The following is a 55,860-nucleotide window of genomic DNA, read 5'->3' as shown; positions in this document are numbered from 1 at the left end:
CTGTAACTGAATCGTGTGGGGCACTCATGAAAATACAGAATTCAGTCCCCTACAACTCCTCTGGCTATCCATTCTGATTGTATATTGGAGTGGTTCAAAAACGCACACTTGGGGGTTAGTCTCTTAGTTTTTTGTGAAAGTCTTAGCCTCTGAGCCAGTTTCCCCGAGGGGTGATAACAATAGTACCTGCCTTAGGGGTTGTAGGTATTAGCTGAGATAACCATCTTGGGGGTTTAGCAGGCTTCTAGCAAAGAGCAATGAGTCTTTCCTTCCTTCTCTGAGACTTACTGTGTGCCAGGCACTGTCCTGAGCATTGGGGATACAGCAGTGAACAAGGCATTCTCTGCCCCATGGAGCTGGCATTCTTTTTTTTTTTTTTTTGGGGGGGGGGTGGGGGGCAGGGCAGGTAGGCAAGGGATAAAGAGTTTTTAAAGAAATAAGAAAAGTACACAGTTCGCAGCATGGATGTGGATGTACTGCAGGGTGAGTGGCACCTGAACTGGCATTCTTGCAAGACACTGACAATGGGCAAATAAATAAATATGGACTACGATAGGTGCTCTGTGGAAAACAAGGCAACACTGATGTATAAGTGTGTGTGTGAAAGTGCTCTTTTGTATAAAAATGGTTAAAAAATTAAAAAGTATTCTCTAAGGCAGTATTTATACCACCAAGACAGAAGAAGCTAAGAAGGTAGCCCTAGCAGCAGTGTGACAGAATAGTGCTCCTGGGGGAAGAGAGTGGTTGCGAAGGCTCTGAGGCAGAAATAGGCATAGCCCAGAAAGGACTTTAGTGTGCTGCTGGGCGGGGAGATCGAGGCCAGATAACATGAGGCCTTGTAGGCTGTAGAAAGGATTCTGGCTTTGCTCTGAGTTAATCTAGGAGCCACTGGGCAGTTTTGAGTAGAAAGATGACACAAACTTCATCCCCCTGAGGTGAAGAATATACTGCAAGAAGCAAGGATGGGAAACTGTTGAACTATCTAGGAGGGACAGGATGGTGGTTAGGGTGATGGCAGTGTTGATGGTGAGAAGGGGTTGGATTAGGGATGTATTGTGAAAGTTGAGCCAGTAGGATGGCTCATTGGTGGGGTCTGAAAGGGAGAGAGAAAGTAGGATCAAAGATTACTCCCTGGTTTGGGGCCTGAGCAGTCAGAAGGATGAAGCCTCAATACTCAGAGATGGGGCAGCTATGGCCTGAACAAACATTCTGGGAGCAAAAGCAAAAGTTCAGGTATGGGGGTGCTAATTCTGGGAAGCCAAATGATAGTCGCATGGAGGTGTAGATATTATTGCTGTGGTTGTCCCATGCCTGCATTTCCCCAGAAGTGAGGTGGGGATCACAGTGGACTCATATAGTTTGAAATAGTCTAAGTGTGAGCTATATGTGCCTTTCACAACCTCTGGTGCAGCTGAGTCCAGGCCTTTGAGGGGTTGCCAGCCCTCACCTCCTCTCCACTCAGGGCCTCTCATCGGGGCAACCTTGCCAGGCTCCTCCCCAGCCAGCCCTGATGTGCTGGGTGGCCTCAATCCACTTCTGGGAAGCGGTGAGGACAGGGTTGCAATTACCTAGACCTTTTACTCATCTACCTCCAGCCCTGGGGAGGTTTCACCTGGTGCCTGGGACCTTTGTTTGCTTTATGAGGTGGACTTGAGTGCCATCCCCCTCGGTGCTCCTGGGCACAGAGGCTCTGCACCTGTTCTCCCTCCTGCCCAGGTGCAGGCCTGTAGAGAACAAAGGAACACCCATACTCACCAAGGTCATTACCCTGAATGGGGAGCAGGGGGGCAAGACTGCAAGAAGGGAGGGCCCTCTTCAGAAAAGGAAGAAAAACTCAGGAGATTTTGAGGTTTGAACCAGCACTGTGCAATACAATCTTCTGCAATGATGGAATGGTTTCTATCTGTGCCCTCTAGGACAGCAGCCACCAGTACAGGTGGCTAGGGAGCCCTTGAAATGTGGCTAGGGTGACTGAGAAACTAAAGTTCTAATTTTATTTAATTTTAACTAATTAATTTAAACCACATCCCTCTGGAGTATTGACAGCACAGGTGTTAACACTTGGCTCTGGAGGACATTTGGATGATAATAAGCTTAAATAATAACCGCTATCGTTTGTTGGGCACACACTGTGTGCAGGTGCAGTGTACATATGCTCTCAGCCCTCATTCGCTCCTCACAACCACCATTAGGGAAGTGGTTTTAATGGTCTCCATTTTACAGATGAGGAAACTGAGTGAGGCTCAGAGTGACAAGTCACTTGACCAAGGTCCCAGAAAAGGGGAAGTGCAGAGGACTGAAAGGGAACACCCATTATCACATTTCCAAGCTTCAAATAAATAAACCCAGAGGCCAGGGTAAATTTTGCAGCAGTCTAGCTCTCTACAAATGAATGGGGTGTGCGAATTGCTAAAGGGATGCAAATTCACCTCTTGATTCGGGGGACAAAAGCTTAGACCCTCAGGTCATACCCTGAGTCTTTCTGAACCGCTGCAGGGTCTGGGTGGAGGCTGAGCCTGGGAGGAGGGAATGTGGGGTGAAGGTGGGGCCCAGCCAGCTGGTGTGGGTAACCCAGGACATCAGCTGGCTGGCGGGCAGGCGGGCTCCAACAATGGGCGGGAGCCTGGTGGGAACTCTCCTCCCTTCACACCCAGCCCCCTCCCTTCACCCTGGCCAGCTGCTGTGGGCACCTCCTTAGATCTCGGTGGAGGATTTGGGGAACAGGAGAGCAGGAGGATGGGTGGAGGTCTATCTGGAATGACCTAGAATGGAGGTGGGGTGCTAGTGGAGAGTAGGGGAAGTTAGGAACTTTGAAGCATCCTAGGTGCCAGACATTGGCAGGCAGTTTGCATACGAACTTCTACTTGCTCCTCGCTGGGTAACAATAATGATGGTGATTATTAACAATAGTAACCCAATGGCTCACGCTGAGCCCAGCCCAGTGGAGCTGTAGTGTTGTCTTTGTGTCGTCTTGGTTAATCCTCACTACCCCCTTCGGAGCCAAGATTTTTATTACCGCCCTTTTCCAAATGATGAGCCCCGGACACAGAGTAGTTAAGTGATTTTCCCAGTATTTCAGAAGTAGAGAGAAAATATCTTCTCATTCATCTAGGGTTTCCTGCCTTTCTTTCTAGTTGAGGTTTTGTTTCAGGGATTGGGAAACTAGAATCCTGGGGCCAAATCTGTTTTTCCCTCCCACCATCCCCATTCCTGCCATGTTTTAACTGTTGGTGAGATTTTTACATTTTTAAGCGCCTAGGAAAAAATCAAAATGAGAGTGTTATTTTGTAACACATAGAGATTATATGAGATTCAAATTTCAGTGTCCCTAAAGAAAGCCTTATTGGGACCCAGCCACACTCATTGTTTACTACATGGCTTGCCAACCTATATTTTTTTACTTTACCATCTGCCCCTTTATAAAAAGTTTGCCCACCCCTGCTCTATGTAGCCCTGTTCCTAGGACATGGTTCCAGTGGGAGCCTATGAGTAACCCCAGTCCCAGGAGGAACCTCCTCTCTCCAACAATCCCACCCTTGGCAGTTCTTGCCCCTAGCAGACCCTCTCCCATCCTGCCAGAACAAGTGGGAATTGTTATTCATGACCTTATTCTTCAAGTATACCTGGGACACCTACTGTGTGCAGATATTGGTATAGTCTTTGGCAATTCCTTGTCTGCAAATATCAAATAATCACCCAGCATAACTCTTAAATGCAGTCCATCTGTGGATGGATTGGAGGATCTTGAAGAACGTTTGATAGGAAAGCTAAGTTAATCAGAGCCATCAGGAAGAACTTCCTGGTGGAGGTGATCACAACATTTGAATTGAGATCTGAAAAATGAGCAGGAATTAACAGGTTTCAGGTCCTAGGACATCTCTTTCTAGATTCAGCCTTCTTCCCCCCACACACCTCAATTTAAATTCATTCCTCTCTCCTAGGAACACACTCCTAGATCACGTTTCAGGTAAGACTCTTTTCTTAGGGAGAAAGGCACAGGGACACAGCTCCCGTCCATCACTGAGTTGAAGCATTGAGTGGGATAGTAGCAGGCCAGGAAGGCAGGTTACTTTTTAAAACATGATCATATGGTGCCTTTGTGTAATAATTACAATAGTTCATTCATTCCACAGGTCATTAATTTATAATGATTCTTTCATTCAACAAATATTTATTGAGCACCTACTATGTGCCAGGCACTGTTCTAGGCCCTGGAGATACAGCAATGAACAAGACATAAAAATCCCTGCTGTGGTGGAGCTTCTCAGATTCTAGTATAGGAAGCAGCAAGCAGTTTATTCAATATGTTGTTAAGTGGTGATAAGCACCATGGAGAAAAATAAAGCAGGAGCAGGTGGCAGACAGACTATTTGAAAAAGGAGGTCAGGGGAGGCCATCCCTGAGAAGGTGACAGTTTGAGCAGAGATCTGAGCAAGCTGTGTGGGTATCTGGGGGGAAGCCTGCATTGCTGAAACTCTAAGATGGCATGAAATTTGGATCAATAGGACTCTCAAGTCATGAAATTCTGAGTAATAGAATTCTGGGACCATGGAATGCTAATCAATATTTCTTTGGTGCCATAAAATTTAATCAGTAGAATTCTCTGGTTGTGAAATTCTATCTAATAGAACTCTGAAGTCATGAAATTTTATGAAGAAAATTCTCAGTGATCAGTGAGAGTTAATCAGGTGAATCAAGGGATGAAGAAATGTCCAGGGGGAGGGAACAAACTACGTGTACAAGGGTCCTGAGGCAGGAGAATAGAGAGATAAGAAACAAACTGGAATCTGCCCTCACCCAGCTATTCAATAAGTAAGACCACCTATTGCAAAAGGATCCATTCCTCTACCCTTGAGTCATGACACTGGCGGTTTCAACAACCTGGAAGTAGGCTGGAGCTGTTGAACTCCAGGCCTCCCTCCAACCAGTTGTGTGTCCTATGTAGTCCTTTTTCCACTATATTGAATCAGAGGACTCAGGAGTGACAGTGTTGGGGCCTTGGTTCTACCTCTGCCCCTTACAAGTATTGGCCATAATAATGGCATTGTCCTAGTCTCCCCACACTTATTATTCATTCCTCTACCCAATATTATTATTAATAAGAGTAATGGCTAACATTGTCTCTGTGCCAGCTATGAGACCAAGTGCTCTTTTTAAAAAAAAAAAATTTATTTATTTCTCTCCTCTCCCTCCCCACCACCATGGTTGTCTGTTCTCTGTGTCTATTTGCAGCTGTCTTCTTTGTCCGCTTCTGTTGTCAGCGGCACCGGAATCTGTGTTTCTTTTTGTTGCGTCATCTTGTTGTGTCAGCTCTCCATGTGTGCAGCACCATTCCTGGGCAGGCTGCACTTTCTTTTGCGCTGGGCAGCTCTCTTTATGGGGCTCCCCTACGCGGGGGACACCCCTGCGTGGCAGGGCACTCCTTGTGCGCATCAACACTGCGCATGGGCCAGCTGCACACGGGTCAAGGAGGCCCGGGGTTTGAACTGCGGACCTCCCATGTGGACGGACGCCCTAACCACTGGGCCATGCCCACTGCCCCAAGTGCTCTTTAATCACTCTGTTCAAAGTGTAGTTGGTTCACAGAAAGTGATAGTCCCCAAACTGTTTGTTACTACAAAATAGGTAAGAAACTAGAGTGCTTAGAAACTTGTGTAGCAATTTGATATTTCTGTGGCATTCAAGCACGCAATTGTTTTTCCTAATAATTCATTTTAATGGTTTTTACAAATGCATCATGGTATACTGGAAATAGTAAGCTGGTCCCTCATCACAGGTCATGGGAGAAGCCCTCATCACATCATCCCTTTAAAACTCACCACAACCCCTATGAAGCTTTTATTATTCTCATTTTAATAGCTGAAGGAACTGAAGGTCAGAAAGGTTAAATACGTTGCCCCAAACCACACAGCAAGTGACAGAAAGGTGATTCTAGGTCTGTTAGAAGCCGGAGGTTGAACTCTTGGAAATACCTGCCTCTTCAACCACTCCTCCTTTCTCTCTACCCCCACCCACCCTCTGGATTCAGTCTGTCTTCACCATTCTCCCGCTGGGTACTGTGGTGGCTTGGAACTATAAACTCCAGAAAAACATGTTCTTAAACTTAATCCATTCCTGTGGGTGTGTACCCTTGTAAGTAGGATCTTTGGACAAGGGTACTTCAGTTAAGGTGAAGCTCACCTGACTCAGGATGGGTCTTAATCCTGTTATTGAAGGCCTTATAAGGAGGGTCACAGAGAAAGACAAAGCCACATGGAGCAGCCTGAAGCTAATTCAGAGACACTAAGAAGCCAGGAGAGGCCACCATGTACATTGCTATGTGACAGAGAAAGCCAAGGACCAAGGATTGCTGGCAGCCAGCCCCAGAATGCCAGTCTACTGGAAAAAAGTGTCACCTTGATTTTGGACTTCTAGCCTTAAAACCATAAGCCAATAAATTCCCATTGTTTAAGCCAACCATTGCATGGTGTCCTGATTTGTTTTTTTTATGGATCCCAGAAAATTCCATTCTTAAAATGAACTCAGGGAAGGGATGAGGCTCAAGTGATTGAGCTCCTGCCTACTAATGGGAGGTCCCCAGTTCGGTTTCTGGTACCTTCTAAAGAAGACAGCAAGCTGGTGTGACGGGCAGTCATGGTAATCTGATGCTACAAGATGATGTAACAAGTGACACAACAAGAAAAACATAATGAAACACTTAAAGCAGGGAGTAGAGGTTCCTGGTGCCTCCTAAAAATGATGAGCAAGACAGCGAGCTGACATGATGGGCAGGCATGGTGAGCTGATGCAACAAGAGACACAAAAAGAAACATAATGAGAGTTACAACAAAGCAAGGAACGGAGGTGGATCAAGCAATTAGGCGCCTCCCTCCCACATCAGAGGTCCTGGATTTGGTTCCTGGTGCCTCCTAAAAGAAAAACAAGGAAGACGAATAGTCACAGCAAGTTCAAACAATGAGGGGGGTGGGGGTAGGGGAAATAAATAATCTTAAAAAAAAAAAGTGAACCAATTTCTGTGCCAGTAAACCTATTGTATGTGGTGGGACCATTTGGTTAAATTCAGTTAAGGCAAGGGTTCTTAACATTTTTTGTTCCATGGACCCCTTTTCCAGTTAAGTGAAAACCATGGACCCCTTACTAAGTCCACACTATACTGTGCATTATTTAATAAATATATGACAACTGCACCAACACATCCCCACAAAAAAAATTTTTTTTAAATTTAAATTCAAGTTCATTGACCCCTTGTTAAGAACCCCTGAGTTAAGGGATCTTTTTTTTTACTTCTTGTGGTAAAATTCACATAACATAAAATTCACCATGGTAATCAGTTTAAAGAGTACAATTCAGTGGCATTTTAATACATTCATGATGTTGTGCAGCCACTACCACCATCTAGTTCCAGAACATTTTCATCATCCCAAAAGGAAACCACATACCCATTAAACAATCACTCCCCATTCCTCCCTCCCCCATAATCCCTGGCAACCATTAATCTGTCTCTGTGGATTTCTGTATTTTGGATTCATATAAATTAGATCATATATTGTGTAGTCTTTTGTGTGTCTGGCTGCTTTGATTTAGCATAGTGTTTTCAAGGTTCATCCATGTTGTAGCATGTGTCAATACTTAATTCCTTTTCATGACTGAATAATATTCCATGATATGGACATACTATCTTTTGTTTATCCTTTCATCCATTGATACATATCTGGTTGTTTCTCCTTTGGAGTATTATGAATGGTGCTGATATGAACATTCATGTACAAGTTTTTGTTTGAAGACCTGTTTTCATTTCTTTTAGGTTTAAAATGGATCCTTGATTAGCTCAACTTTGATTAGATTGCTTCAGTTAAGGGCCCTTGATTAGATTGTGGGATCCTTTAATTGGATTGAATTCAGTTGGGGTCCTTTGATTGAAGTACTTCTGGGTGAGTCTTGGCCCTCTTGCTGGAGTTCTTTATAAACAGGAGAAGCATGCAGAAACACAGACAAAAGCGACAAACAGAGAGAAATCCAGAGAGGCTGGAATCAACGGAGCACAGAGGCATGGAAAAAGGCTTCTGAGAGACTGAGAGAGATGAGCTATATGCCTGCTTGCCCACAGCTGAGCTTCAGAGACCGGCAGAGCCACTATTTTACCCTGCCATGTGAGAGAGGACTCCAGGATTGCCTGCAGCCCAGAGGCTGAGAGAGAGAAAGGGTCCTGAAGGCTGAGAAACAAGCAGTATGCCTGATTGCCCACAGCTAAGCTCAGGGAGAAGGTGAGCCTAGAGGAGAAGGCAGAGACTGGCCTCCACTTTGCCTTACCATGTGGCAGGAGTCCAGGATCACCAGCAACTGACCTTTGGTGAACCAGCATTTCTTGATGATGCCTTGATTTGGCCATTTCACAGCCTTGGAACTATAAGATTTGACCCTAATAAATCCCGTTTATAAAAGCCAACTCATTTCTAGTATTTTGCATTGGCAGCCCTTAGCAAACTGAAATGCAGGGTATTTGCTTCAGCAGCCAAGAAATTAAAACAGGTGCCAATCTCTCTCCTCCCTGACTCCTTGAGAATGATGATTCCAGCACAAAGATCTACCTGATCACACTTCTGTTGCTTCTGTCCTTCTATGGCTTCCCAATGCTAGCTCAGAGTTGTACAACAGAACTCTCTGAGAAGATGGAAATGTTTTATATGTCTGCTTGTCCAATGTGGTAGCCATTAGCCACATGTGGCTATTGAATGCTTGAAATGTGGCTAGTGTGACAGAAGAACTGAATTATTAATTTTAGAAAATGTTTAATTAATTTAAATCTAAATAACAGAAGTGGCTAGTGGCTACCATAATGGATAGTGACCGACTGACCTTTGGTGTCACAGACAGTAGAGTGAGGGTTTTGGAGTCTGAGAGACCTGGATTCAAATATGCCTCCCAGCTGTGTGACATTGGGCAAATTATTTAACTTCACTATGCATCCCAAGTCCTCATCTGTGAAATATGACTAAGACAAGTTCCTACCTAATAGGCTTAATGAGATTCCATATACAAGTCTTTAGAGCGCTCCTTCCATTCCCCAACTCATCCTTTCTGATTGCAGTTCCCCTATCAAACCATGCTGCCCATGCTTCTTTTGTCTTATTCTATCCCTCTTTTATTTTCTCCCTTCTGCACCTGGGAAAACTGAGGCTCTGAGGGGGTTTGACTTTCTCCAGAGTCTTCCAGGAAGTAATTGGTGGGCTCAGGACTAGGTCCCAGGTCTCCTCACTCTCCAGGTTCCAGTTCTACCACTGGGCAGCTGTATGATCTTAGGGAAATTTCCTAACCTCCCTAGCTTGGTTTTCACGAACTCTTCAAATAGAAAATGATAACTCACAGCATCCTTGAGATAATTAAATGATTAAATGAGACAATGTGTTTAGTCCACTGATAAGCTCTCATGGTCAGCAATTATTATTGTTCTCGTTATTATAATCATTTTAATTATAATTAATAATTATTACAGCCCAGGGGTTTTTCACCTGCCTTTAAAGAAGAGCTCATGGCCTGGGTCCTGATTCTTAAACTCAGCAGGAGCCATTCCCCTCTCTGAAGGTCTGGTCTTCCTTCTGTTTTGTAGAAAAGAGGAGGTGATATGGAGGAGGGGAGCTGATGCTGGGAGTCTGGAGCTGGGAGTGCCCCAGAATTGCCTCCGGTGTGTGTTTGTGTGTGTGTGTCTGTCTGTCTGTCTGTCTCTGTCTGGGACCTAACTGGGCACCTGGAACCTGAATAAGTACCTACCTGGCTTGTGGCCTGCTGGGCTTGGGAAGAAGCTTTGTTGGCCTAGGGGATAAAGATGAAGGTTCTGCTGTGGCAGGAGCATCTGCAACCTGGGAAGGCGCCAGTGATGGGAAGGCGCCAGTGATGAAGCTCAGAGATGACCTGGAAGTTGGCGTCCTGTGGGTCCACCACAGAGTAATCAAGGACCTGCCAACACAGCTGCCAAATTGAATGGAAAACCTCTCCTGGTTCTGCCCAGGGTTGGGAATGAGGAGGACGCTGAGAGGGGGACAGTAGGAGAGATCCCTGAAGGAGTTCATTCATTCCCTGGAAATCAGCAGGTGCCAAGGAATGTGCTTTAGCTTTGAGGTTTGGCATATTCTGGGTTCAAATTCTGAATCTCCCACACACAGATGGGGCAGTTATGGCTGTGTAGCCACATTGACCAGATGCTATTACTAGCTGGGTGACTTTGGTCAAATCCCTTGACTTACCTGAGACTCAATTTCCAAATCAGTGAGCAGGAACTATACCTACCCCTCTGGGGCTGTGAGCACTCAGAGCTCAGCATGGCGCCTGGTACACAGCAAGTGCCCATTAAATCTTATCTAGTGTTATCTAATTAAACGTTCTGATCTGCAAGGCCTGCATCTACTGGTGAACTCTCAGGGTCAGGATACTTGGGAAGAGCTCATGGCCTGGGTCCTGATTCTTAAACTCAGCAGGAGCCATTCCCCTCTCTGAAGGTCTGGTCTTCCTTCTGTTTTACAGGAAAGAGGAGGTGATATGGAGTCAGACCCAGCTTTCTCCTCTGTAAAATGGGGAAGGCTTTATAAACTCAGTGAAGCACCTGGCCCCCTCAGTAAAGGTTAGTGGCTGCCATTTCCTTCTCCCGGATTCTGCTCTCCAGCCTTTGCAGGCTGACCTGACCATCTGGCCAAATTCCTCTCTTTGCACAAAGCACCTTCACAATTGTTACTTCATTCATTCTCAGCCTGCAGTGGGGATAGGATTACTACTCCTCCCCTTACCTGGGTGGCAGAATTGGTGCTCAGAGGGGTGAAGTGACTTGTCCAATGCTGCACATATATAACTCCTGGAGCACAGTTGTGTGTCTGACCCACCCTCCTTCCGATTTGGAATTTTTTTTTTTAATACAGAAAAGAATACAAGACTACATTCACTTATTACTTACATTAGGGGGAAAAAAAGCTACTTTAGGAAATTAGAAAAATATCTCCTGGGTATCTCTCTCCAGATAATCAAATACAACGATTTTCATTTATTACTTCAAATCTTTTTTGTTTTCCTTTTTGACAAAAGCGATAAAATATTACAGCTTCACATGAAGCTCTCTGTCTATTCCACCTCTATCCCACCGCCCTTTCTGTTTCTCCACAGGGGAGTTTGAGTTTCCATAAATTACGTGCATGTTTTTTATACTTGTACTATATATAAGTCTCTCCTAAAATCATACCCATTATTATTTGTTTTAAACATTTTACATAATTGGCATAATTTTTCCATAGCTTTCTGCCACTTGCTTTTTTCAGTCAACTTTTTGTTTTTAAGATATATCCATTTTTAGTTCATGCCTTTTACCTGGTGTAGAGTTTTCCATTGTATAAACTATGTTTTATCTGTCTACCTCTCACCCCTCCAGCAAGGGAAACTGTTGATTAAACGGAGCTGAGATTTTTGTTTTCTGCAGCAAGGGAGAACAGTATGTTGAGGGAGACTTAGTGGTGCTTCAAAAGGGAATAATCAGGGAAGAATATATAGGATTTAGAGGTCTGGGCTCAAGAGGTTTCAGGTGAGTCTTTTAAGGCAGAAAACGGACTGGGCAGAATCTTTGACATAATAATTTAGGATTGGTGGACAACTGTGAAGAGGCTCTCTGATAATCAGAAACATGATAATGTTGTCTGATAAAGAGTATTTGCCAAGATGAGGACAGTGTTTTCCCAGACAGACTGGTTTGCAAGAATTCCCTGAAGCAAACAGTGACTAGGCGAGAATTTCCTGGAATAGTCATGTTAACAACTTAGGGGTCCTCAGTTGTTTTTAGACCCAACAGTTGAGTAATGTTGAGGAAGGTGGTCTCAGTTCCCATATTTATCCAGTCTCCTACTGATGACCATTTAGGTTTCCAATATTTTGCTATCACACACAGTGCTGAAAAGGGACTTTGAGCACATGTCTCAGAGTTTCTCTGCAGTCCTCACTTAAAAACGGAATTGTTGGGTCGTGAGATCTGAGCATCTGCAATTTTCCTAGAGTCCTGTATTGTTTCCACCCCACCTCTCTACCTCCCAGAAGAGGAAAACCTCCCTCCATGGCCACCAGAACAGACAGCAGGAATTGCCAGCGTTTTGCCCACACCGGCTGCCTGCCCACCTGCCCACCCTCTCTTGTTCTGGCAGATTAACGGTGACCTGTGACCCTGACAGCCTGGCCACACTCCTGGCCAATTCCAGCCTGTCGAAAAGAGTCCCCAGGGGTGGTCAGGGCCCGGGGACATGTTGGCCAGATGGGCCTGGGAGGTCTAGGACTGGCTTCTCCCAGGAGGCAGAGCAGGTGGGCAGCCCCCAGCACCACCCTATCCCCACCCCCACCCATTTTCTTCATTATGCATCACTGGGCTGGAGCTGGAGCTGGAGCCAGATGGTGGGGATGGGGCAGCCTTGCAGCTTCTGGCCTAACAAAGGCGCCTCTGTACTGCACCCCCCCACACTCCTACTCTGACCAGCTTGGTTAGTCTGGTCCCTGGCTGCCCAGTCACTCTCAGCCCTGGCTGGCTTGGCCTGTCCTTGGCAGCCTTTCTGCTGAGGGTGTCCCTTCACCCATTCCATTTGGGGAAGATGTTTCCCAGGCAAAGTTTCTGGAGAACCATAGGCTTGGAAACTCATCCATCTGAGAATGAGCAGGTGTGGGCAGTGCTGTGTGGCCATGTTATAACCAGTTTCAAATTTAAATGCAGTCATAAGTTCAAGGGCAATGGGCCAGGTAGAGATTGTGGTGGACTGGTGTCTGGCCTTCAGTGGGCCCTCATCAGTGGTCCCTGTGATTTCTACACAAGAGGAAACCAAGGTCCAGAGAGGAGGGCACTTATAGAAGAGTCTCATGGTTATAGACAGACCTGAGTTGGAATTCCAGGTCTGCAACTAACAGTGAGTCCTTGGTCAGATCACCTAAGGACTCAGTTTCCTCCTCTGAAATGGGACTAATTAAGTCCTTATCATGGAGAGTAGTCAGGGTGAGGTGAGGTCACACAAGAAAAACCCTGGAACACCTTAGCACTCACTACATGTGAGCTAAATCTCATGATTATCCTGAGATCTAGGAAGAGGTTGCAGGCACTGGAGACAAGAAAGCCTCAGGGTGGGGAGAGGTGGCTGCCAGGACATCTTTGCAGGGTAGTTTTCTGGTTTAGTCCCAGAATCCTTCCCCAAGGACTCAGCCACTTAGAGTTGTGTAACCTTCCCTTGTCCTGAGTTTTTCTGTGTGTTAAATGGGTTAAATGACAGCAGTTACCACATAGTGCTGGTGTGGGATTAGGTTAAGTTATCACTGTGACAGCTATGGACCATACTCAATAAATAGTAGTTTTGGCGGCGGACTTGGCCTGGTGGTTAGGGTGTCCATCTACCACATGGGAGGTCCACGGTTCAAACCCTGGGTCTCCTTGACCCGTGTGGAGCTGGCCCATGCGCAGTGCTGATGCACGCAAGGAGTGCCGTGCCATGCAGGGGTGTGCCCTGCGTAGGGGAGCCCCATGCGCAAGGAGTGCACCCCGTAAGGAGAGCCGCCCAGTGCGAAAAAGTGCAGCCTGCCCAGGAATGGTGCTGCACATACGGAGAGCTGACACAACAAGATGACGCAACAAAAAGAAACACTGGGAAACGGACTTGGCCCAATGGTTAGGGTGTCCGTCTACCACATGGGAGGTCCGCGGTTCAAACCCCGGGCCTCCTTGACCCGTGTGGAGCTGGCCCATGCGCGGTGCTGATGTGCGCAAAGAGTGCCCTGCCACGCAGGGTGTCCCCCGTGTAGGGGAGCCCCACGCACAATGAGTGCACCCCGTAAGGAGAGCCACACAGCCCGAAAGAAAGTGCAGCCTGCCCAGGAATGGCGCCACCCACACTTCCCCTGCTGCTGACGACAACAGAAGCAGACAAAGAAACAAGACGCAGCAAATAGACACAGAGAACAGACAATGGGGGGTGGGGTGGGAAATTAAATAAAATAAATACATCTTTTTTAAAAAAAAAAAAAGAAACACAGATTCCTGTGCCGCTCACAACAACAGAAGTGGACAAAGACGACGCAGCAAATAGACACAGAGAACAGACAACCAGGGTGGGGGGTGGAAGGGGAGAGAAATAAATAAATAAATCTTAAAAAAAAAATAGTAGTTTTGGGAGGCAAGGAGAGGAACTTGGGAGAATGCTTGGGGAGGGGTGGGGCAGGCCTCCAACTCCTATCATCTCTGACCCTCCTCCTCCAGGTTTTGGAGGGTCTCCAGGTCGGTTCTGCCTTGGGGCAAAACCTGGAGGAAACAGGGCCTGGAATGGCCAGAAGCCCTGGATTCCCTTTTGGGTGCTGCCTGTACTTCCCTGTGCAACTCTAGGCCTTAGTGTCCTCTTTTGGAGTGTGCAGTTTGCCCTCTACCATTTTTCAGGAGTTTGCCATTTAAGGAGTCTCCCTGACATGGGCAAGAGCATGTGGGAAGGAAGGCAAGGAGGGGAGCATGGCGAGCAGGGGTAAGTCAAGTGGCTGCAGCCAGGCCTGCCCTCCCACCAGGCAGCCTCCAGGAACCCCTCCCCACACACAGGGCCCAGTGCATTTCAATTGGCTCGTCAATGCCAACTGAAGTCTATAAATATCAAAGTAATGAGGTAATTACTATGATTTGGAAAAATTACTAGTGAATGCTTTTGAGGGAATTTCAGAGCAGGGAGGATGGCGAATGGAACATCTGTGAGGAAAGGGACGGAGGGTTGTTCTAGATGAGAGCATCAGGGTGAGTGAGCTCTGGGCCCAGCAGGGGTCCTCGAGAACTTCACATGTGTGGCTTGTTCTGAGTATGAGACTGTGTGTGTGATCAGGAGTGGGGTGTATGAGCTTCCAGGTCTGGATCCGGGCATGTGTGTGTATGTGGGGGGAGGCAGGGAGGGTTGGGAGGGAAGTCAGGGTATGGGATTTTCGGGCCCTAGGAACACTCTTACTTTGGCTGGTGCAAAGAAAGCAGTGGATTCTGTGAATAGGTAAAGGCTGGACTATGGAAACAGAGCCCAGTCCTCTTTTCATCCGCCAGCCTGTGGCATCTGATCCTTCCTGAGGAATCACCTTCCTAAATCACCCCAGCCCTGAGGCCACCGGCCTGGAGAAGGGTTAGACTGGAGATCCCTGAATCAGAGAGGCTGGGAAGAGCTGAGAAGCAGAGGCTGTCAAAGTTGGTGGTTCCTGGGTAATCAGCATTGTCATCACCTGGGAACTTGCTAAAAATGCAAATTCTTAGCTTGCTCCAAACCTACTGAATCAGAAACTCTGGGCCAGCCTGGCAACCTATGTTGTAACAAGCTCCTCAACAGAAGAGTGATGTGATAGGGGCTTGGGCAGGGTCCAGACTGGGAAGTAGAGGAGGGAGACTGCTTTGAGAGGTTTTAAGAGGTTGAATCCAGGCTGGATGTGGAAGATAGTGTGCTAAGAGTAGTTGTAGCAATAACAATAATAACATTTATTGTGCACTTACTGTCAGACACTTTCTAGGTCATACCTCCTTTAATCTTCAGAGCAGAACTCATAGGGAAGTACTATTATGATCCCAATGGTCCAAACAGGATACTGAAGAACAGAGAGGCTGACTGCTCAAGGTTACACTTGGTAGATGGGAGAGCCGATGCAGTTTCAGGCTCCAGATGCTTGGTGTTTGCTTCCTCTCTGTTAGCAGGCTGTTTAGTAAATCAGAGGAGGGTGGTTGTGGGCCTGAGAGAGCAGTCCAGGGGACTGTCCAGGGGAGAACTGACTTCAAGGGAGACCAACTCTGTTTTTTCAAATTTTCTTTTTGCTTACTGAGCACTTACTATATGCTAGGGATTGTGCAAAGCACTGGCACGTGCCTTGCCTCATTGAAAGGTCATGTTACTGGATTTTATTCGGGTTCTTGGCTATCCTGCAGAAATGAATTTCGAGAGCATGCTGGGTGAGTTAGACCAGTAATTTATTCAGGCAGGGAGGGACAAGAAATGGGAGAAAATAAGAGATCAGGGGTCCTATGAAGAGAGGAAGGGGGTGAAAAGTGATAAAGAGGGCTGATTTATAGGTTACAATTCCACATTATAGATTATAAATGCCCAGGTTTACTTGCATGGCCATGTGGCAGAGGAAGAATGGTGAGAGCGGTGTACAGAGGGCAGGAACCGATCCAGAGGTGAGAGTGAGAGTGAGTGCATGCTTAGGCTCTGTGCCTGCCTTTTTAAACTATTAATTATTCCACCCCTCTGCTAATGGCAGGGGAGGGGTTCCAGCTGTTTGCTGTTTTGATTGATTACCCCACCCATCAATCCCCCATGAGGACCCAAGGATAAAATCCTTGGGAAATATCTGGGGCTTCTCCTGGCTTCCAGAAGAAGTCTTTGTTCTATACAGCAGAATCTTGGATATGGGGGTCTTCTAGCAGCCATCTTGGGGGTTATTGATGTCCAGGTGGACTCTGCCAGGTTCCAGATCCATCTATTGATTCCCTATCTTACTAGCTTGCTTCAGTCATATTGATTCTCTAGGTACTGCAACTATCCCCATTTTACAGATGGTGCAATTGAAGGTCAAAGAGATCAGGTCACCTGCTCAAGGTGACAGAATGAATGGCACAACAAAAATTTAAAGCAAGGCAGCTGGACTGTGGCGTCCTCACTCTTAATCCAGACAACAGACCCTAGACTTGGGGAAGGGGTGTTCTGAGGGGGAAGTCGAAGGCCTGAGGGGACTAGCCCTTACACAGGGGCATCTTCAGTTCCTCCTGGCCAGGGATACCGATCCTGTGTCCCCAGCACCCAGGACAGGGCCAGGCACAGATTATGCCCATAGTGAATATCTGCTGAATGACATAAAGTTTGTCTAAATAAACCAGTCTACAGAAGTCAAAGGAAAGAGTTTAAAATTATGGGGCCTCATGTGCCAGGTACCTATTTAATCCCTCCCCCCACCCTCTTTTTGTTTTATTATCCCCATTTTACAGATGAGGAAAATGAGGCTCAGAGAGGGAAAGTGACCTATTGGAAATTACGTGTTGGGTCAGCAGGGAAGCCAGATCTTGAGTCCAGTAGCTGGTATTCTCCTTCCATTGGGCCAGTCTATAATTTGGTATGGGGTTGGGGGTGGGGGTGGAGGGGTAGTTAAGATGAGTTCAATTAATGATGGCTACTGTAACAATGGCAATTATTATTATGACCACCATCTGTGACGTGGATGGGTAATCCTCACATGGAGAAGGGAAGAAAGTGCTTGAAAAGTGACAATCTCTAGTGGCCTCTCTTTATGCCTCGCTGGACCTCCCACACCTGCCAGGGAGGGCTTCAGTCTAGGACCCTGCAGCCCTGGCCCTCTGCTACCCCCTGCTGGCACGCGTGAGACAGGCAGCCTGGATGTGGAATCGGCACCGCCCAGAGCCTCTGCCAGTCTCCAGTGGGTTCTGCCTTCTGCCAACTGACAACACTGAGCTGGAGAGACAGCCAACTGGCAGACCCCTGGTGATGCTCCCTCGCGGTCCTCTGGTTCGTCCCCAGTGATATGCTCAGACCGTGACTCAGAATCTTTCTTGGCCATGGTTAACACCTTCCTAGGGAAAACCAAACCCTTTGTGCCTGTACTCCCATTCTCTTCAAGTACCTTGCTCCTTCCCACCTGAGCATCACTGCTTGCACATCACCATGAACCCACCAGGCTTATTTACTTGTCCTGGGACCAGAGTAAGAGGCCCAAGGATTAGGGTCTGGTTCATGAGAAAAACCCTCCCATAATGTCTCCCCTCCCCTGCCCCCAGCAGATGTCCCATTTTTCTGCTCCCTTCATAGCTAAACTTCTTGAACTGGACATCTCTACTTGTGTCCTCCTTTTCTGCTTGATTTCCACCCCCAGACTCAGCCCTCAGCCCATTTTCCTTCTTTCTCCTCTCCCTAGGGTATCTCAGATTGACTCCGAGCTTAGACATCTTCTTTCTGCTATTGACTCTTCCTAACCTCCTTCACCCAAGCTCCTTCATAGCAATCTTACCTCCTCAGTACCTCTTCTTTAAAAAAAGATTATTTCTCTCCCACCTCATTGTTTGAGTTTGCTGTCTGCTCACTGTGTCTGTTAGTTGTATGCTCTTTGTGTCTTCTGTGAGTCTTCTTTTTTTTTTTAAGAAGACACCAGGAACCGAACCTGGGACCTCCCATGTGGGAGGGAGGTGCCCAATTGCTTGAGCTACCTCCACTCCCTGCTTGTTGTGTCTCTTATTGTGCCTCCTTATTGTGTCTCCTTGTCATGTCATCTTATTGCATCAGCCCATTATGTCAGCTTGCTGTCTTGCTTGTCTTTGTAGAAGGCACCAGGACCTGAACCTGGGACCTCCTATGGGGTAGGTGGGTGTCTAACTGCTTGAGCCACATCTGTTTCTCAATACCTCTTAAATCTATTCTCCTTCCCCACTGCAGCTCCTGGGAGTCACCGCCATCTGTCACCTGGACAACTGCAGTAGGTTCTGTGCAGATTGTATGTTTAAAAAAATGACTGCAACAATATCTCTCATCCCACATTCTCCTTTAGAATCTTATCATTCCCCCTCAAGAGGGAGAGTCGAATTCACTTCCTCTTGAATCTGAGAAGACCACTGTGACTGCCTTGACCAAAACAGTACAACAGAAATGATGTTATGTAACTTCTGAGGCTAGATCATATAAACACCATGTATTTCCACTGTGCTCTCTTAGGATGCTTGTTCTTAAACCCAGGAACCATCCTGTGAGGAAGCTCAAGCCGTTTGTGGAGAGGAATAGAAATTCCCAGCCTCAGCTCAGTTCCCAAGACCCAATATCAACTTGCCAGTTATGTGAGTGAGTCATCTTGAAAGTGATCTTCCAGCCCCTAGGCAAGCCACTCCATCTGATGCTATGCAGAAATGAGTTGTCCTACTGACCTCTGACAAAACTGAAGATTAGTGACTAATATCATTGACTGTCATTGATATAAGCCACTGAGTTTTGGGGTTGTTTGTTACACAGCAATAGATAACCTGAATAATCTCCTAAATGGTCTCCTTGCTTCCATTCTGACTTCCCTCAGGTTGTCCATTTGCTTGGTTGCCAGTAGAATCTTTGAAAATATGAATCAGTCAGCAGTTTAGAGAATTGGGTATTCTGATCAACTCTCCTGCTCAAATAATCTAAAAGTGCTGGCTAAAATTTATAAATCATTGCTGAGCTGCTCAGAAGGTAAGGGACATGGCAAACCTATTTTGGCTCACAAATATTTCTGCATCTTCTAAATCACCAATTTAAAATATATAAATAAAAGAGATTACCAATTCTTGCTATTTATAAATCTCAAACATTACTGAACAAGAGTAATTGTACCATCCATTCTAGATTTCCTCTATCTTTTTTGGGGACATGAGTCAAGTATGTCAGTGGAAACTATGGTTCTAAAAATTGTAAATCTTTCCTCACTAGCTTAGTACTAATAAAACTAGAATATATATATGTATCTCTACACATATGCATATATATGTTTATATATGCACATGGTTTTATTGAAATATAATTTACATACCATACAGTTCGTGCATACATTTAAAGCATACAATTCAGTATGTTTACTGAGTATGTTTAGTGTGTTTACAGAGGTGTCCAACCATCACCATAATTTAACTTTAGAACATTTTCATCACCCCAAAAAGAAACCTTGTACCCCTTAGCAGTCAGTCCCCATTGTCCCATCCTCCTTCCCCTCCAGCCCCAGGCAATCCCTAATCTACTTTCTGTCTCTATAGATTGCCTCTTCTGTACCTTTCATATAAAAGGAATCATACACTATGTGATCTTTCGTGCCTGGCTTCTTTCATTAACTCCTACATTTCATGTAGGAATGTCAATACTTCATTCCTTTTTATTGCCAAATAAAAACCCATTGTATTGGATATACCATGTTTTGTTTATCCCTTCATCAGTGATGGACATTTGTGAATAATGTGTTATGAGCATTCATGATCAAGTTTTGTATGGATGTATGTTTTCATTTTTCTTGGGCATATATCTAAGAGTAGAATTGCTGGATCATATGGTAACTCTATGTTTAACATTTGAGGAACTGCCAAACTGTGAAACTAGAATTATTTATTTTTTAAAATGAAGCTTTTAATTTTAGAACAGATTTAGAGTTACCAGATTATGAAAAGTACAGAGAGTTTTCATGTATTCCATACTGAGTTTCCCCTGTCATTAACATCTTACATTAGTATGGCTCATTTGTTATAATTAATAAACAAATACTGATACATTATTATTAACTAAAACCCATACTTTATTCAAATTTCCTTAGTTTTTAGCTAATGTCCTTTCTCTGTTCCAGAATCCCACGAAGGGTCCACATTACATTTACTTGTCCTTTCTCCTTAGGCAACTCTTGGCAGTGAAAGTTTCTCATGCTTTCCATGTTTTTGATGGTCAGATTTGAGGAGAACTGGTAGAATGTTGCTCTATTGGGATGTGTTTGCTGTTTTTCTTACAATTAGACTGGGGTTCTGGGTCTTTGAAGAAACACTGCAGAGGTAAAACACCATCCTCATTCCATCATATGAGTGTTACTACGATCAACATGAATTACTGCTGTTGATATTGGCCTTGATCACCTGGCTGAGGCAGTGTTGGTCAGGTTTCTCCATTGTAAAGTTTCCTCTTTCCCCCTTCCCATACTGTCCTTTTTGGAGAGGAAGTCACTAAGCACAGGCCACGCTTAAGGAATGGGGACTCATGTTTCATCCCCTTGAGAGTGGAGTATCTGTATAATATGCACAGGAGATTCCATCAAGAATTATTTTTAAACTAAAAAGAAAATGAAAGAGAAGGCTTTTTCTCCCCGCCAGTTAGCATAATCACATTTTTTTTTTGTAAATTTAAGTAAAACAGTGAAATATTAATTGTGGTTATTTTTTTTAAACTTTTCATTTTGAATAATTTCCAGTTTACAGAAAAGTTGCAAGAATCGAGTAAAGAATTCTGGTACATCCTTCACCTAGATTCCTTAAATGTTAACATTTTACCACACTTGTTTATCCTTGTCTCTGCCTCTACTTTTTTTTCAGAATTTTTTGAGAGTAAGTTGTAGACATGATACTTTTAATACTTTAGCATATATTTCCTAGGTACAAAGACATCATTTAAAATATCTACAGTCCAATTATCAAAACCAGGAAATTAACAATGATATTATACCATTACCATTATCTAATATACAGAATTTATTCAGATTTCACGAATAAATGCCTATTAATGCCTTTTATATTTATATTCTTGTCAGCAGCACCGGGAATCTGTGTCTCTTTTTGTTGCATCATCTTGCTGCATCAGCTCTCCATGTGTGCGGCGCAACTCCTGGGCAGGCTGCACTTTTTTCGCACTAGGCAGCTCTCCTTACGGGGTGCACTCCTGGCACATAGGGCTCCCTTACATGGGGGACACCCCTGTGTGGCAGGGCACTCCTTGTGTGCATCAGCACTGTGCATGGGCCAGCTCATCACACGGGTCAGGAGGCCCTGGGTTTGAACCCTTGACCTCCCATGTGGTAGGTGGACACTCTATCTGTTGAGCCAAATCCGCTGCCCCCTGCAACCTTTTGAATGAGTAACCTGGAAAAATGCCAACCCATAGAGGAGCACTGCAAGGAAACTTATCCTGAACATACTGGTGGGTGTGTTTCTTTCCTAGACTGCTCTTACAATGATCACACATACACACTCATTCAAACACACATACATGCATACATACACATACACAGACATCTCTACATACACATGCACATGCCACTGTTTTTTCTCTGGCTCTATGTCTCTCTTCCTTCTCTGCTAGCTCCAACACACACCACCCCTCTTCTTCCTCCCTTCCCATTATAACCACAGAAAACAGTCCCCCAGGGGAGGGACTTTGTATCAGGCCTCTTTCCCACCAAGTTTGTCTGGAGCTCATTAAGTCTTTTTTAAGCAGGGCAGTACGTGGGGAGACTTTTAAGAATCTGGCTCCAGGATTTGGAAAGGACCCTCATCTTCCCCCACCCCCAACCTACTTGTCTCTTGCCTCCTGCCTGATCTTGTTTCCCTTCTTTTTACCATCAGAGTGAAGCTTCCAAGAGCCAAGTAAGATGTAGTTCTCATTGATAACTGCTTACTCCCAGATTTCTCAGGCTGCCCCCAGTCTTTAAGCACAATCATTTTTAAAAAATATCTGTGCAGCTATATAATGCTATATTTTCTTCATTTTTTTCTCCTTTCCTTTTTCCATATATTTAATGAATGTCACATATATGCCAAACGCTGGGTTCTTTTATTTTTTCTTTCACTTGTGTCTCTCTTGTTGCCACACTACTCAAACTTTAGGTGATTTGATTAATGTCTGTTTCCAAGATAATTACGACATATTTTTTGAATGCTTACTATGTATAGGAATTGTGCTAGGCAGTGTTTACTAGCATTATTTTATTTCTCTTAATAATCCCAAGAGATAGTAATTTTAATTTTCCCATTTTATAGATTATGAAATGGAATCTTAGGGGTCAAATAACCTACCTTGGGCCACACAGAAGGGATGTGGTATAAGGAAGATCTGATCTCAGGAAATTAGAATCCAAAGCCCATGTTCTCTATCACCATGGCATCCTGCCTCCCACTGGAGTGCTCTGTGAGGTAGGACCCTGTCTCTCTTGTTTACAACTGAATTCCTACCCTTAACATTATGTCTGGCACATAGTGGATGTTTAAAAATATTTGTTAAATGAGTAAATAAATTGGAAGCTCATCTCTTGCTTTGTGCATTGCAGGAAAGAGGAGCAGGAGAGGTAGGGGCTTAGAAGCCAGACATACCGCAGTTAGAATGCTCTTACTAGCAGTTCTTATGGGGATTAGATACAGACTTTGGCAGTTTTAGGTGAGAGTTAAATGACAGAATGTATATAAATCAGCCAACATGGCAAACACTGAACAAATGCTGTCTAAGTATTATATGTACGTGTAGCAGCCCTCACATTTGCCCTTGTTTCTGTCCTCCGCTCCTAGCTGGGATGTATTGGGTAATAGATAGGACTACATCAGTGGCTATGTTCCCAACGACTTCAAGTAGAACATTCCACATAGATACTGTACAAACATATGTATTATGTATGTGGCCTCAGTGGTGTAGAGCCATTCTCCTAGTGTTAGACACTTGGGTTTGGCTCTGGTTATTCGCTAAGATAAGGCTACCATGGATAACTGGGTACGGACCTGTTTTCTTGTTTCTTAATGGTATCCTATGTAGAGGGTCCTACTCAAAGTCACAGGAAGTAAACACACTGATGTGGCCCTAACTATTGCTCAACCTATTCCAGCTAGGAGTGAAGGAATGGAGGCAAGGGACAGATGTGAGGGCTGGTTGAGGTGGGTGATGTGGTGGGATTACTCTGAAAATGATCACTTGTCACTTCTGTGTTTGGCAACTGTCTAACAGAGTGGTTCAGTCCTCAGGGACTCGTGGTAAACAGACCTGGGTTTGAATCCCAGCTCTGGCTCTTTCATACATGTGTGACCTAAGCCAATTAGACCTGAATCCAATAAGTTTCCCTAATGAAGGTGTTTCTAACAGTAGCTACTTCATGAGGCTACTGCATGGAAAATGCTCGGTTTCAGACTTGGCCAATAGTAAACTTAATAAATGAAAGTCATTATATGGCTAACACGTGATTCACAACATAATATTTTCATATCCATTTGATTCATTCACAAGCCTTGTGATATAGGGATTAGTATGATCTCCATTTCACAAATGAGGAAACTGAAATCCAGTGAAGTGACTGGACCAAGGTTGACATGCAGGTAAAGGAGGGTCTGAGCTGGAGCCAGGCCTTCCGACTTCCAGACCCAAGGCCCTCCTTTTCTCTCCATACCCCAGGAATCCTGGGTTCTCCTCTGGCCAGACCTCAGTGTGCAACTTCAGGCTTCTCTGAGCCTCAAATCCTCAGTACACTCGATTGTGAACAGAACAGGAGTTTAACCTCAAACTCTGTTTTGAAATGGGGAACTTGTCCACTCCTTCCCCAAGCCCAACGCGCAGCAGCAGCTCGCCCGTCCCTTAGTGGGCAGGGCCAGCCAGTTTTAGAAGCCATGCCCACACCAAGCCACATCTACTGACCAAATGCCCCACCCCATACTGGGACACCCGCAGCTGCCACATCCCTCGCGGCTCTGTGTCTGTCTTAGACTCAAGTCCTATTACCAGAGTCCAGTGCTCCACCTGCAGATATGTAGTAGCAGCTCCCCTACACCCAAAGCTTCACACCAGGCTCCATGGTTCTGCCTTTGTTCTTTTTTTGAGGTATCCAGCCTGGGGTGATTGAACCTAGGACCTCTTATGTGGGAAACCTGCGCTCAACCACTGCCACTGAGTTGATTGTTTCATTTGTTTGCTTTTGTTTTTAAGAGGCACTGGGGGATGCAGATGTGGCTCAAGCATAAGGCTTCTGCCTGCCACATGGGAGGTCCCTGTTCAGTGCATGTGCCTCTTGGAAAAGGCAAGCTGGAGCAGCTGGCAGGCACTGTTAGCTGAGGCAACAAGATGATGCAACAAAAGCTATACAAAATGGCACTTGCATGGGCGTGGCGCACCATGCAGGCATGCTTTCTCTTCTTTTTTACCAGGACCAGGAATAGAACCCAGGTCCTCCCATATGGTAGGCGGAAGCTCTATCACTTGAGCAAAAGACTATGAGAGACACAACAAAGCAGGGAGCTGCAGTGGCTCATGTGATTGAGCACCTCTTTTCCACATGGGAGGTCCTGGGGTGCCTCCTGAAGACACAAAAAGCAGCACACAGCAGATGGACACAGAGCAGACAGCCACCGCAAAAAAGGAGGGGGGAAGATAAATAAATCTTTAAAAAAAAAAAGGGGGCACCGGGGATGGAACCCAAGACCTCCCTTGTGGGAAGTAGCTATTCAATCGCTTGAGTCACATCTCTGCCCCTCTTCTTGTGCTTCCACCTCCTCCGTGGCCCTGACCGGAGCAGAGTCTCCTTCTTAGGAACCTTGGCCTGGGTCCTCATTGAAACCCCGCCCCTTGTATGGTTCCGCCCCCGCAGCCACCTCCACTGCTTACTGCGTGGCACCAGCGCCGCCCCAAGCGGCTCCACTCCACTCCCTTGGCTCCTGGACCCCACCCCAGCCGCCCGCTAGGTGTCGATGGCTCCGCCCCCGCCGTTAGCCACACCCCCGTAGCCCCGCCCCTGCAGCTCCACCCCCCGGTGGCCGGGGGTAGGGTGGCTGCTGGCCCAGCCGGGCCCCAGCTGCCCTCTCCCCTGGGCGCCCGGTCGGAGTGGTCGAGGCACGGCGGGCTAGGGCGAGCGGGGCGGCCCCGGCCCGGAGGCGAAGATGGCGGCGAGCAGGCGCGGCCCGCGCACCGGGCTGTTGGAACTGCGCGCGGGCGTGGGCTCCGCGGCTGGCGGTGAGCGGTGGCAGCGGGTGCTGCTCAGTCTGGCGGAGGACGCGCTGACTGTGAGCCCCGCCGACGGCGAGCCCGGCCCCGAGCCCGGCGCCCCGCGGGAGCCCGAGCCCGCGCAGCTAGACGGCGCCGCCGAGCCGGGCGCGGCGACCCCGCAGCTGCCCGAGGCGCTGCTGCTCCAGCGGCGCCGCGTGACAGTGCGCAAGGCTGACGCCGGCGGGCTGGGCATCAGCATCAAAGGTGGGCGCGGGGGCACCGAGGGCACGGAGGCGTAGTGTATATGGGGCCGCGGAGGGCGCAGGGGTCGTGGGAACTGGCGCCGCCCTGAGGCCCTGGAGGAGGAGGTCTTCCGTCTGGGGGTATGGCGCGGTGTCTGAGGGGACGGGGGGTAGTGGGGAGCTCCAAGGTCAGAGACTCGGGGTCCCTGACAGTGCAGGGGGAGCCAAGGACAGGCGGTTTTGGGAGTCGGGGGGCACCAACGAAACAGGTGTGACGGGGGGTTGGGGGCTCGCCAAAGGAAAAAGTAGGTGGGAAGTTCTGTGTGGAGCATAGGCGGTTGAAGGGGACTACTAGCACCTGGCACCAAGGACAAGAGGGGCCCCAGAAGAGCAGAGGGTGAAGAAAGGGGCTGAGGCCTGGGACACTACCAAGGCAAGAAGGGGCAAGTCCCTGAGACACCATCAAGGTGAAGGGGGTCCGGGAAGGACATGTGCGGAGGAGCGAGTGGATGGCGGCCCAGGCTGGGGTCCCAGAACGGAGCCAGAAAGAATCCGGAACTCTGAGGACCGAGGCGGCTGTTGCCCTAGTCAGGGAGCCCTCAAGCTGTTGCACTGGGTTGAAAGGGGCTGACACAGAGTTGCTGCTCTTTGAGCTCCCAGCACAGAGAGCTTTCTTTGGGGCTCAGTCAGACTCTGGACTTGGACAAGTCGCTTTCCGTCTATGAACTTCGAAGCATAAAGTTTTGATATTTCCATAAGACCAGAAGTCTCAAGTACTCACCCTGCCAGCTTATAGTTGGTGCTGCTTAATTATTACTAGTATTTGAGAGGAAAGATGGAGGCCATTAGAGTCTCCGAAAGCAACTGACGTGCTTAAAATCCCTGCACACCCACAACTGTTGAGCTCACCAGTCCTGCCTGTTTTCCAGGATCCCAGCTCCCAGCTAAGTGTTATCTGCCTTGGGAAAGAGCGTCAGCTCTGGTATCACCCTGAATGTGCACTGCCCCTTCTCTGGGTCTTCCTGGTGCGGCTTTGGCCTGGGTTGGGTGTGGGGATGGTGGTGACCATCACAGGTGCTGTGCCCGGTACTATCCTGGCAGCAGTGTTGAAAGATTGGGAGTGTAATTCCCATTTTGCAGGTGAGGAAACAGACTCCAAGAGGTGAAGTGATTTTCCCAGAGTCACAGTGTCAGTGAGTGGCAGAGCTGGGATGTGAACCTTAATTATTAGGCAACTGCCCCCTCCCCAAGAGTGCTGAGGGTGGTTCTTGCCTGTGGAAGAACAAAATTGTCCCCTAAAAGGGGGAAGTGGTGAAACCGATTTTGTTCCCAAAGCCCACATGGGATAGGGTAACAGGGCCAATCCAGAAATTGTACATTCTTGAGTGTCGGAGTAGGAGGGAATTTATAGTTCATATATACCAATCCTTCCTTTTTTTGAGAATTTTTATTTTTTTATTTTTAAAGATGCTTTAGATTACATAAATGATACTTCCAAAATATAGAGGATTCCCATATACCCCGCCCTCTCCCCCTCCCGTACTTTCCCACATTAACAACATCTTTCATTAGTGTGGTACTTTTGTTACAATTGATGAACACATATTGAAGCATTGCTACTAACCATGAACTATAGTTTACATTATAGTTTATAAGTTGTCCTGCACAATTTTATAGGTTTTGACAAAATGTATAATAGCCTGTGTCCATCACTGCAATTTCATGCAGGAGAATTCCAGTGTCTCAATAATGTGCCCATGTTATACCTATTCTTCCCTCTCCCTCCCCTCAGAACCTCTGGTAGCCACTTCCTTTATATCTGTGATACAAGTTCTTCCATCGCTAGAATAATAAGTCTACTTTATTCCATAGTTGCATTCCCACCTTATGTTTGTTCATTCTTCAATCTTGAGGATTTGGGATGGTGATGTGCATTCTGTTCCTGACTGAGAGGGGCCTTTGATCCCACAGGACCCATGGATGGAACTGTCTTGTTTGCAGTTGTAGATGCCCTTGGTTTTTGGGGATGGCCATTGTCCATCATCATCCTTTTGTCCTGGGCCAGTCGAGTGAACAGGAGAGTAGGTGTTGGCAACTCTGCTGAGATTCAGGACTCAATCAGTGTATGAACAGACTAAAGATGTAAGTCTCTGGGGCATTCTTCCTTTTTTTAAAATTAGAGAAATGGTAGGTAGATTATAGCAAAATACAGAGTTCCCACATACCATCTGTAGCAGTTTGATATTATTGATGAATTCCAAAAAGAAATACTGGATTATTTTTGTAAACTGGTTTTTTCCTCTGGGCATATGAGATTATATTGGATTCAGATTATATTGGATTAAGATTACTTAATCAAGTAAACCTCATGTGCCAGTAGGGTATTGTGGGGAGTCACAGATAAAAGGCATGGCAAAGAACAGAGTTGAGGGTTTTTGATGTTGGAGTTTTGATGTTGGAGTTTGATGCTGAAGCCTTAAGCTGGAGTCCAGGAAGTAAGCACACAGAGGAAAGAGAAGCAAGACCCTGGAAGGGAGGAACCCAGGAGGCCTGAACCCTCACAGATATCAGCAGCCTTCTTGCTCCAACAAGTGAAAAACAGACTTTGGTGAGGGAAGTAACATATGCTTTATGGCCTGGTCTGTAAGCTCCTACCCCAAATAAATACCCTTTATAAAAACCAACCAATTTCTGGTATTTTGCATCAGCACCCTTTTGGCTGACTGTTTAATACACTGTCCTATAAATAACACCTTTCATTAGTGCCATCCCTTCTATTTTGCAGATGGACAGAGACTTAGAGAGGGGCAGGGACTTCCCAAGATCACGCAAAGTTACTCTCAAGCTCTTTACTTTCAGGTGGGGATGATGGTACTTTCAGGAGGCTTTAGGGGAAGTACCAATTCGGTCCAATTCCTGCTAAATAGACACTGAGCTCCTGTTGCAGTGGGCAGATAGGGATGATTATGACTTCAAACTGGACTGAATCCCTAGTTTCAGATGGGGGAGGGTAGAGATAAAAAGAAACCCCTTCCTCTCTTAAGCAGTGTGATGAGCAAATTTGCATATCTGCAGAGGTCAGGAGAGGTGTTCCAGTCCCAACTCTGCCACTAACTTGCCGTGTGACCTTGTAACAATGACTTCCCCTCTCTAGGCCCCTAAGTTTTCATTTTCAATATTCTGGGGATGGACCAGGAGTGTGATATCTGAGGGCCCACATGCAGTCAACCATAGGGTTCTGGAGCAAGGAGACCTGCCAAAATCAGACTCTGCCTCTTACTAGCTAAGTGTCCCAAGCTTCTATGACTCTTTGTTCTGAGATTCTCTTTACTCTTCCACACACCTCCCCACCTGCCTGTTCCCAGCACTGCACTAGGCACCATGGGAGGCCTTCAGTAAATACTTTTGCCTTGACATGACTCCTAAGTATTGGAGCATCTGCCTCAGTTTTTCTTTCTGTGCCTGTGCAGGGGGCCGGGAGAACAAGATGCCCATTCTCATTTCCAAGATCTTCAAGGGGCTGGCAGCTGATCAGACGGAGGCCCTCTTTGTGGGGGATGCCATCCTGTCCGTGAATGGGGAAGACCTGTCCTCTGCCAGCCATGATGAGGCGGTGCAGGCCCTCAAGAAGACAGGCAAGGAGGTGGTGCTGGAGGGTAAGCACTGGGGTCTCTAGGGTGCTGAGGGGTGGGTGGGCATATTTAACTTCCTCCCTGCCTCCCCCAGGCCTCAAGTGGCCCCAGCCTGGCAGTGGCGGCTGGGAGATGGAAGGGTTAGAAGCAGAATGGAACTTGAGGACCTACCTGGAGACAGTGTGGGGTGGTGGAGGAGCCTGCATGGAGCAGGAAGACCTGGCTCTGCCTTTCCTCTCTGCAGCTCATAGCTGTGTGGCCTTCCACAAGTCACTTCATTTCCCTGAACCTTCATTCCTCATGTGTAAAATGGGATGCAACTCCTGCCTTGCTGGGTTATTATGAACAAGACAGAAGGAACATGGCAGGATCTGCCACCCAGTGAGTGAGTCAGGGAAGGAGAGGGTCAGTGGATTGGGGACGGAGCAGCCAAGATTCTTTTCTCTTTTTTTTCCTGAGGTACCATGGCTGGAGATTGAACCCAAGACCTCATTTGTGGGAAGCTGGTGCTCAATCACTGAGCTACATAGTCTCCGCTAAGCTGTTTTTTTTGGGTTGTTGTTGTTGTTTTTTTAGGAGGCACCAGGAACTTAAACTGGGACCTCTCATGTGGGAAGCAGGTGCTCAACCACTTGAGCCCCATCCACTTCCAAGATTCTTTTCTGAGGGGCCTCTAAGACCCTCCTCACTTCTAGGTTCTTCAAGCACCCAGGAGCCATAAAACCCTGAGACCCTTCCTCCTTTGGAAGAGGATGTGGCCTTTATGTAGCAAGGCATCATATTCTTTCAGTGAGGATCCGAGAGGAGGTCTTTCCTGGGTGGGAGCCTTGGTTGGATGGATTTCTTTACTATCTTCTCACTATGGGCTTGGGTAAAATCTTTACCTTCTCTGGGCCTCAGTTTCCCCACTGGTTGTTGCAGGACTCCTGCTGTGGTTGTCTCATATCTGCCTTTGCTATATTTCACCAAAGTTTCTGCTTTGCTTAGCCCTTTCCTCGTACTCCACTGTCAGCTCCAGAAGCCCATGGGGGTGCTGAGGAATGTGTCTTTGGCTCATGGCCCAGAACAGGCTCAGGGAGGTGGCGGGGGCCAGTAGAGAATGCTATGGCCAGTAAAACTGCTGAGCCGAGTCCCAGGCCCTGATCCTGGTGGTTGCCTTGGTTTTCCCAAACGTGTATCTAGGAGGTCATAGAAGCAAATGCACAAGGTCCCTGATGACTTTTGGCATTCTTTTGGCTCCAGACCTCAATTCCCTCTCAGTTTTGTTTTATTTTATTTTTACATTTTAGGTGTATCTTTTAAAATTCCATTGATCCATTTTTTATACTTAAAAAAAAAAAGTTGACTTTAGAGTGTTGGTCTTAAAAGCTTAAGTGTATCAATCATATTATAAAAGCAAAGTTAAACAAGACTGCACATAAATGATAGAGATATAAGAGGTCTTTCCCCAGATGCCTCATTACTTTGATATTTATAGCCCTTAATGCAGATTGAAGCAGTTGAAATGCATTGAATGTCACATTTTCATTGACTTGAAAAGCTCTTCTAGTTTCTGCTGTTTGAAAGCTTAGTCTTAAGTAAAATTTCTACTGTAGAAACATTTCTAAACCACACTGAGCTGAGGCTCCCCTCCCGCCTCCCCATGTTTAGTGAGAATGTCTCTATATGGCTTCTTAGCCTATGCGTCACCCTGAGAAGATAGCATCTCCGACTGTTAGACTCTTGAGGCTCCTCCTGGCTTTAGGAACTAATGCCCAAGCCTTCCCTCTAACTCATGCACTCCCTCCCTCCCTCACTAAGCCCAGAAACATTTATATACATCTACTACATGCCTAGAGTGCAGGGCATCGGGGGTTGAAAGCTAAACCAGACTCAGGCCCTTTCCTGAAGGAGCACACCACCTGGTAGGGGAGACATGTACACACTGTCCCCTCCTTACAAACTTTAAAAATTACTTCCTAAAATCTGGTAGCTTTTTTTCTTTCTTTCCTTTCTTTCCTTTCTTTCCTTTCCTCTCCCCTTCCCTTCCCTCCCACCCCCCAGTTGTGTGCTCTTTGTGTCCATTTGCTGTGTGTTCTTCTGTGCCCGCTTGTATTCTTGTCAGTGGCACCTGGAATCTGTGTCATTTTTTTTGTTGTGCCGTCTTGCTGCGTCAGCTCTCTGTGTGTGGGCCCCATTCCTGAGCAGACTGCACTTTTTTCGTGCTGGGCGGCTCTCCTTACGGGGTGCACTCCTTGCATGTGGGGCTCCCCTACACGGGGCACACCCCTGTGTGGCACGGCTCTCCTTGCGCGCATCAACACTGCGCATGGGCCAGCATCACACGGGTCAGGAGGCTCTGGGTTTGAACCTTGGACCTCCCATGTGGTAGGCAGATGCCCTATCTGTTGGGCCAAATCCACTTCTCCAATAGCTTTCTTTTTTCTTCTTTTTAAATTATTGTGGTATTTTTATAACAACAGCTTTCATTTTGAATATTAGCTCCAGGGGTGGCTACTGCAAGTACTATATTTGGAAGGATTGGAGGCTTTGTCTGGGCTTAGCAGAGAAAAACTAGAATTGATTAGCAGTGTCTACCATGGATGCAGTAGGGAAGGCAAGTGTCTTACTTTGCCAGGCTTCTATGACAAATACCACACAATGGGTTGGCTTAAACAATAAGCATCTATTGTCTCATGGATTTGAAGACTGGAAGTCCAAAATCAAGACATTGGCAGAGCCATGCTTTCTCCCCAAAATCTGTAGCATTCTGGTGCTGGCTTGTTATGATCTTGGGGTTCCTTGGCTTACATCTCTGCCTCCTGCCACATGGCAATCTCTCTCTCCTTATGTCTGCTATTCGGGCTTCTACCTACTTCTAGCTCCTTCTGGCCTTCTCTGACTTCTCTTTATAAGGCCTCCAATTATAGGAATTAAGGCCCATCCTGATTCAGTTGGCAACACATAAATAGGGTTTTAGAAGATCCTATTAATAAGTGAGTCCACACCTTAACTGATAATACATCTTCAAAGGGTCCTATTTACAAATGGGTTCACACCCACAGGAACATGCTTAAGATTATGAGCATGGCTTTTGTTGGGGTGCATAATATATGATTCCATCTACCAAAACAAGTAACATGTGGACCCTCCCAGGTCTGAGAGTCTTCAGCTCTCGTGTTCCTTGAGATTTTTCATAGGACAAGCTTTTCCCTTGGTAAACCGTACACCATGCTCCTTGATGACCTATCTCTTGCCCAGTAGAGGATTTGGCAGAGTAGGTACTTGTTAAAATGTTAATAGTTACCCTGTTGTCCCATTGCAATTATAGAGAGTTGGTATCATTCCTTCCTTAACTGTTTGGTAGCTTTCTCCAGGGAAACCTCTTTCTAGGAAAGGCTTTAAACTGTGATTTCAGTGTCTTTAATAGGGCTCTTTAGATGATACATTTCTTTTTGAATGAGCTCTGGCAATTTGTGTCTTTCAAGGAATTTGTCCCTTTTCCCTGCATTGTCAAATTTATTGGCATAAAGTTGTTCATAATCTTTCCTTATAATCTATCACTCTTCTAGTTTCTCTTTCCCTCTGCTCCCTTTATTCTGGTGGTTTTAAGGCCATTCCCAGTTTAGTGGGGGAGACCAGATAAGCAAGCCTACCATCTCACTGATGTATTACAGGTGCTGAGGTAAGAGTCTGTACAGGGATCAGCAGAAGCAGTGGTTACTCCTATCTGGGTGGTCACAAAACATTTCCTGATATAGGGGATGCTGGTACTTAATCATGAACAATAAGCAAGTGTAGATATGGGGTAGAGAAAGGACATTCCAGGCAGGGAGAGATGTGTGAACAAATGCGTAGAGGGGTGAAATGACCCAGCTCACCTAAGGATTGCCTGGGAAGTAATTCAGCATGATCTGAGCATAGGTGGTGAAAGGGAGTGGGGAAAGGGGAGTCTGTATAGACTGGTAGATCCTGCAGGGCCTTGTATGCCAGGCTCAAGGAGTATCGACGTTCTCTCAAGGTAAATGAGGAGCCATTAAAGGGTTTTCAGCAGGGGCAGGGCATGGTCAGATTTGGGTTTTAGCGGCATCTGCCTGGTTTGGAGGGAGGCAAAAGTGGATGCAGGGGTGGCAGTGAGGAGGGTGGGCCATAAATGGGGGAGAGGATTGATTGACCTAACTGGGCATGAATAAGGGGAACAGCTCCAAGGTTGTAGCCTTCTTGTTTTTCCCCTACTTTTTCTTATTTAAAGTCTATTTTGATCTGTCTTCCTTGCCAATAAACTTGCAGAAAGAGATACGTCTACTCAGGGTAGTAAAGGGGAGGCACTGAAGTCAAGAGTCCCTGGATAGGGGAGCGAATGTAGCTCAGTGGTTGAGTTCCTGCCTCCCATGTACAAGGTCCTGGGTTCAATTTCCGGTACCTCCTGAAAAAAAAATAAATGAATAAATGAGTCCTTGGTTTGTGGAAGAAATCTGAGAAGTCGAGGTTGGAAGGAGCTGGGATGCTGGGTTGTGGTGGGTCTTTGGGACTTTGGGGAGTTGGTAGAGAAGGTCAGTACCTGGCAGCTGCTCCGGCCTGGAGCCAGGCCTCCTGGGAGTCTTTTGGGCCTGGGCTCCCCCTGGGACCAAGTCACTGGCCATATTGTTCAGAACATCCCCTGCTGACCTTGCCCACTCCTGAGGCTACCTCCAAAGGGTCGTGGAAGAATGACCTGTCCTTTGGATGTGAACTTGGCAATGCAACTGGGCTTCTTTCCCCTGGCCTAGGGCTTGGTGGGTATAGAGCTCTCAGAATGTCTTGGAAGCACAGGTGTCATTGGCAAACTTTGAGTGCCAGCCAGGGCCCTACTTCCCTGGCCTAAGATGGGGGCCTACCTGGGCCTCAGCAACTCCAACCTGACTCCCAAAACTTTCCTCTGCTAGGTCAGGGGTTTGCACAAATGTCCTGAGTCCGGCCCCAGCGACAGGGATATGTCTGTGACTGGAGTCTGGGCCCAAGCTGGCAGCCAGCTCGCCTTTGTCTGCTGCTTAGAGAGGCCCATTGTGTGCGAAGACCTGGAGCCAGAGCTGGCCTGGGTCCTTGGAGATAGGCCTAGGGGAGGTGGGAGGATAGCCACCAGGAAAATGCACACCCCTCCCCCAAACCTAGATGGCTGGCAAGCCTGTGACAACAATGAGCCTGTGATGCGTTAAAAAATAATACTAAAGGACAATAAAAATGGATGAAGTCAATTTGTACAAAGTGGGGATGGTACATCCTACTTAGAAAGCAGACTTGAAAATGATAAAGGAATATAGTAGCAAGTACATAAATATGCGTGATAAAAGGCAGCATAGAGTAATAGGAATTGCAATAATCCTCATTTTACAGACAAGGAAACCAAGGTTTATTGAGGATAAGTATCTTTATTCAAGTGATACAACTAATAAATTGACAGAAGTTGAACTGAGTTCTGTCTGGTTACAGAAGCCACTGTATAATACCTTGTATAATAACTGTCTCACATGGTTGTTTGCAAGATTCAAGAATAGTGTATGTTAAGTGCTAAGACCGGTGCTCATTGTCGGTGCTTAGTAAATGGTATTTATTTTATTTGCTATTTTAAGGAGGACACAATGCATGTGAAGTGCATTGTGTTACAATGTCCTCTACATGATAAGCCCTCAATAAATGTCAACCTTCATCATTGGCATCATCATCATCATTTTTTTCAGTAAATTGGAAGTTCTTTGAGGGCAGGAACCATGTTTCATTTGTATTTGAACTGAGCACACATTAGATTTTGGTGAGTGTTTGGGAAATGATAGCTAGGGAACCTGTGTTAGTCAGCCAAAGAGGTGTTGATGGAAAGTACCAGAAATCTGTTGGCTTTTATAAAGGGTATTTATTTGTGTTAGACACTTACAGTTATGAGATCATAAAGAGTCCAACTCAAAGCTGCTTTCTCACCAAAGTCAGTTGCCCCATGTTGAAGCAAGATGGCGGGCTATCTCTGCTGGGTTTCAGCCTTCCCCTCTAGGATTCCTCTTCCTCTTCCTTTTGAGGCTCCATGGGCCCAGCTTCTTCCCGATCTCAGCTGTAGACTGGCATAGGGCTTGTCCCTTAGGGTTTCTTGTATCAGTCTTGACTCTCTTTCCAAGGTTAGCTGTAAACCATCAGGTGAATAACTCATCTCTTCCCGGGGCCCCAGGATCAAACATGACAGAGTGCTCTCTCTTCCTGTGTGTCTTCTCGAGTGAGTGTCCATTTATATCAGCTCACCAATGGGTCATGCCTTACTGATGTGGTTGAATCAAAGCCCTAATCATAACAGGTAATCTAATCAAGGGCCCCTCACTAAATTTAGTACAATGAAAAGGTGTCACACACAGAGGAATAAATTAGTCTACAAACATAATCTTTCTCTTTTTGGAATTCACAAAAATACTCTCAAACTGTGACAGAACCTTTGGACCCTTTCTCCTTTATCTTTGTCAGTTGTAGGCAAGTCTCCTCAATGTTTAAAATGGGACCCAAGGCTGAAGTTGGGTTGACTGATTCCTTAGATTTTCCATTACAAGTCTTGAGAACTCCAAGTCTGAGGCCCAGCCACCTGGGAAATGGGCAATGCCAGGTGTACTGCCAAAATTGGCTCAATGAATTACCACCATCATTAGTGGGTGCAGCTCATTTGGGGTCACTCTGTTCAGCTTAGCTGAGTGAAGCCATACTCTGAGGCATCTGAGAGACTTTTGTCCCAAGAACAGAGAAACGAATGGAGCCCCCAGTCCAGTGCTCCCATGGCCACAAAGACCTGTCGTTCTATTGTTGTCAAGGAAATGTTTGGTTGCAAATGCACAGCTTTGAACCATGTGATTCCTCACAGATAAAACTTGGCTTAATCCATCCTGGCCTGTTCCCTGGACCTTGATTAAAATGCCCATGGGGCTCTGGAGGCGAACTCTGGCCCTGCCTGGCTGTGTGATCTTGCTGCTGGTTGTAGTGGAAATAATAATGATGATGATAGCAATGGCAGCATGTGCTGTTCATTGTGCTCCTACTGTGTGCCAGATATTGTGCTAAGTGTCTTCCATGTTATATCATTGAATCCTCAAAATCAGGTGCCTTATTCATTCCACTGTATAGATGAGAAAACAAACTCTGAGAGGTGAAGTCACTTGCCTAAAATTATGCAGAGATGGAATTTGAACTCAGATCTGTCAGATGCCAACACCCAAGAATATACTGTTAAACAGGGATATCCATCCATCTCATTGAACAGGTACAATTAGGTGAGGTAGTATTTGTAAGAGTTGTGTTTAGTGCTTGGTATATAGTAGGCACTCAACAAATGCTTCTTTCTCCCATGTTAAAATCCTAGAATCCTGAGTCTAGGCTTCTTGAATTGATGAAGACTTTATTTCTGAATCCTAGCTTAGGAACATGGTGGTGTATATTTGACAAATAAACTAGATCTTAAAGACATTTAAAATATAAAAGTGCTGGGAAATGAACTTGGCGCAGTGGTTAGGGCGTCTGTCTACCACATGGGAGGTCCATGGTTCAAACCCCGGGTCTCCTCGACCCGTGTGGAGCTGGCCCATGCGCAGTGCTGATGCGCGCAGGGAGTGCCCTGCCACGCAGGGGTGTCCCCCGCGTAGGGGAGCCCCACGGGCAGGGACGTAGGGGGAGCCGCCCAGCGCGAAAGAGGGTTCAGCCTGCCCAGGAATGGCGCCGCCCACACTTCCCGTGCCACTGACGACAACAGAAGCGGACAAAGAAACAAGACGCAGCAAATAGACACAGAGAACAGACAACCGGGGGAGAGGGGGGAATTAAATAAATAAATCTTTTAAAAAAATAAAATAAAAAATAAAATATAAATGCTCTGGTGCAGCAAACATGGCTCTGATGACATGGGTGGTATGAATGCTGTGGCCCAGCAGGGACTCTAGCCTGGAGGCTGGGTGGCCATCCCGGGCTGATGAGCCTGGTACAGAGCTGGGCTGGCCTTGCAGGGACAGTGGGTAGCCTGAGCCCTGCTGCTACCTGTAAGGGGAGCATGTGGCTGCTGGGCACAGCGGTGCTGACCCTGGGGGGTGTCCTGGGACTATACCATGTGGAGCGGTGCCACCGCCACCTGTGCTTCCAGGACCTTCATGCCAAGAGCGCAGCTGTGTAGTTCTCCCTACCCAGTAGCCCTTAGCTGACCCTGTATCAGTACAAGATATGTCCCTTCTGCAGCAAGGTCCATGGCTTCCTCGATTTCCACGCCCTGCCCTACAGGTTGGTGGAAGTAATCCCTGTGTGTAGGACTGAGATCAAGTTCTCCATCATCATCAGACACCCTTAAGACCTACCTAGTGTCAGGGCAGCCCCTGGAAGAGATCACCATCTACTACCCACCCTTGAAGGCTGAGAATGTGCAAGGAAGTGACTGAATTCTACAACAAATGTTGGCTCATGCTGTACGAGAAGGAGGCCCAGCGAATCTCTGGTGGGAAGGAGGCAAGGATGAAGGACATGAAGTGGTGGCAGTGGGCGGATGACTGGCCGGTGCACCTAATCTCCCCCAACATACACCTCACACCCGCAGAGGCCCTGGTCTTCTTTTAGTACATCGTGCATGAGGGCAAGTTCGAGACCTTAGAGGGAGCCTTGGCCAAGTATGTGGGCACATCTGCCATGTACTTCATCGGGCAAGTGACTAGAGAAGGCAGTGTATAGCGTGTTGAGTGATAGAGGCCCTAGAGGCCTTCAACGACTTGCTGTGTCACCATGCATCTAGCTTTACTATCTGCAGGTGGAGAATGCCATTGCCGCTGCCCCCTCCAAACCGCCTCCCCCCCCCCCCCCCAGTGCACTAAGCAGCCCTGCCAGGAGGTGGATAGTGGAAGATGCTGGCTACCAGGTCCAAGGGCTACTGAGCTCACCCCTGGCAGTGTGACTGCTTGAGCATGGTGGGGTGCCAATTGATGTCCCTCATTATAGTTATATCCGAGGCTACCATCTGAGCCCTCTTGCTTTTACCACTGAATACTTGCTAGGGCCCTGGGATGCTGGGAGACAAGGCCCAATTTCAACTTCTGTTCAGCAGTCCTCAAGGTCACTGAGGGGCTACCTCCTCCTCCTTGCCTAAACCCCAGGGGAGCTGGCCCATCCCTACCCCCTGCCCTGGGCCATACTGACCTACAGCTCTTCTCCTGAGGCTCTCAATGGCTGCTCTGTGGCTGTGCCCTGTGGGTAGGAATCAGGCTGGGCTCCAGCCCCAGACAAGAGAAGTAGCAGGATCTGTTTTAGGGAGGGCTCCTTCCCTGGCTTCCCCAGTTCCTGCTCTTCCCAAGCCCCTTGCAGAACTGCCTGTCAGATTCACAATAAACAGTTGATTGCTCTTTAAAAAAAAGTAGGAGTGGATGTAGCTCAGTGTTTGAGTTCCTGCTTCGCATGTATGAGGTCCAGGGTTCAATCTCCAGTACTTCCTTTAAAAAAAGTAATACATGCTCATTTTTAAAAATCAGGAAAGTATAAAGTGATTATCTTCTCGTAGAGATAACCGCTGTTGATATTTTCTCACACATCCCTCCAGAAAGTTTCCCTGCTTGTTTTAACGACTTAATAAACCAAGGATGTCTTTCCAATTCAGAACATGTAGCTCTATCCTATTCTTTCTTTCTTTTTTTTTTAGGTACTGGGTCCAGGGATTGAACCCAGGACCTTGCATGTAGGAAGCTGATATTCAACCCCTGAGCCACATGAGCTCCCCTGAGTTGCTTTTTTCATCTTTTTGCTTGTTGTTTGCTTTTTTGTTGTTGTTTTTAGGAGGTACTGGGAACTGAACCCGCGACCTCCCATGTGAGAAGCAGGCACTCAGCTGCTTGAACCACATCCCCTCCCTATCCTATTCTTTATAATGGTTGCATAATATCCCATTATTGGGATCCAGTCATTCATTTAACAAGTATTTATTGAGCACTGCTCTGTTTCAGGAATCAGTCTAAGCACTGGGGTCCCAGCCATCAACAGTAAGGGCACTTGCATCTTGTATTTCACAGCCCCTACACATGGGCCTCCTGCTGCCATAGATGATGGTGCCGTGGCCCTACTGCATTCGTGTGCACATTTCTCTGAAGTGTGATTCCTGGAGGGGTATTATTGAGGCAAAGGGCTCATGTGCCTTTTAGGATCTTGGTAGTTGGTAGTCCCCTTCCCGTAAGTGTAGTAAAGTGAGGTTTTATCCCTCAAGGTGTGGCCACTCAGGCTCCACTGGTCAGCTGTGCTGTAGGGCCTGCCAGGGACCAGGAACTATTTATAGTCCAGCATTGCTGGGCCAGCAGGACCTTAAGGCCATGCCTTCCAGAGCCTGTGGAAATCCTGCAGTATGCTGGGGAGTGGGCAAACAGCCTGGGCTTGAATAGTGGTGTACCATTGCCCATTATATAGGAGAAGAAACTGAGGCCCAGAGGGACTTGAGACTTTCCATGTCAGATAACAGGTGACAGGGCCTGGACTCACATCCTTGTCTGTCTGTCACCACATCCTGTGCCCATCCCCCTACACTGTCACGTGACAAACAGCCACAGAAACAGCCACCACATTACTTCTCACTGAAGTCTTGCTCTGTGCCAGGCATAGCCAAGTGCTTTACATGTAGGAATATTTCTCTACCCTGTAAGGGAGGTGTATACTTTTACTCCCAATTTGGAGGTGAGTAAAAAGAGGCTCACAGAGGTCAGGTTGCTTGTCTAAGATCACACAGCAGGGAAGTTAAACCCAAGACTCCCTCACTTCAGAGTACAACCCAGCTTGCTGTCTTCAGACTGAGAAGCACAGGCCTGTCAATATTCATACATTTAAAAAATTTCCCATTTACCAATTACCTGATGTATGTCTAATTGCTGGGTCTACCATGGAGAATAAGAAAATAGGTTCCTGCTCATGGATTTTTGTGGAAGGAGAGAGAGACCATAGACTAGTAAACAGATGGCTAGATCGTGTGATTTCAGGCAGAGGTAAGTAAGACCACCCACTGAACAGACAAGGAACAGCTTGAGCTTAGAGGACAGGCTTCTCTTTAGCTAAGTCTTGAAGCCAGGACATTTGACATAAACATTTATTAAGCACTGGAATAAGTACTGGGAATACTGTGTTATCCAAAACAGATGTGTCCCTTTCTCCCTGCAACACATATGGGGCCCTCTAATTGCACTGGGCTGGGTGAATGGTCCTGCCCTGTCTCTGCTCCTTGTGTTTCTAGTAGAATTTATTCCTGGCCCACTGGGCCTCCTTGGTAGAGCTGGAGGTCCCTGCAACTCAGGGCCCTTGGTAGGGGCAGAGCATCCTATGTTTGTGTCTGTTTCAGCTTCCCTGAGGAGGAAGGACCCATGTGTCATTGCTTTACCAGAGTCCTGAGCCACTGACTCAGCTGGGTATGGACCCCAGCTGGGCCTGTTCTTGGTGTCTCGGAAATGCTGGCCACAGGGCCACAGTCGTGCCTGCTCGGGTGACTCAGGCAGAAATCAGAGTGGGGAGGAGGCCTCAGAGCCAGGCTATTTATGGCCAGACTCTGGGGCCCCAGATCTCCTCCTCCATACACTGGGACAGGCCGTTTGGTTTGTGAAATCCAAGCCCTGTTTCAGGCGCCAGGTCCTGTCCATTTATAGCATGTTCTTGTGGGAAAGGAGAAGGTGGATCCAGCCCTGGGATGGCCTGGGTGAGCAGCAGCTCTGGCAGTTTCTCGGGCTTCAAGGTTGACATATATTCATTTGCTGAACATGTAGCATAGTATGTGGCACCTGCTGGATTCTGGGAGCACAAAGATGAGTTAGACAAGGTCCTTGCCCTCAGTGTGCTCCTACCTTTTTGGTGGACACACACCAGGACATGGACAGTCGTGTGGAGTGGGGCCAAGGGGACTACAGAAGTGATGGGGATGATGGATCCAGACTAGTCATCCAGGGGAAGGTTTCCTAGAGGGGGTGACAGCTGAGCCTGGGCTTCCTGGGGTGCAGCACCTTCTCCTTCCTGCTGAATAAACCTGTCCTGCCCTGGCATTCATTTCTCCATTCACTGAATACTGACTCTGGGTTCGAATCAAGTCCAGTTTCTGCTCTCCAGGAGCTCCTATTTTGGTGGGGAGATAGCCCTGGCTATGCATAGTCACAGAGTTTAAGAAGCGTGGGCAAGAGAGGATGATAGATTAAGAAGTGCATATTTCCTGAGTCCCTAATTCTGACTTCTCTCTGAGGTAGACATTGTTATTCCTCTTTTATCAACTTGCAGACTGTGGCTCAGAGAGGTGAATTGCTGTGGTCATGCAACTAAAGAGTACAGTGGCTGGAATTCAAATCCAAGAGTGACTCACTCCAAACCATGTACTAAAGGCATTCTGTGAAGAGGGAGCAGCAGTTTTAAAGGTGTGGAGGTTTGGAAGCTCATACAGATTCTGAGAGCTCTGCGTAGGTCAGTATGATTAGATTAGAGGGTGAGATTAAGGAGGTGAAGCCAGAGAAGTGGACAGGGTCCAATTCTTGAGGGCCTTGAGGCTGGGGCAAGAGGGCAGAAGAGCCAGAGGAGAGATTTGAGCAGTGGAGGGGTGTGGTTAATTTTAGCAAGGATATATGGCAGTTGCACCTTTGGAGGTGCTGGATTAGTCAGGATGCTTTTGGCTACAAATAGCAGTAATCCAATTCAAAGAGGCTTCAACATTGAAGAAAATATATTATCTTCCAGTAGAAGAGATCTTGAGGCAGGTTGCCTCCATGATAAGTTAATTTAGGGGTTTATGGAATCATTGAAGAACCCAGATTTATCCATCTTTCTGCTTCATCATCCTCAGTGTGTGAACTCCAAACCTCATGGGTCAAAAGACATTGCACTAGGATTAAGTCCCTTCCCATCAATTCTATAGAACAGAGGAGAGGAAGAGGCCATATTTTCCCTCACATCTCATTGGCCAGAACTGTATCATCTGTTCCTTATTAAACCAGTCACAAACAAGATGGGTGAAATGATCATGAATAGCTTTGACCAATCAAGATTCTCCCCTTAGGCTGGGAGAAGCTGAGTTCCTAGGGTTCAGGATTCTCTTAGCAAGTGGAAAGGGGAGAAATGACTTGACTGTTAGGTAGGCTGTGGTGTGTCCCACCTCCATTGTCCCTTAAGATGTCAGTCCAATGGGGTGACTCATTGCTGCAGTGATGAGGATGAGACATTTCCAGGCCTAGTTCCCAATCTTCAGACCCAGGCTTTGCTGCCCTTTGTTCTTCCCAAGAAAACCTGCCCTTATTTTCAACATAAGTTCTCTCCCAACCCTGGTTGCATTTGTAACTCCCTCTCACTTTCACCTCTGTTTGCCTTGGACCCTATCTGAGTCTCAAGAGCAGTTTCTTGTGACAGATATAGCCTCTTATCTGGTTGTTCCAGGGTGTTGGGCCAAGAACTGCTTCCTAACCTTTCCTGGTCTGTCCAGTCACAGGCAGTTTTGCTGGCTGGGCCTTGATTGAAAAGGTCAGATGGCTAGCAAGCTAGATGGCCATGGGGGCGAGAGTGGTTGAAGTGAGGGGACAGGTGGCTGCCCGAGGGCTAGGAGGCATCAGGTGGCCCTCCAGTAGAGGAGCAGAGGGCACAGCCTGGTTGGCAGATGAGAGACCATTGTTTAGGTAAGTCTTTTCCTTGACATATATATACTTTCTTCTGAATAGCTCATTTTACAGATAAATTGTCTGCTGCTCATCAGAATTGGGAACAGTCAAGGTGGCAGGGCATGTGTGGCAGTCACTGTTGGTGACTGCCCACCAATCACTTCCCCTTCTTCTTGCTAACAGAAGCATGATTTATTGGGTGGACATATGCTCAGCCCCAGAAACTGAACTATGATTGTGACTATTCCCCTTTACTGATAAATGGGCTAGAAGTGGGCATGCAACCCAGTTCTTGCCAGTGAGATATAAAGAGACATCTATAGGCGACTTCATGGAAATATTTACATTTCTGATAAGAGGAAAGTGTTAGGAGACATTGCTTTTCCTGCCTGTCTCCTCTCTTGCTCCTTTGGACTTTGCCAAGTAAGGAATGATAGACTTGAGCTGTTGCAGCCATCTTGTGATCATGAAGGGAAGGCCAAGAGAGGCATACCCTGTATCATCTGAGACATTGTATCAATCCTGAAATCTCCTTCCTCCATTCTTCTTAAGTGAAATAATAAATATTTATTGTTTATTGTTTAAAGCAATGTTATCATGTATTCTATTACTTGTCATTTAGTATAGCAAGAATGACCAAAACGTTTTATTACCAATTAGCATTTTTTTAAAAAAATTATTTATTTATTTTTTTAAAATTACATTATGAAAAATATGAGGTCCCATTCAACCCCACCGCCCCCGCCCCCCACTCCCCCCACAGCAACACTCTCTCCCATCATCATGACACATCCATTGCACCTGGTAAGTTCATCTCTGAGCATCACTGCACCCCATAGTCAGTGGTCCACATCATAGCCCAGACTCTCTCACGTTCCATCCAGTGGGCCCTGGGGGGATCTATAATGTCCCGTAATTGTCCTTGAAGCACTATCCAGGACAACTCCACGTCCCGAAAACGCCTCCACATCTCATCTCTTCCTCCCGTTCCCCACACCCAGCAGCCACCATGGCTACCGTTCCCACACCCATTCCACATTTTCTCTGTGGACATTGGATTGGTTGTGTCCATTGCACATCTATGTCAAGTGAGGGCTTAGATTCCATATGGGTACTGGATGCACTCCTCCCGCTTCCAGTTGTAGACACTCTAGGCTCCATGTTGTGGTGGTTGACCTTCTTCAACTCCATGTTAGCTGAGTGGAGTAAGTCCAATAAATCAAAGTGTAGGAGCTGAAGTCTGTTGAGGCTCTGGGCCTGGGTGTCATATTATCAGTCCAGAGATTCAAATCCCCTACATATATCTTAAACCCAGCACCGACTACAATTCCAATAAAGTAGCATGCAAGTCTTGTGAAAAGAGATCCCCTCTGAGTCCAATTCCATCACGCAGAAACACCAAGTCCAAAGAAGGGCTATCTGTCATGGCAGTGAACCCCTTCTGCCATGACCATAGAACCTGTGGGTCTCTTTATCCCTCAAAAGAACCAATACCTGGGGTTGTATCTACCTTATCTGTCTCTTAGACTCTGTTCAGTTGTACATAGGGGTATTCCTTCTGACAACCTCCAGACTCTTTTTTAGAGACTCACAGCCTTATAATCTCATTTCTCCTTTCCATTTCCCCCTTACATTAGGTCAAACAGCTTCCTGAAGTCATGTTATTATATGTAGACAGGTATATTCTGCTGTTCTGCATTGAATCTTTAATTCAAGGTCATTTTATAGTTGCTTCTTCAGCTGGTATGTGGTAGTGATCCCTCGGTGCCAGGGAGGCTCATCCCCGGGTGTCATGTCCCACACTGGGGGGACCAATTAGCCTTAATTGATTGGTAGTGGCTACCTAGAACACTATGGTTGATTAGTGATGTCTTCCATTAGCAAGGGATAGAGGAATGGTGACACAAAGTGTCATGTGTTTACACCCCTATCTTAGGACCAGCTCAATATCTGACACATACTAGATACTCAAGACTTGTTCCTGAATCTCTCTATTACCACCAAGCTCTTCCCAGGTCAGCCTTCTCATCAGGCTGCTTTTAGCCTCTAGCTGCCATTGCCATTGAGATCTTCCTTTTCTAGAAAGGCATGGGATTCTGACCCCTAATACTGGGGCCCCACCCAAGACTCCTTTGGTTGCAAATATCAGAACCCCAAGGGCAGGATTACAGCTCAGCTTTCTAAAGGATGAATATCAGGAACTGGAATATTATCAAGTGCCAGGCAGGACCTTCCCTCCATCTTTCAATTCTTGTCTCCACTAATCCTCTTTATCTACAGAAGGTGGCTGCCCCCTTAGCATTCAAGTTTATTCAAGCTACCAGTCTAGGTTATCTTTCCAGTCTAAACCTGGGTAGCCCAGCATAAGGCAGGTGTTTACCCCTGGTCCAGCCAGCATGGCCAGAAGGGCAGGATCATATATCAGAACATGACTTTATGAGTCAGTTGGGCAAAGTAAGTCTGGGTTGTTATTCTAGAAACATGCTGTGCAATATGGTGGCCGTTAGCTCCACGTGACTATTTAATTTTAAGTTTTTAAAAAGATAAAAATTAAAAGTTCAGTTTCTCATTTGTACTAGCCACATTTCAAATGCTCAATGGCTACATGTACTTTTGGCTACTGTGCTTGATAGTGTATATATAGAACATTTCCATCATCACAGAAGGTTCTATTGGACAGTGGTATTCTAGAAGGTCTCCACTGTACTCCTTTGTAGTATTTTGTCAGAGCTAAGAGGGCTCTTAGGCGCCTTTCTTGGTTAGAGTATAAGCTATTCTGTGGTAGAAAAACCCACAAAATACAATGGCTTAATTATAATAGAAGTTTTTTGCCTTTTTATGTAATAGTCCAAGACTGATATGGTATCTCCAAAGTGTCTTCTCTAGAGCATAGCATTATGTTCTCAACCCACAAATATGTGTTCCAAGCAGCAGAAAAAGGGAAACAGAGAGAAGGGAAAGGTATACTTCTTTTCTTAGTACATAGAACCTGTTAGTTGCACACATCCCTCTGCTTCTATCTCATTTGCCAGAACTTGTTCACATGAGCACTTATAGCTGCAAGGGAGCCTGGAAAATGAAGTCTTAGCTGGGAGGTTATCATTACATTGGAGAACAATTAGTGACCTCCTCCATAGGACCACCTCATTCAACCCCTTCTTTTGGCAGATGAGAAGAGTGAAGAGATAAGAGGCATATAATGGGATGTGGCAGAGCAGTTACCTGACTACCTTCTCAGTATGCTTTTATTGCCTTCCTGTAGCTGGTCTGTTTCCTTTAAGCAGCTATGCTGCAAGGCCTAAACAACACTTCCTTTTACTTGGTTAGATAGAATTCACTCATATGACTACACCTACCTGCAAAGGAGGCTGGGAAATGTAGTCTTGCTTCCAGGTGGCCATGTGTTTATAAACAGGGAAAAAACAAGAGTGGATACTAGCCAATACCTAATATTTTCTACCACACTGTCTGAGATTTTAGCCTACAGAAAGGGCAACATTGAACATAAATTAAACTCTTAATAAATTAGTTTCAGTCATGATGTGTGCATGGGAGCCAATGTTCACTTGGTAATTGATGACCTCTCCCCCAACCAGTCAAGTACATGAAGGAGGTCTCGCCATATTTCAAGAACTCTGCCAGTGGGACCTCGGTTGGCTGGGACTCGCCTCCTGCCTCACCCCTTCAACGGGAGCCTTCCTCCCCTGGTCCCCCACCCTCGGACCTCAGCGAGGCCAAACATGTGTCCTTGAAAATGGCATATGTCTCGAGGAGGTGCACCCCCATTGACCCGGAGCCCAGGTAAGATTGGAGTGGGGGCATGGATGGGGTCAACTCAGACAGACAGAAGCCCTGGTGTTAGGTGGTGGGGCCAAAAGAAAGATACTCCTATGTTACAAGTGACAGCATAATGCCAGAACATAGTAGGTGCTTAAGAAATGTTTGTTGAATGAATTATTGAAGTTTAGGGATGACAGTCTGGTCTGCTTTTGTCTTCTTCCTTTGGGCAGTTCACATCTGGGGAGGACCTTGGTCTGGGAAAGAGCCCTGGGCTCCAGTTCTGGCTCTCCTTGGACTAGTTCCTTTTCCTCACTGACCTTTAGGTTCCCTAATATGAAATAAGGTTGTTGGATTCACTGATCTCCTAAAGTCTCTTCCAACTCTGACTGAGGTTCTGAGATGTCTGGTAACATGAGGGCCATGGAAGGTTACCATCTTACCCATCTGAGCAGCCCTTAAGCCTTAACAGTTCACTCCTAATAAGATTGGTACCAGCTAACATTTGTTGCGTGCTTACATGCACCCAGCAAGCACTGTGTTGGGTACTGTCTATGCACGATCTCATGAGAAAAGTCCCATTATTTCATCCCCATCTTATCAGTGAGGATACTGGGGCTTAAAGAGGATGTAACCTGCCCAACGCCACACAGCCAGGAAGGAGTGGAACCTGCTCCATTCCATGTGGCCTTCTCTGCTTTAGAAGCTGCAGGGTGCCTGAGTGATGGTGGCAGATGAATGAAGTGTATGCTGCTCAAGTGGGGTATGTAGTATTGTGGGTGGTGTATATATATGATGTGTACAAAAAAAGCTTGTTCTATGGGTCCCAGTTCCAGCCTGGTTCAATAGTGGGCAAATGCCCAACATGGGCTAGAAGGGCTGGTTAATATACAGCATGCAAACCTCATGGCCCCAACTTGATGTGTCCCCCACCTCTAGCCTGAGGCATGAACTGGTGATTCACATGAACTGGTGATCAGATAGAGATGCTCCAGGGAAGAGGCCATTTGTATTGAGGGAAAGATGAGATCAGTATTAGACCTGTGTGAGCTTGTGGAGTCCTAGGCTGATCGTGGTTCCTAGCCTGCTCCTAGATATCACCTGAAGCATGTGCATATATGTATTTCTATATGTGTCGCATGTAGATGGCATATAAATGAAATGCAAGTGTGTGTATGTGAGCATTTGTGGGTGTATGGGGTGGAGAGTTGTGCATATGTGTTTGTAAGTTAATTATATGTATGCATGTGTGTATGTATGCACATGAATGTATGTGTGCTTGGATATATACATGCATGCATGCATAACAACATGTGTAACTTGAATATAACAGGGGTTCTCTGTAGCCCATTATCAGTACAATATCCTGATCAAAGGAACACATTCTGGCAAACAATATAATGAAACGTTCAAACTTCTACTCACTGTTAGGATTGCATGAGGCTGCAAGGATCGGAAATCCCATTAAGTGATGCCTCATATAAACAAGAGGCTTATTTTTCTGTTTGTTGAAAATGAAATCCAGGGGTCAGCTATTCGAGCTGCTATAGCTGCTCAAGGGTACCATCAAAGGAAAGAGGCTTCTAGTGCTCTCCTCTGTCTTCTTTATTTTGGACTTTCTTCTTCAGAGTGGCTGTCTCCAAGCATTGTGTCCATATTCCAGACACGAAGAAGGCAAAAGGCAAAGAGACTTTTCTCTTGGTATTTTGGCTATCTGCTGCTGCATAACAAATCATCATAAAATTTAGTGGCTTATAAAGTAACAATTGAAAAAATCATTCCTCACAATTCTGTAATCTGGGTGGGCTCAAATGGCCAGTTCTTCTGCTCTATGTGGTACCTGCTGGGGCTGGAAGTCCAAAAGGCTGTTTCACCCATATATTTGAAACCTCAGCTAGGGTGGATGGAAAAGCTAGGGGCTGACTGAGCATTCCTTTTTCCATGTGGCCTTTCGACATGGCTAGCACTTCATAGCATGGTGGTCTCAGGGTATGGACTTCTTACAGGGTGATTTGGAAATCCCTGAATATCACTTTTGTCACATTCTGTTTGTCAGAGCAAGTTACAAGGCCAACACAGATTCAAGGGGAGGAGTCACATACTCCACCTCAGTGGGAGAAGTAAGGAGGGATGGGTTTGATGGAAGTCATTTTTGGGGACTGCCTACCACACCTAGGAAAGATTGCCCTTTTCATTTGGGAAGAAGTCCTTTTCAGGGACTTCTCCGTTGGTCAGAACTGGGTCACATGGCCAGCCCTCACTGCAAGGGGAGCTAGGAATTTAAGTATTTTGCTTAGAGGAGGAAGGCAAAAGTCATTGTATTTCTGTCCCATTCTATCTCACATAAATGCCACAAGGGAGTAAGTCCTTAATGGGCACAAAATACTTTGAAAATCTTCTTTCTCTGTTATTACTCCTCTGGGTACCTCCCTGAAACTCTTCCCCCAAACTTGACTTCTTTGTCTATGTATCTTCTCCATGGCCCATTCCCCCAGCTCTTTATTATGTAGATCAGCTTGGCCTCTCAGACTTGCTTAGCACCCCCCACCCCCACCCCCAATCAGTGCATTACTTTGTTCTGTGCAAGAAAGGAGAATCTGGGAGCTGGCCTAGCAAGAGAATCCTTCCCCTTAAAAACCAGAAGAAAAGGGCAAGATTATGAAACCTCACACAGTAATAATTTTGGCCCTTATCACATATTTCAGTGTTTGTATTTGTGTGTATATGCGTGTATGTTATTGTCCCTTGTTCCTAGACCCCGTGAGGTCCCAACAACTCTGGCTGGAGCCCCAGTGGTGAGTGTAGCTCCTAATTCTCTCATGGACATGCCCTGAGGTTTTTCCTGCCTTGGCAGGGAATAGAGTTTCTTGGGCCAGTTTTAGGGTTGGGCAGCTGCACCCAGTGGACAGGACTTTCTCTTTACCCCATTTGTGCCTGCAGGTATCTGGAGATTTGTTCGGCCAATGGCCAAAACACCCTCTTCCTGAGAGCCAAGGACGAGGCTAGTGCAAGGTCATGGGCAGCTGCTATCCAAGCCCAAATCAACGCCCTGCTGCCCTGGGTTAAGGATGAGCTGCAGGCACTTCTGGCAGCAACCGGCACACCGAGGAGCCAGGATATCAAGCAGATTGGCTGGCTGACTGAGCAGGTGCCTGCTGTGCCCAGGACTTGTCCCTTCCTTATCCCGTCCCCTGGAGCAGGTCCCATTTCCATTGCCCCTCACCACTTCACTCTACCCTGACCCTCTGACCTAGCTTCCTCACTGCCATCTTGTCTTCTGCAGTTGCCCAGTGGGGGCACAGCACCCACCCTGGCCCTGCTGACTGAAAAGGAGCTGCTTTTCTACTGCTCTCTCCCTGAGACCCGTGAGGCCTTGAGCCAGCCAGCCCGTACTGCCCCACTCATTACTACCAGGTAAGTATGGGTAGGAGTGGGGTCTTGTCCAAGGCTTGCAGGGAGATGCTCCAGAAGGGCTTCAGCAACTGGGGATTGCAGCCCTGTTCTGCCCCTGAGTTATTTCCCAGGTACAGTGAGTCCCCGGCCTATTGGGGCCTTAGTTTCCTCCTCTGTAAAGTGGGGGCCCATGGGCCAGGAGCCTACTGGCTTGTAGGGGTAAGCAGGACATGGATTGAGTCAAGGGATCATTAATTCAGACCACAAATGTTTATTGACCATTACTGTGTACCGGACATTGTTTTAGTTATTGATAATACAGTGGTGAGCAAAACAGATCATTTCTTCCTTAGCATTCTAAGGAAAAAGACAAGTCAAAAACCAGTTGAAACAAATAAATAAAAAGTATAATTTTTGGTGCTGTGATGAAAAATAAGGGTAGTAAGTGATAGGGGTGTTATTTTAGAAGGGAGGTGAGGCAAGGCCTCTAAGAGGATGTGACATTTGAACAAAGATGGAGGAAGTGAGAATGTGAGCATTGCAGATATTCAGGGAAAGAGTGTATGAGGCAGAGGGGATAGATGCTGGGGCAGGAGTGTGCTTGGTGTGTCTGAGGATACCAGTGTGGCTGGGCAGAGAGAATGAAGGGGGGATGGCAGGAAATGCCATTGGCGAGAACTGCTGCTGAGTCAGTGCCCACCTGGAAGGCCTGTCCCCTTATTAGGTGGTGAAGGATTCAGGTGGTCCTTTCCCAGGTCACCCCCGCTTGCCTCATACTTAGCCTTCTGCTCCCCTCCTCCAGGCTGGTGCACTCAGGCCCTGCCAAGGGCTCCGTGCCCTATGATGCAGAACTCTCTTTTGCCCTGCGCACGGGCACGCGCCATGGTGTGGACACTCACCTGTTCAGCGTGGAGTCCCCACAGGAACTGGCTGCCTGGACCCGCCAGCTGGTGGATGGCTGTCATCGGGCTGCTGAGGGTGTGCAGGAGGTGTCTACAGGTGGGCTGGGTAAATCTGGGGGTGCCTCTTGGTAATGAGCTTCTCATCCCGAGAAGCATTCAAGCTTCCCTCTTCAGGGTGCTTCAGGAGAAGGAATGGAAAGTAGGGTTTAGGCTACTTCTAGGGCTCTCTGTTTTAGATCTGCAGGTGCCCTGGTGTTAGTAAGTCTCTTCCCCAGGGGTCTTCTAGCCCTGGATTTATGATTCTGCTGATACAGATGTTTGAGATGGCTCTTGGGGTAGAGTTGCCAGATAAAGTACAGGACACCCAGTTAATCTGGAATTTCAGATAAACAATGAATACTATTTTAGTGTAAGTATGTATGTCCCAATTATCCATTATTTATCTGAAGTTCAGAATAACTGGGCATCTTATGTTTTTATTTGCTAAAGTCATCATTTTTACAGGTCTTCAAGGGCCATGCTTGGTGGGTCTGTGGATTGCATTATAGGGAGTGGCCCTTGTCCAAGGCAGCTTTTAAGTTCCGTCTTCCCACTTTGTGGTGCTGCTAGAAGTGGGACAAGAGGTGGGTTGTGGGTTCTCTGAGGGTGGAGGTGACTATGGGTGGGTACACAAATGTCATTACAGGCAGTGAGCCTCCCATCCCTGGTGGTATCCAAGCCCCTACTTTGTGGAGCTGCTGGTGGGGGCTTAAAGGTAGGGCTTGAAGTCTCTGAGGTGCCAACTGGTCCCTGTGCCCGCACACCCTCCCCACAGCCTGCACATGGAATGGCCGTCCCTGCAGCCTCTCTGTGCACATTGACAAGGGCTTCACCCTGTGGGCGGCTGAGCCAGGTGTGGCCCGAGCTGTGCTGCTCCGGCAGCCCTTCGAGAAGCTGCAGATGTCCTCAGACGACGGTGCCAGTCTCCTTTTCCTGGACTTCGGGGGTGCCGAGGGCGAGATCGTGAGTGGAGGACTGCCTCTGCACCCCGGGGAGGGGGGCCATGCTCTTCTGGAGGCCAGGCTGGATGGGGCCCCGACTCTTTTCTTCATTTACCCTGCAGCAGCTGGACCTGCACTCGTGTCCGAAAACTATGGTCTTCATCATCCACTCCTTCCTCTCGGCCAAAGTCACCCGCCTGGGGCTCCTGGCCTAGAGGTCACCAGATGCACTAGCCTTGAAGAGGGGATGTCTGCCATATGGCCTGACCTGGCCCTCCACTGACTGCCTGCTCACCCTTGGGATGAGGGAAGGGAGAGGAGAAGGGCCACAGAGACCCAGCCCCTGAGGGAAGCTAGGATGGTCTGGGGACGGGGATCCAGACCCAGGACACAGGGGCCCCTGCCCACTGACCCCACCAGTGCCTTTTGCAGAGAGATATTTTGTGTACACAGAAGCCATTCCGAGCCTGGGACCTGCCCCTGTGGGGACCCTGACTCCAGCCCACAGCTGCCGGGCCTCCCAGAGGCCCCTACGCTATCCCTACAGGCCCCGTGTGAAGCTGGGGTCCCTTGGGGAGAGCGGCAAGAGAAAGAGGAGGAGCCTTTCTGTTCATTTTCCCCTCAGCCCCACCACCTTGGGGCATCTGGCTCTTCTCTTCATACGTTCTCTTTCCTTCTTAATCTTGGGTAAATAAACAGCCTGTGAGCACACAGGCAGCCTGGCCAAGTGTCTGTGGTTTGTGCTTGGCCTTCGGGCCCTGTGGTAGCCCCTGCAGCCCCAAGATGGACCAGATCCAAGACGAGGACCCTTTCCCCAGAGAAGAGCAGACCTTTAACCACAGGGCTAGAAAGAGAATATATTACTTATCTATTGTTGCAGGACAAATTTAGCAGTCTAAAACAAGAAACATTTATTGTCTTTCAGTTTCTCTGGTCAGGAATTCTAGAAGGGTCAAGCTGGGTCCTTTGTGTCTTGAGGGTTTTTCATGAAGTTGCAGTCCAGATGATGATGGAACTGCCATCATCTGAAGGCCTGACTGGGTCTGGCGGCTCCCGGTGGTGCCCTCACGGGGCCATTGGCAGTAGGCATGGCAGCTGGCTTCCCCCAAAATGAGTGATACAGCAGAGAGAGCAAGGAGGAGGCCACCAATGCAATGCCTCTGATGACGCAGTCTCAGAAGAAGTCATATGCCATTATTTCTACTTTATTCTGTTCATTAGAAGCCAGTTACTAAATGGCCACACTTATGGGGAGAGAATTAGGCTCCACCTTTTGACGAGAGGAATGTCAAATAATTGACATATTTTAAAACCAACATTGATAGCTGCGGGTCCCTCCTGCAGAAGGATGGATGGGACGTGCTTTGGAAGTTGTAACTTGCTGGCTGGGTGTGTATGAGCTATGGATATAACTCCTTACTTGCTTGAATTGCCCAGAAAATCACAATGGCAACAGTAATGAGAGCTGATGCTTAGAGAGTGCTTACTACCAGCCAGGCACTGTGCTAGACACTGTGCATACATTATTTCATTAGTTTCTTACCACACATCTATCTTGGGCACAATTTTCTCTATTTCACAGATAAGGGAGTTGGGGCTCACGGGGGAAAGAGACTCACCCAAAGTCACACAAACTATGAACTGTTAGAGCTGGGATTCAATTAGGTTCTGACTTGAAAGTGCTTGTTTTTACCTTAGAGACTTTCTGGCCTGCACTATTCAATAGAAATGTGCGAGCCACATATGTAATTTAAAGTTTTCTAGTAGGCACATTTTAAAAAAGTAAAAAGAAATAGGTGAAAATCATATTAGTAATACCTTTTATTTAACCCAATATATCCAAAACATTATCATTTTGACATGTAACCAATATAAAAACCTACTGAGATATTTTACATTCTTTTTTTCATACTAAGTCTTTAAAATCTGGTGTGTATTTTATACCTACAGCACATCTCTGTTCAGATGCCAAATTTTCATTGGAAATACTTGATTTTCTAAATTTAGATTTCATAAAATTTAAGGTGAAAAAAGTAGATTCACATACCCAAGTTGTTACAAATGTAACAGTTCCCAATAACTGAATTGAGTATCAGTTTAAAATTTTAAATTAATTAAAATTAAGTAAAATTAGTTCCTCATTGACACTAGCTGCATATCAAGTACTCAATAGCTACATGTAGCTAGTGGCAATTGTTTTGAACTAAGTAGTTCTAATTGAGGCTCCACATGAGAAAACTGAAGCTCAGATGATGTCATATAACTAGTCAGTTCTAGAAACCCAGTACTAGAAACATTGGGATGGAGGTAAGCATCCTTGCCCACCCATCCATCCATCAATCCACTATTCATCTGGGAAATATCTTGCATATATTTTCTTGTGTGCTAGACCTTGGGGTTAAGAGCGGGATGTAGCTGAGAGCAAGACTGATTAAGAGGTCTCTGACCTCAGGGGAAAGAAATTCATCAGAAGATCCCAAAAGCAAGAAGTGGATGTGCCTCAAATGATAAGGCCTCTGCCTATCATATGGAAAGACCCAGGTTTGATCCCTGGGACCTCCCGGTGAAAAAGAAGAGAAAGCATCTGTGTGGTGAGCCAGTGCCCATGCGGTGAGCCGAGTTCCCACACAGTTAACAAGTGTCCGTGCAAGTGAGTCACGCAGCAAGATGACGATGCAACAAAAGAGAAATGAAGGAAAGAGTCAAAGTGAAGCACAGCAGAGACCAGGAACAGAGGTGGCGCAATTGACAGGGAACGTCTCTCCACATCAGAAGGCCCCAGGATCGAATCTGTCTGAATCCTAGAGGAGAAAGATGAGAAGACAAAAGAGAAATGGATACAGAAGATCACATGGTGAATGGACACAGCAAAAACAGCAGGATGGGTGGCGGGGCAGGTGGGGGAGAGGGAAAAAAAATCTTAAAAAAAAAAAAAGATCCCAAAAGTGAATGTACAATTTCAAATTGGGCAGATACATGGAGATAACAGAGAGACCAGCAGGGACCTGGCCTAGTAAGGAGAGGTAAGGAGAGGTGGGAGGTAAGGAGAGGTTTCTCTCACAAGGAGATAGGTGTAATGTACGTGCTTTGAAGGAGCCTGTTTGATCAGCTACTGCTGCAAAAATGCTGTGTAACAAAACCAACCCCAGTCTCAATGGCTACAGCAACAAGCATTTATTTTCATGCTCCCGAGGCTGTAGGTTGACTGCAGTTTAACTATTAGAAGCTGAGTTCAGTTGGGTGGCTTTGCTCCTGACTGCAGGTTGGTCTCAGGTGTGCACGTTTTCTCCTTCTGGAGCCCAGGATGAAAGAGCAGCAGCTCCCAGGGTATATTCTTCTTATGGTAGATCACTGGAGTGCAAAGAAATGGCACAGGGACATTTACATTCTCTGCTTGCATCACATCCTCTTTGATTCCATTGGCCAAATCACATGACTGGGCATGACATTAATAGTAAAGGGAAATATATTGTGCTTACAGAGGAAAATGAATTATTTCTCAGTAATAGTGAGAACTCACACACTAGTAGGAGTTAATCAGGTGGAAGGTGGAATAACATCTGTGACAAGAGGATCCCATGGGAAAGGCCCCCAAGGTAGGTGGAACATGGAGCTTCTGGGATCTAGGAGCTTTTGGAAACATGGGAACTGAAAGAGGACCCTTTGACTGTAGTATGGTGGGTGATGGGAGAGGGGTGGGAAATGGTCCCTGGTCTCCAAGTGGGCTGGGGAGTGTGTCACAGGATAGTAGGGGCTGTTGACAATGGCTATTAAGAGTGTGTTTCTAGGTGGAGGCAGCAGAACAGGCACCAGAGAACATCCCTCATGCTGTGACCTTGGCCCTACGCAATCAGAGCTGGCAAGGGTTAGGTAGCTGTAATACCTCCTGAT

General features: G+C 46.7%; 1 protein-coding gene and 1 pseudogene across 2 annotated transcripts; both read left to right on the top strand.

The window, feature by feature from the left end:
- The first annotated feature begins 25,305 nt into the window (after positions 1-25,305).
- SNTA1 (syntrophin alpha 1) lies at positions 25,306-52,696 on the top strand. Of its 2 annotated transcripts, none has more exons than XM_058286910.2 (8): positions 25,306-25,706; positions 29,155-29,340; positions 46,514-46,718; positions 49,635-49,842; positions 49,978-50,108; positions 50,890-51,086; positions 51,804-51,991; positions 52,095-52,325. In XM_058286910.2, the coding sequence occupies exons 1-8, from the start codon at positions 25,397-25,399 to the stop codon at positions 52,182-52,184; spliced, it is 1,515 nt and encodes a 504-aa protein (XP_058142893.1). In that variant the 5' UTR covers positions 25,306-25,396; the 3' UTR covers positions 52,185-52,325. The 2 variants fall into 2 exon arrangements, with proteins under 2 accessions (XP_058142893.1, XP_058142892.1); XM_058286909.2 differs by having other exon boundaries at positions 25,307-25,706; positions 52,092-52,696.
- On the top strand, positions 37,262-38,098 carry LOC139437561 (prostaglandin E synthase 2-like; annotated as a pseudogene).
- Positions 52,697-55,860: the final 3,164 nt, after the last annotated feature.

Source organism: Dasypus novemcinctus, chromosome 24, assembly GCF_030445035.2.
Source record: "Dasypus novemcinctus isolate mDasNov1 chromosome 24, mDasNov1.1.hap2, whole genome shotgun sequence".
Lineage (NCBI taxonomy): Eukaryota > Metazoa > Chordata > Mammalia > Cingulata > Dasypodidae > Dasypus > Dasypus novemcinctus.
Note: the sequence above shows the minus strand (reverse complement) of the source record. Positions and strands in the feature narration are given on the sequence as shown.

What these genes read in the sequence shown, in the direction of transcription:
- SNTA1 (XM_058286909.2), top strand. Translation starts at nt 25,397, where the DNA reads ATGGCGGCGAGCAGGCGCGGCCCGCGCACCGGGCTGTTGGAACTGCGC. An exon ending in GCCCCACTCATTACTACCAG is followed by an intron (nt 50,109 to 50,889) that starts GTAAGTATGGGT and finishes CCCCTCCTCCAG; the next exon opens with GCTGGTGCACTCAGGCCCTG. An exon ending in TGTGCAGGAGGTGTCTACAG is followed by an intron (nt 51,087 to 51,803) that starts GTGGGCTGGGTA and finishes CCCTCCCCACAG; the next exon opens with CCTGCACATGGAATGGCCGT.